The sequence below is a fragment of the Schistocerca serialis genome, chromosome 1, assembly GCF_023864345.2.
Source record: "Schistocerca serialis cubense isolate TAMUIC-IGC-003099 chromosome 1, iqSchSeri2.2, whole genome shotgun sequence".
Lineage (NCBI taxonomy): Eukaryota > Metazoa > Arthropoda > Insecta > Orthoptera > Acrididae > Schistocerca > Schistocerca serialis.
Window position 1 is genome coordinate 1,279,464,610 of NC_064638.1, and position 72,089 is coordinate 1,279,536,698.

At 43.8% G+C, this 72,089-nt stretch overlaps 1 protein-coding gene across 1 annotated transcript; it reads left to right on the top strand.

Moving 5' to 3' along the window:
* The first annotated feature begins 37,052 nt into the window (after nt 1-37,052).
* Nucleotides 37,053-60,062, top strand: LOC126459933 (uncharacterized). The gene is made up of 4 exons (XM_050095891.1): nt 37,053-37,151; nt 41,459-41,611; nt 46,217-46,375; nt 59,827-60,062. Exons 1-4 carry the CDS (start codon nt 37,053-37,055, stop codon nt 59,983-59,985), a joined length of 570 nt encoding a protein of 189 aa, XP_049951848.1. The 3' UTR covers nt 59,986-60,062.
* The last annotated feature ends 12,027 nt before the right edge of the window (nt 60,063-72,089 follow it).

The following is a 72,089-nucleotide window of genomic DNA, read 5'->3' on the forward strand; positions in this document are numbered from 1 at the left end:
TAAGGGTATCTCGTCTGGTCCGGATGCTTTTCCGCTACTAAGTGATAGCAGTTGTTTTTCAATTCCGATATCGTTTATTTCAATATTTTCCATTTTGGCGTCCGTGCGACGGCTGAAGTCAGGGACCGTGTTACGATTTTCCGCAGTGAAACAGTTTCGGAACACTGAATTCAGTATTTCTGCCTTTCTTCGGTCGTCCTCTGTTTCGGTTCCATCGTGGTCAACGAGTGACTGAATAGGGGATTTAGATCCGCTTACCGATTTTACATATGACCAAAACTTTTTAGGGTTCTTGTTTAGATTGTTTGCCAATGTTTTATGTTCGAATTCGTTGAATGCTTCTCTCATTGCTCTCTTTACGCTCTTTTTCGCTTCGTTCAGCTTTTCCTTATCAGCTATGATTCGACTACTCTTAAACCTATGATGAAGCTTTCTTTGTTTCCGTAGTACCTTTCGTACATGATTGTTATACCACGGTGGATCTTTCCCCTCGCTTTGGACCTTAGTCGGTACGAACTTATCTAAGGCGTACTGGACGATGTTTCTGAATTTTTTCCATTTTTGTTCCACATCCTCTTCCTCAGAAATGAACGTTTGATGGTGGTCACTCAGATATTCTGCGATTTGTGCCCTATCACTCTTGTTAAGCAAATATATTTTCCTTCCTTTCTTGGCATTTCTTATTACACTTGTAGTCATTGATGCAACCACTGACTTATGATCACTGATACCCTCTTCTACATTCACGGAGTCGAAAAGTTCCGGTCTATTTGTTGCTATGAGGTCTAAAACGTTAGCTTCACGAGTTGGTTCTCTAACTATCTGCTCGAAGTAATTCTCGGACAAGGCAGTCAGGATAATGTCACAAGAGTCTCTGTCCCTGGCTCCAGTTCTGATTGTGTGACTATCCCATTCTATACCTGGTAGATTGAAGTCTCCCCCTATTACAATAGTATGATCACGAAACTTCTTCACGACGTTCTGCAGGTTCTCTCTGAGGCGCTCAACTACTACGGTTGCTGATGCAGGTGGTCTATAGAAGCATCCGACTATCATATCTGACCCACCTTTGATACTTAACTTAACCCACATTATTTCACATTCGCATTCGCTAATAACTTCACTGGATATTATTGAATTCTTTACTGCTATAAATACTCCTCCACCATTGGCGTTTATCCTATCCTTGCGGTATATATTCCATTCTGTGTCTAGGATTTCGTTACTGTTCACTTCCGGTTTTAACCAACTTTCCGTTCCTAATACTATGTGCGCACTATTTCCTTCAATAAGAGATACTAATTCAGGAACCTTGCCCTGGATACTCCTGCAGTTTACCAATATTACGTTAACTTTTCCTGTTTTTGGTCTCTGAGGACGGACATTCTTTATCAACGATGATAATGTCCTCTCTGGTAAGCCGTCAGGTATTTTATCGTTTCGCCCAAGGGGGGGTCCCTCTAACCTAAAAAACCCCCGTGTGCACGCCACACGTACTCTGCTACCCTAGTAGCTGCTTCCGGTGTGTAGTGCACGCCTGACCTGTCTAGGGGGGCCCTACAGTTCTCCACCCAATAACGGAGGTCGATGAATTTGCAACCATTATAGTCGCAGAGTCGTCTGAGCCTCTGGTTTAGACCCTCCACACGGCTCCAAACCAGAGGACCGCGATCGACTCTGGGCACTATGCTGCAGATATTAAGCTCAGCTTGCACTCCGCGTGCGATGCTGGTTGTCTTCACCAAATCAGCCAGCCGCCGGAAGGAACCAAGGATGGCCTCAGAACCCAAGCGGCAGGCGTCATTCGTTCCGACATGTGCTACTATCTGCAGCCGGTCACACCCAGTGCGTTCAATAGCTGCCGGAAGGGCCTCCTCCACATTACGGACGAGACCCCCCGGCAAGCACACCGAGTGCACACTGGCATTCTTCCCCGACCTACCCGCTATTTTCCTGAGGGGCTCCATAACCCGCCTAACGTTGGAGCTCCCTATAACTAATAGGCCCGCCCTCTGTGACTGTCGGGACCTTGCCGGAGAATCGGCCACTGGCCCAACAGGCGAGGCACCCTGTGGTGGCTCGGAAACGATGTCATCACCACTAGGAAGCACCCCGTACCTGTTGGAAAGGGGTAAGGCAGCTGCCACGCGGCCAGATCCCACCTTCGCCTTTCGGCCAGGCACGCGCGAGCCCACCACTGTCCGCCATTCACCCTGGAGTGATGGCTGACCGGTAAGATGCTCACTGCCGGAAGACGCAGCGACATCAGGGGTTCCATGTGATTCCAAGGCCACCGAAGTAGGCATAGGTCTCACCACAGTTGTCCCAACGCCACTACGAGCCGACGCCTGCGCCTCGAGCTCGATGAGCCTAACAGACAAAGCCTCCACCTGCCCCCGAAGAGTGGCCAATTCTCCTTGCGTCCGCTCACAACAACCACAGTCCCTACACATGACTATGTTTACCCTACTCTATACGGTGACAAATTCCCAAGATAATCTTCTGATGAGCTACTCTGATAATCAAGAAACACTCACTGAAATACGAGACGCGAAAACTACGCTAGGTTTTCCCAGAAAAACTATTTAAAAGCTAAGCGCAGCAAATAAGTGGACAGTGGAACAGTATAAGGTGTGAAAACAAGTGGAACGGTTGAAGATGTGATTGGCGGTTGTTTTGATCTTTTCCGAGAGCTGTGACTGTGTGTGTGTGTGTGTGTGTGTGTGTGTGTGTGTGAAAAGAAAGAGGGAGAGGGGAGAGGGAGAGAGAGAGAGAGAGAGAGAGAGAGAGAAAGAAAGAATTGGGGAGGGGGGGAGGGAGAGTGTAGGTTTGAGGATTCATCATTATGATTATAATTATATTTACTTATTTTTAGTTTATATGTGTGTGTGTGTGTGTGGTGTGGGGAGGGGAGTTCTATAGGTTGGTATTACCTAATTATCTAATGATTCTTTGAGGACCGAGAACAGAGTTCCATTGCAGAGGGCTGTTTAACAGTCATAATAATATAAAACCCACTGATGATGCTGCAACTGCCGTGAAACATGTCTGGGACAAAAAACAAAATTTTGTTTTGCTAAAGGCGGACCCCACTCAGGAACATAGATCTGTTACATTTTCCGTGTGTTTCGCCAGTAAAATGCAGTCTTCGGTTCACCTTCCTCACAGCATGTTCTGTATGATCGTTCCAGTTTAAGTTTTTTGTAAGTTCAATCTACAACCTGCAAGTTTTTGTTGCGTTTCGTGTAACCCAAATTTAACGGATTTCTTTTAGTACTCATGTGGATGACCTCACATGTTTTATTGTTAAAGGCAACTGCGATTTTTCTCACCATGCATGATATCTTATGTGAAACATTTCGCAATTTTGATCTTCTGATGGCATTACTAGACGTTATGCGACAGAATCATCTGCAGACTGTCTTAGAGGGCTGCTCACGTTGCCTGCTATAACGTTAATACACATTAAGAACAGCAGAGCGCCTGCAACTCTCACGACTGTGACGGTACTCCGCAGGCAGGCACTTTGATAATGAACTGCCTGTAAAAATCTGTGTCTAAAACCATACGAGACTATTGCAGATACCCTATCGTCTGTCGAATGTACCCATTATTTCGTGTGAAAAAATGGCCAGTTGTGTTTCACAAGAAAGATATTTTCTGAGTCCATGCTGATTACGTGCCAATAGATCATTGCCTTCGAGACATTTCAGAATATTGGGAATACAGTATACGTTCCAGTATCCTACAACAATTAGATGTCAGTGATGTGGATCTATAATTCAGCGGAAGGAAAGTGGCGGACCTGCGATGGAGCACGTTAGGTGCAGCATCAGGAATAGTAAACAACGACACATGTACACAGCTGCGTAACCGCGCATACACCGTTTGCATGAAGATGGTCTAAAGTTTTTGAAAAGTCACTGTGCCAACAGACAGATAGTCCGCGTGGCTACCACGCAACATAAGGTTTTCTGCGGTTTCGAGTTCTGAAGATGTAAGTAAACAATTTCAATACAGAGAGCATTTCATCCCTCTTTCAGCAGTTAGCACCCAGCTGAGAAAAGCACTAGCCATTGGTCTAACCAATTTCAACAAACTTGACATCTTTGCGAAGGACAAAGCACGGGGCAAATCACGACGATCTCGGCTACTGTTTACATATGGGGAAAAGGAATCGATTACGAAAAATACTGCTAACCAAAAGAAAGCAAACAAAATTACAGCTAGATCGATATCGCACTGATACTTATCGTGTAAGACAACGACCGGAAGGAAATTTCGTATGGAATTAAATATTGCAATGCAGTTAACTATAATTTTGCATAAGTAGCTGACATTGAATGTACTTTTGATTGCAGAATAGTAAATTACAGTCGCCAGTTCATATGTGAGTAAAGTTGATAAATTTTAACTGCTGAACTGAAATTGAAATTTCGTAACAATCACAGATGTTTCCAGAACGAGATTTTCACTCTGCAGCGGAGTGTGCGCTGATATGAAACTTCCTGGCAGATTAAAACTGTGTGCCCGACCGAGACTCGAACTCGGGACCTTTGCCTTTCGCGGGCAAGTGCTCTACCAACTGAGCTACCGAAGCACGACTCACGTCCGGTACTCACAGCTTTACTTCTGCCAGTACCTCGTCTCCTACCTTCCAAACTTTACAGAAGCTCTCCTGCGACCTTGCAGAGTTCGAGTCTCGGTCGGGCACACAGTTTTAATCTGCCAGGAAGTTTCAATCACAGATGTGTAAGGTAAGAAGAAGCGAAACGAAGTGCACATACACGAGCTTTAATGGAAAAGCGTGCATTGGAATTCTTTGTAATTAATGGAGCTCATTAATGATTGCTTAATACTTCCACATAACTAGAGGTTTGCTGAATGTCACCATTCACTGTAATACTCTCCTTCGTCAGGTTCTGTTAAGCAAACACCCACGACTAAACACTATTTAGTAATAGGTCTAGGTATTAATCATTAACTAACAACAAAAACTTCCGCGAAACCAACTTACAAAAGTCAGAAACATATATATATTTGCATACACATAACAAAATAATAATAATCACTTTTGTCACAACTGAATATTCACTTCAGTTTATCAGCAGTCTGAGGTTACTTTTACTTTGCCTTGTTTTTACGTAGGTACTAACGTGCTTCAGTAGAAGCACTACGATGTACTATGAACTTAAGTTAATTATTACCGCACCTAGTTTCATGAATTGACCGAATTTAAGTTAAATGGCTAGTGCCATAAAATTTCTCTCAATTGAAATAATACGTGTCTTTCACTTATGATACACTCGGAGATACTGTTAAGAGGATAGGAAACTACTGACAGTTAGTGGCATAGGAAAAATCTGTAAGACTCACTCCATAACAGTTCAACTGAAAACACCATCGTGTTCAAACTATTACGTTTACAACGCTGGCAAGCCGTTTGCAAAACGATGCAACTACGAGGGTGAGTCAAATGAAAACCTTAAATATTTTTGAAATGTTATTTATTGTGCAGAAGTGGTGCAAAGCTGTGTCATTCAGTGTCACTTGGCGGTTATCCTGAACTATAGCTTCAACTGCTGCAATGTTCTGTGGAGTCATAACTCGTTGTGACCTGGAGGACGAGCATCTTCCACTGAAGTCACACCATTTGCGAACTATCTACTCCATTCACAGACTTGCTGCTGTGACAGACATGCATCACCGCATTGAACCTTCATTCGTCGATGAATTTCAATACGTTTCACACCTTCATTAAGCAAAAACGGAATAACAGAACGCTGTTCTTCCCTGGTGCAAGTAGCGAGTGGGGCGGCCATCTTTATATTGATACTGCGACGGTATGTGTGCATCTGCGCTATGCTGCCACCTACAGACCATTCTGCACGCTGTTTGCAGCACGCTTACCAACTTAAAGGATAACGGCGCGAAATTTCGATTTGTTATTACATAATTAAGGTTTTCATTTGACTCACCCTCGTAAATGGCTACTCGATCGTACTTCGCGGCGTGGTACAGATGGTGCGACTTAATGCATTATGCGATAATAGTTCATGTCAAGAGACTCTTCAACAGCGAGCAATACTTAATAACTCTGTCCACACAGCACTCTTCTGCCAATATTACCAATTCTTCTTGCATATTTTGTACGGTGACCAGATACGGGCGCGCTCATACATTTACATTGTTGTTGTTGTGGTCTTCAGTCCTGAGACTGGTTTGATGCAGCTCTCCATGCTACTCTATCCTGTGTAAGCTTCTTCATCTCCCAGTACCTACTGCAACCTACACCCTTCTAAATCTGCTTGGTGTATTCATCTCTTGGTCTCCCTCTACGATTTTTACCCTCTACGCTGCCCTCCAATACTACATTGGTGATCCCTTGATGCCTCAGAACATGTCCTACCAACCGATCCCTTCTTCTAGTCAAGTTGTGCCACAAAATTCTCTTCTCCCCAATCCTATTCAACACCTCCTCAGTAGTTATGTGATCTACCCATCTAATCTTCAGCATTCTTCTGTAGCATCACATTTCGAAAGCTTCTATTCTCTTCTTATCTAAACTATTTATCGTCCGTGTTTCACTTCCATACATGGCTACACTCCATACAAATACTTTCAGAAACGACTTCCTGACATTTAAATCTATACTCGATTTTAATAAATTTCTCTTCTTCAGAAACGATTTCCTTGCCATTGCCAGTCTACGTTTTATATCCTCTCTACTTCGACCATCGTGAGTTATTTTGCTTCCCAAATAGCAAAACTCATTTACTACTTTAAACGTCTCATTTCCTAATCTAATTCCCTCAGCATCAACCGACTTAATTTGACTACATTCCATTATCCTCGTTTTGCTTTTGTTGATGTTCATCTTATATCCTCCTTTCAAGACACTATCCATTCCGTTCAACTGCTCTTCCAAGTCCTTTGCTGTCTCTGACAAAATTATAATGTCATCGGCGAACCTGAAAGTTTTTATTTCTTCTCCATGGATTTTAATACCTACTCCAAATTTTTCTTTTGTTTCCTTCACTGCTTGCTCAATATACAGATTGAATAACATCGGGAAGAGGCTTACCATAATTAAAAGAGCTTCTCAATAGTATACATTTCAGTACGCGATTTAGCGTCTCCACAATGCGTCCATATTACACGTCAGATAACATTGCAACTCTTCTACTGTCTCTCTCTAAGCAAGCTCGCACCCGATGATATTATCAGTATCTTCGAAACATATATATATTTTTTATTTATTTTATTCAATATGAATTTCCCTGAACTTCGTCAGCGTTTCTACCACGGAGCTTTACAATATTCCTTTCCAATAATTCTTCATAATTACAATACAATCTTTAAGTAGTGCATACTGACAATATTAACAAAGTACGTATGTATCTCAGGAATTATATCAATATTACAGAATTGTGAAATAACTGGTAATTGTGAGAAACTGTGTTGTAGTGTTATAAGGTGTGTTTGTAAACTTTAAATTTCCTATTTCAGTCTGTAATATAAATTATTCATATCCAATTTATACTCCATACCATAACAGTTAATTCATTTCCGTCCATATTTTTGAATGAGCCTGTAGCTGTGCAACAGCGAGTCGCAGGTTTATCTGCACCCAGTTACGTCAGCAGGTGAACCCCAGCAACGCACAGTTTACCAAGTGGTCCAAACAGTGCGAGCGGAATGACGCACCCGATCGCCATGGCGGCCGTTGCCCCACGCGTGCTCCGCTTTATCCGAGCAATTGCCCGGAAATCGCCCCCTCTAATTGGAAGGCCGCGGTGCGCCGCCTGTATTCTCTTTGTCGCTGCAATCGTTAATCGCAGTTGCAGCGCTTCACCGAAAATTTGCACAAAATGGCGCAGCAGGTTATACCACACACAAAAATGCCAATTTTAGATCGCTTCTAATTAATTTTCCTGTGAAATTACTCTTCAGTTGAGTTTACGGTCGCTTTAGATGTCGGATAACACATGTCAGCGCCGTCGTAGTACGTGCCGCACACCAGGAAACGTTGGTGTTTTATCAGCTGCATTGCGTTTGCTGACGTCAAATCGCTGTGAAAAATTGACGCTGGCCTTTGTAAGGTTACTGCTTTCACGGCTCGTCCGAATGTCGATATGTGTGTACAAGCCTAGCGATTTATAACGTCGAGGTGTTGTGAGAATAAGTAGAAAACTGCAACTCTGTCTACAATAGTGGCCGTGCGGTTTGAAGCGCCATGTCACGGATTGGGCGACCCCGCTAGCCGGAGGTTCAGGTCCTCCCTCGGCCATGGGTGCCTGTGATGTTCTTACCATAAGTTAGTTAAGTAGGGTCCCTTACGAATTCACGCACATTTGAACATTTTGTTAGACGTGTATATTTCTATTGTCTATTGTCAAACCACAATTTATGAAAGATGTTTATATTGTTGAGTGGTACTTAAGTAAATAAATTAGTGAAATCAAAGTGAACTAGAAATTAGAATATAAATGAAAAACTTGGTTTAGTTTAGAGAGTTACATACTGGAACACAGCGGGCACAACAGCAGAGCAGAAGAGACAATGACCGTGAAGTCAGCAAGTTCCACATAAGCGGGCGCTGTCGATTCAGCCATCAGGGCATCGCCCGACCGGCTCACGTGTTTCTCAGTTGTCATATGTGAGCAAAGGCCCTCGCCTACATCCCAAGAGCCAATGACCGAGGTCAAGAAGATTCTTCGAGAAGCTTTTCAACGTGACAGAAGAGGCAATGACCGGCTCACGTGTTTCTCAGTTCTCACATGTGAGCAAAGGCTCTCGCCTACATTCCAAGAGCCAACGACCGACGTTAAGAAGATTCTTCGAGAAACTTTTCAACGTGACAGATGAGGCAATGACCGTGAAGTCGTTCACCTCCAGTAAACTGAAGTGAATAAATGCGCGAGACGCAGTGGACCCGACAGACGAAGACAGAGACGAAGACGAAGACGGAGACGGAGACGGAGACGGAGAGGAGAGACGAAGAAGACGAAGAAGTTTTCAGTCAGTTTCGGTGCTGAAGACCGTCATGCAAGAAGAGACTGCATCATGCACAGACGCACCAAGTCCGCCGCTGTAATGGAATAACAAGCAGCAGCTGCGGCGCCAGAAGACAGAAGTTAAAAGGTATTTGAAGTCTGATTTTGACGTACCCGGGTGACTCGTGAGGACGGGAAGGAGACGGCCTCACATCAGCAGTCACCTGTGAGCTGGGATGAAGACCTGACAGCCGAAGACTGGCAAGCTGGAGTCCGTGGTTCGAGTCCGGGACACTGGCCTTCCCCCGCCGCACCGCTCCGCTGGCCGACGCACAACACCCGCGGCCGCTTAGAGAAGAGAAACACTGGGACGACACATCCAAGGTATCACCATCCGATGCACGACTTCGCTCGCAATAATTAAACGGGCCACCTCGCGTTGTGCGTCTCCAGTCAACTGGGTGAGATGGCGACACGAGATACACACCGCTACGCGTAATCAGACGCCGCCGCCGCCGTCGCCGCCGCTGCCGCAGCAGAAGACTTCACAAACGACACAGCTGCCGCTCTCCGAACCAGAAGATACAGTTGTACAAATCTTCAATAAAAGTTATCTTACGTAAAAATGATGTTTCATTCGACCTCATACCCGAGCCAAGGAAGAACCCACCCTGCCCACATGTTGTTAAGAGAGAAAAGTCAATTTGTTTAATATTTTCACCCTGACAGAATGCTATAGAATGCTCATCCTGACAATTGACAGCATCAAAAGAGAAAACTGAGTTACATTTAGTGACAGAAGTGTCACATTTAATATCACAACTGTTACAATATTTTATTAATAGGATTAAGTAGGAATAATTCATATTTGTCATGTTGGAAATAATTGTGGTACAGGGAATATCTGCACCAAAGTATTGTTGATATAATTTTCAAAAGGGCGGGAGAAACCGTGTACGGATACATTTTAAGAAAAGAGTGGGAAAGACGGCGCATTGATACATTTTGTAATGGTAGCAGGGATTGTTTGCACCAGAAGGCATTGTTGGCAGCAGAGACAGCACTTTAGCGTTCGTAGGAAGTCAGTAGTAAGAGAGAAGTGAAGCGAGTCGGTAGCAGGTTGAAGCGAGAGGTTGAGAGGAGCGGTGTGCCTGCCAGCCACTAGCTATGATTTGTAAGAGATTATAAACGGATGTACAGAGACATCGGCTAAATATTATAATAAGAGGAACTAATATTATTGAATTAATTTTTTGAGAAACTCAAGACTACTGAAGGTATGTTTGCGCATTGCTAGTTGTAAGATTATTGCAAAAAGTAAGTCCTATTTGAACGTTTGTAAAATCATTTCATTCAGAATATAATTAACTTTTGCCAGCAATATTGCACTTCTAATTATAATCCATTCCAAAAACCATCAACATAAAACTTTAATAGAGTATAGTAAAACAGAGTAAGTATGTTCATGTCGCAGTTCTATGTAGCAGTCAGATGGCGATCCAGTAACAGTAAAAAAGGTAAGGAACAGTTTTGGGTATTGCAGGTAACGACTGAGGACCACACGACGACGACACATTCTATGTTTCGTCGAAATAATCCGAAAATCACTTTTAAAAAGCAGGAATTAAATTTGTATGCGAAGATTGAGAAAGAGAATAAATTTTAAGGGGAAGATTTCATTTGTTATCATTAAGCAAGAGATAGATAACCTAAGGGAAGGTTACACAGGTTAATGTAAAAGGGAAAGTTATCATTAACAAAAGAGATATAGAGGAGACGAGAAGGTTTCAATTTTGAGCATTCCCGCTTTGTTAGGCGCTGCGAGCAGTACGGGTCAGTCGGCAGGTTCGTTGGTGTGTGAGCGTCGTTCACTAGAATTTGACTTTGTGCTGATTCGTCCGCCAATCATAGAGGGCTAATCAGATCTCAATACTAACAGCAGACGCGTATGCACGTTCCAGACACATTACTCTGACTACCGCCGAAGTTCGACATCAACGTGCAATATCCACTCGCAGACGCTACGTGGCATCACTAGGATGCGCACTATGTGATCGAAAGTATCCGGACACCTGGCTGAACTTGAGTTACAAGTTCGTGGCTCCCTCCGTCGTTAATGCTGGTATTCAGTATGGTGTTGGACCACCCTTAGACTAGATGACAGCTTCCACTCGGGCAAGCAATCCGTTCAATGAGCTGCTGGAAGGTTTCTTGGGGAATGGCAGCCCATTATTCACTGAGTGCCGCACTGAGGAGAGATATCGATGTCGGTCGGTGAGGCCTGGCACGAAAGCGGAGTTCCAAAACATCCCAAAAGCGTTCTATAGGATTCAGGTCAGGACTCTGTGAAGGCCAGTCCATTACAGGAATGTTATTGTCGTGTAACCACTTCACCACAGGCCGTGCATTATGAACAGGTGCTCGATCGTGTTGAAAGATGCGCTCGCCATCCCCTAATTGCTCTTTAACAGTTGGAAAGAAAGAAGGTGCTTAAAACATCAATGTAGGCGTGTGCTGTGGTAGTGCCATGCAAAACAACAAGTAGTGCAAGCCCCCTCCATGAAAAACACGACCAAACCATAACACCACCGCCTCCGAATTTTACTATTGGCAGTACACACGCTGGCAGATGACGTTCACCGGGTATTCTGCATACCCACGCCCTGCCATCGATCGCCACATTGTGTACCGTGATTAGTCACTCCACACAACGTAATTCCTTTGTTCAATCGTCCAATGTTTACGCTCCTTACATCCAGCGAGACGTCGTTTGGTACTGATCGGAGCGATGTGTGACTTATGAGCAGCCGCTCGACCACGACATCCAAGTTCTCTCACATCCCACCTAACTGTAATTGTACTTGCAGTGGATCCTGATACAGTTTGGAATTCCAGTGTGATGGTCTGGATAGATGTCTGCCTATTACACATTACGACCCTCTTCAACTGTTGGCGAACTGTGTCAGTCAACAGACGAGGTCGGCCTGTACGTTTTTGTGCTGCACGTCTCCCTTCACGTTTCCACTTCACGAACACATGAGAAAGAGTGGATCTATGGATGTTTAGGAGTGTGGAAATCTCGGATACAGACGTATGCCACAAGTGACACCCAATCACCTGACCACGTTCGAAGTCCGAAAGTTCTGCGGAGCTGCCCCATTATGCTATCTCACGTTGTCTGATGACTACTGAGGTCGCTGATACGGAGTACCTAGCAGTAAGTGGCAGCAAAATGCACCTAATATGAGAAACGTACGTTTTTGGGGGTGTCCGGATACTTTTAATCACATATCATATGTAAAGGATGTGGGAGGGAAGCGGGAAACAGTGCAGCCGTTGTCGTAAAGCGATTTATGTGGCCTCCAAGAGAGCATGATCATTGGCTTTCGGTGCAAGGACGGAAGTATTTCCGAAACGGCTAAGTTTGTGAACTGTTCGAGTGCCGCTGTGGTTAAAGTATACCGTGCATGGAAAGATGGCGCTATTCAAAACTGGCGCCGACGTAACTGTAGTGTGCCACAGGCAACAGATGTCAGGAATGGACGATGGCTGTGGAGATGTGTACGGGAGAAACAGACGTGCAACTGCTGAGCAACTGACCGCCCAGATGAACAAAGGGGCCAGCAACAGCGCCATCTCAATGACCGTTCAACGAGCGTCGCCGCGTATGGACCTCTGCACGCAAGGTGCATGCAGCCATGCCGACTGTTGTTCATCGGTGACGAAGGCCGGAATCTGCCCACCTGTACCACAACTTGACGTCCAATGAGTGGCGACTGGTGGGCTTTTAAGATGAGTCGCGTTTTATGCTCCGTTCTGAGTGAAACGCCTGAAAGCAAACGAACTGCAAGAATTATCAGAAAGGTCCAGTCCAGGAGGGAGAGTTATTGTCTGCGGAATGCTTTCGTCGAATTCCCTGGGTGCTCTCGTCATTCCTGAATGGATCAACACAAGTACGCATCTATTCTTCGGGACCATGTTCACCTCTACATGCAGCTTTCCTCGCCACGATGGCACCAACCAACAAGACAATGCAACGAGACACTCAGCTTGCAGTACACTTGAAGGGCACAGGGGTGAGTTTACCTACTCCTCTGGCCGAATTTGAACCAATCACGAATCTGTGGGAACACTTCTACCGAACTTTCGCGTCATGGATCCTTAATCGAGAAACCAAGCGTAACTAGTCGTGACACTGCACTCGACACGGCTCGGCTCCGCATCCGCTGCAGCGCCATCCACAATATCAATGACTCTCTTTCCGCACGTCTTGTAGGGGTCCGCACTACAAAACGTCGCTGTTAAGGTTTTCGGCAGGTGGCCACATTACCTTAACTGGAATTCAGTGAAGTTTGTTCCTAGTGGACATACGAGGGGCGTTTGAAAAATCCGTGCAGAGTCTGAGAGATGGCACCACCGGCGCGTATCGAGGTCATGTTTAGTTAGGAGCATCTTTGGTCCGCACGTCTTGTAGGGGTCCGCACTACAAAACGTCGTTATTAAGGTTTTCGGCAGGTGGCCACATTAACTTAACTGGAATTCAGTGAAGTTTGTTCCTAGTGGAAATACGAGGGGCGTTTGAAAAGTCCGTGCAGAGTCTGAGAGATGGCACCACCGGCGCGTATCGAGGTCATGTATAGTTAGTAGCATCTTTGGAAAGAACGCACACCAAATTTCAGCCATATTGGTTATTTCTTTGTGTTTGGCATTCTTGTGAATCAAGGAAGTCGAATGATTGTCAAAAAATGGACTAAACAGAATTCCGTGAGGTGATTAAACATTGCTTTATGAAAGGCAAAATGCCTCAGGAGACTAAAGAGAAGCTTGATAAACTTTACCGTGACTCTGCACCTTCGATTACAACAGTTTACAGGTGGTTTCAAAATTTTCGGAGTGACCGCATGGGCACAAGTGATCTTGAATGTTCTGAACGCCCTGTGGACGTTACGACTCCAGAAATCATTCATAAAATCCATGATACGGTGATGGATGACAGAAGAGTTAAGGTGCGTGAGATTGCTAGTGCTGTGGGCATCTCGAATGAACGGGTACATAATATTTTGCATAAACATTTGGACACGAGAAAGCCATCCACAAGATGGGTTCCGCGATTGCTCAAGCTTGACCAGAAACGGAATCGTGTGAAGAGTTGCAAGGATGGTATGCAGCTGTTCAGGAAGAATCTGCAGGACTTCAAGAGTCGTTTCGTCACTGTGGATGAAACATAGATACATTACTATACTCCTGGGACCAAACAACAATCTAAATAATCGGTTAACAAGGGAGAATCTGCACCAAAAAGGCGAAGATCAGTCCTTCGACCGGAAATGTTATGGCGACTGTCTTTTGGGATTCGCAAGGCATAATCCTCATTGGAGAACGCTAACACTATTACAGGTGCATATTATTCATCGGTATTGGACCGTTTGAAAACCGAGCTGCAAGAAAAACTCCGACGATTGGACAGAAAAAAAGTCCTTTTCCATCACGACAATGTACCAGCAGACACCTCAGAATTTGTGGTCGTAAAATTAATGGAAATAGGATTCCAGCTCGTTTCACATCCCCCCTACTCTCCAGACCTGTCTCCCTCCGACTTGTTTGTTCTCCAATTTGAAGAAATGGCTAGCGGGACAAAGATGTTATTCAAAAAAGGAGGTGATTGCAGCAAGTAATAGCTATTTTGCAGACTTGTACAATGCCTATTATTCGGAAGGGATCAACAAATTACAACAGCGTTGGACGAAGTGTAGAAGTCTAAATGCCGGCCGCGGTGGCCGTGCGGTTCTGGCGCTGCAGTCCGGAACCGCGGGACTGCTACGGTCGCAGGTTCGAATCCTGCCTCGGGCATGGATGTGTGTGATGTCCTTAGGTTAGTTAGGTTTAAGTAGTTCTAAGTTCTAGGGGACTTATGACCTAAGATGTTGAGTCCCATAGTGCTCAGAGCCATTTTTGTAGAAGTCTAAAAGGAGACCAAGTCGAAAAATAAAAAAGGTTTACGCCAAACACGTAAGTAGTTTTTATTTTGCACAGACTTTTCAAACGCTCCTCGTAACTTACAGTAACAATGAACTGTTATTATTAATTGGAAACCTCTTGTAAAATGGTGAAATAGTGAAATCAATTTCCCGATTCGTACAGCGTCCCTCTTTAGGACAAGAGAGAATGAAGAGACCTACAAGACGGCAAGCAACGAGCATATAGACTTATTCCGGTATAACCTCCACACTGCGTTGTGAGATGTGAATCGATAATCGACGGTGGAGACCGTTTGTGCATGACATTAGTACTTGTTCCACAGGTCACGAATACGACGTTTCATAATGTGAAACACGTGAGTTTAACGTAAGGTTTCTTTAAACGTTACAATTTTTTTTTTACTATTTCATATATAAAAATTCATCTATTGAGTAGAAAGAGTTGTCATTTAGAAAGTCTTTTAATTCGCTATTAAATGCTGGTTGGCTATCTGACAGACTTTAAATGCTACTTGGAAAAAGACAAAAGATTTTTGTGGCAGCGTAATTCGCCCATTTCTGTGTCAAAGTCAGATACAACTCAGAATGGTGAATATCGTTGTATCGTCTAGTGTTGTAGCTGTGCACTTTGCATTCATTTTTGAACTGGGGTGGGTTATCAACAACAAATTGTCGTAAGTGAATCATATTTATTGCGTAGGTACTGTGAATATCTCGAGTTCCTTCAATAAATGTCTGCAAGGTGTAATTGGCTGGGCTCCAGTTATGCTTCTGATTACACACTTTTGTGCGACGAATACTTTTTCTATTGATGATGAATCACCCCAAAATATATGAAAACAGTGAGTGAAAATAAACATAGTAGGCTAATTAATTGATATGTTTATCAACAAAATTAGCAATAACCCTAACAACTTAAGAAGCAGAATCTAAACGTTTCAGCAGATCATCAATGTGTTTCTTCCAATTCAACTTCTCATCAATTCACACAGCCAGGAATTTTGAGTATTCTGCCTTAGCAACAGACTTCTGTTCAAAGTCTATATTTATCAATCATGTTTATTGTGCAAAGCGGTATCTGCTGCGTTTTCTCAAAATTTTGTGAGAGTCCATTTGCAGAGAACCGTTTATTTATTTTCTGCAAGACAATTTCTGCAGGTAATTATTGTCTGTTGGGTGTTATTACTATATTTGAAACATCAGCGGAAACAACTAGCTTTGCATCTTCTTGAATTTAGACTGGTAGTTCATTAATATATATTAATCACAATTTGGGAGCTACAAACTCGATAGTTGTCCCCAAGAAATAATACTCGGAAAATTCAAAAGTACTGTATCCTTTATTTGCTTACTTATGAGCGCTTTTGGGACAAATGAAAGTTTAAATAAAAATCTGTTTTATCTTTCTTATACTATGGATAACTTTTGAGTTATTAAGTCATTATTACATGATGTGAAGATAATGGGAGAGGTGTATTACAACGACCACTGCAGGCTCTACTACGTCCGGCCGAAGTGGCCGTGCGGTTAAAGGCGCTGCAGTCTGGAACCGCAAGACCGCTACGGTCGCAGGTTCGAATCCTGCCTCGGGCATGGATGTTTGTGATGTCCTTAGGTTAGTTAGGTTTAACTAGTTCTAAGTTCTAGGGGACTAATGACCTCAGCAGTTGAGTCCCAAAGTGCTGAGAGCCATTAGAACCATTTTTTTTTTTTTTTTTTTTTTTTGCTGGGTCTACTCCTTTTAATATTGTATAAAATATGCACATAATTAAATGTTCTAAAGTCATTATCATAATTCAAACAGTAAATGTTATTAGTGTAGTTCGAATAATAAATGTCATCTCTGTTAATTTTAAGGTATCAGACTATGACTGGGGTAGGTGTTTCACTGCTACAGAGTGATTTAACGAATTTGTTTTTTAAATTACTTAATAGTCACTTGTGTAAACAGTTGAGTGTGGACCTTTGACATTACACCGACTCACATAAACAAAACCTGTTAATTCGCAGTGGAGAAGAGCCTCAGGTAGAACGAGGAGCAGGAAATGTGTAGAACACTTCAACTGAGGCCAAGAAGCCTAGGAATGTACAAAGTGTTTGGAAGAAGAAAGTGCTGCTGTTAGGTAGTAGCCATGGGTGAGATGTAGGCTCTTAGTTACAGGAAAGTTTAGGGGCAGCGTTCCAGGCCACCAGTATCTTCAAGCCAAATGCAGGGCTAATTCATGTGATAGAGGACCTAGGGTCTTTATGTAAGGACTTTACAAAAGAGGACCATGTTGTGATAGTGGGTGGGGTGGGAAACAGTTTGGACAGGGATGGGGCATATGATATACGTGGTGACCTGGACACGATAGCTTCCCTGCCTCTTGGCACCAACGTACACTTTGTTGAGCTGTTCCGGCGTCACGATCGACCACACCTTGATGGAGCTGTGAGGCGAATCAATGTGGGGTTAGGAATTACTCTGAGGACAGCCAACTTTGGTCAAGTTTCTCTGGTGCCCGTCGGGACTATCAACAGATGGGGTTTCACTAGGCTTAGGCTACACCTAAACAGGACTGGGAAGGGAAGATTGGTACAGCTGATTCATGAAAGTGTAGGGGGGTGGATCTCGGGTCACACATGGTCAAATACCTGTTGTCATAGGTAGGAAAGTAGGTCTTTTTAGGATAAATCCAGAAAACATAGTTCCCTGCCTAAAGAGTATCACCAGCACTTAAAAAAATACTGAAACAATCACTCACAAGACAGATTTTAACACCTCGAAAATCACATATACAGATGTCACAAAGAAAAACAAACTGTTTGAAAGAGTAACATGGGGCATTTCACAGACTTAACAATCCTCCATCAAAACATGCAATCAATAAAAATTAAAATACAACTATTGGAAGTTGAGCTCCAATCTTTCAACTGCATAGTAGTTTGTATTACTGAGCACTGGTGTAGAGACACAGAAATCCAACATGTAGTATTATCATTGTATGAAAAGGCAAACTCTTACTGCAGAACTACTTCAAGGGGTGGAGGATCATGCGTTTATATCAGAAAAGGAAGACAGATCAAATCAAGACATGACCTCAGTACCGCAAGTCAAGAGAAACACTTTGAAATATCAGCTATTGAATTAACAGGGCTTAATATCACCAAGAAATTAATCATTTTGTGTGTGTATAGATCTCTCAGTGGTAGTGTGCACACTTTTTTCAATAAGTTAACAGAAGTTCTCGATAAAGTCTCATACAAAGGCCAACATAATTCTTTGTGGGGACATTAACATCAATACTAACATTATAAATGAATCCAGCAGCACCTTCATAAACATCCTTCAAAGTTTTGGCATGTCCCTATTGGTCAATAGTGCAACAAGGGTTACCACAACGACTTCATCAGTACTTGACCATGTGGCCACAAATATGGACAGGGCAAAATGTGATGTAGCTGTAAAGGATCTCGGACTATCAGACCATCTCTGTCAAATAACAACAGTGAAGTCAGGCAGCGAATCATTCCCTAAACTACGAGCCTACGAACGACACCTATCAGAAATCAAAATAAAAGATTTTTGAAAAGAACTAGAGAAACAAAGCTGGGATGGAATGTATAAGGAGACCAATGTGAATATGAAATTCTCTAAATTCTCCACACTGTTTAAATTGAACTTTGAAAGGGCATTTCCAAAAATATGCATGTTTGTATGAACATCTCACAAAAACAGATGGATAACAGCAGGTTTTAAGAAGTCCTCCCAAACACTTAAACACCTCAGTTCCATGAAAAAGATCGCAATGATCCAGAATTCTTAAATTTCTATCATAGATACATAAAGATCTATAGGAAGGTGCTGATTGCTACAAAAAAGTCATTTAATAAGAAAATAATATATAATGCAGAGAATACAAGCAAAGCAGTCTGGGATGTTATAAAAAAGGAAACGGGGAGAGGCAAACAAACACAGAGTAACATACTGCTAAGGGAGGGGGATGAAGTAATAAATGATCCACAGCACTTAGCAAACTATGTAAACGAGCGTTTTTCAAGTATTGCAAAAATTCCCCCAAATAAATAGAACACCTGTAAATAATGTTGCACTAAATACAATGATGCGAATCACAGTTTGGTTTCCGAAGTGATAAAAATGCGGAGTCAGCCATAGTAGAATTCACAAAAGTTGTACTTGATGCTCTTGATAAAGATGAGTGCGTCACAGGCATATTTTTGGATCTTCCTAACGCGTTTGGTACAGTCGACCACAAGATTCTATTACATAAATTAGAAGCATTAGGAATAAGAGGGGTAGCTAACAACTAGTTTTGATCATACCTAACAGATAGGGAACAAAGAGTAGAGATAACACATACTTCAAATAGATCTAACATTTAGTAAAACACTTGTCAGACCCAAAGTACAGTAATATAGGGGTTAAACAAGGTAGCGTATTAGGACCAATACTGTTCTTGATATACATCAATGACTTTCCCAGTAGTGATACTCATGGTGAAAAAATCCTCTTTGCTGGTGACAGCAATATCGTAGGCACTGAGAAGACAAGAGAACCCCTTGCGGAGAAAGCAACTGAAACTCTAAAGGAAGTGTTTGATTGGTCAATAAGTAGTAAAGTGACATTGAACATAAAGAAAACTAATGCCATGAATTTCGGTTTGAAGAGGAAAAATGACAATTTTAAATTAGATGTAGATGGCACTTCTGTAGACTGTGTAGCAAATGCAAAATTTCTAGGAATGAATATTGATTCTTAGTTGAAGTGGTGTGAACACACAAAGGTACTTGCAAACAGAATGTCATCCGCATGTTATGCCCTTAGAATCCTATCATCAGTGTGTAACATGCAGTGTCTTTTAGTTACATATTAGTCATATGTACACTCAATTCTTAGCCATGGAATTCTTTTTTGGGGAACAAATGCACAAAATATGAACACAGTTTTCAAACTCCAGAAAAGAGCCATAAGAATAATAACCAAATACACCAATCAGGCTCATTGTAAAGATCTGTTCAGAACACTGTGGATTTTAAATGCTCCATGTGAATACATTTACCAGTCAGTTGTAAGCATCAAAAACAACATTGGTAATTACTGCACAAACAGCTCTGTCCATGACCATGCAACAAGAGGTAGACTCAACTTACATTTACCAAGAAAAAATAAACATAAAACTCAAATCAGCATTTTCTACCAAGGAATAAAACTGAACAATAAATTATCAAAAGAGATTAAAGAAATTCCCAAAATACACTTGTTTAAAAAGGCAGCTAAAAAGTACCTGTTATGCAATACATTTTATACATTGAAGGATTACTTAGCTAAAACAGAGTAGGGGTTTGATAAAAAATGTTATACAAATAAATAATAATAATAATGATTATAAAATATCCAACATTCCACATAACACCTACACTTTTTATTTTTTTCTTCTTTTTTCCTGTCTAGAAATACTTACCCCCAAGCTATGCATAGTACAAACTAACACCTCTTCCTCTATCTGAGCTCAACATCTCACTCATTTTGGAGGGATGCTGACTCAGTTCGTGTGTGTGTGTGTGTGTCTGTGTAGTGCGTGAGGTGATATGAAACAATTTGTGCAGTGACTGGAAGTGAGATATGAGTGAACAATGTGGCATTACATTATTTAATAAGTTATTTGTAAAAAAAGTGTTGTATACCAGGAGTAAATATAATGATTGTCTGTAACTAGAATATATGTGTATACAAATTAGCTTATTTTAAATTCACCTAAATTTGTAAATACTTTGACATGTCCTATATCCTTGTAAAAAGAGATCTATGGATGAATAAAGCTACTACTACTACTATTACTACTACATATTAGTACGTCTTCATCCCAATACATCATCTTGCTACAGTCAGCAAAAATTTACTTCCTCTTCATGCCAAAAGACTCTTTTTCACTGTTTGCAATCTCTTAATATTTTTTCACAACCATAATAGCAAATATGTGATTTTGGAAATTTGTGGTAAGGTGTTATGCCACCAGATTGCTGAGGTTATCGGTCCCTAAGCTGACCCACTACTTAAACTAACTTACCTTACACTATGGACGACACACACACACCCATGCCCAAGGGAGGACTCAGACCTCCGGCGGAGGAAGCCGCGCCGACCGTGACAAGGCGGCCCAGAATGCGTGGCACAACAATGTGGTTTCTGAAAATCGTTAGACTTTGAGGAAGATACACCTTCCAAAGTCTTTAATATTCGTTGAGCTGCCACCTCTTTACAGACAGTGACTTCTTATCATGTAAAACAAATTAAATGATTTCAGCGTAAGCTTTCTCATCAATAACAGTCTTAACAAATGTACTAAAAGATTACAAGTTTAAAAAATTGGTTATAGAAAAGTTAATAAAGTTAATATTAATTATCTTTGTCCTTGCGTAAGTTCGCCACAGAACTGTTTCATTACTTTCTTTTTCCACAACCCTCAGGTTATACATTTCTTTATTTCCGAAAGTTTCCAACTAGTTCTTCGAAGTACTCATGCCTGACAGCAGATCCCTCCCTTACCTCCGAGATTTTTTAAAACTCCTCTTTAACTTCACTAACCGTTTTCTCCAAAACTTTATATCCTTCTTTAAATTCCTTAATTCCATTTCCAAATTTATCTGCCCTGTTTCTACTTCATTTGAGAACTCACTCTGTCCTAATTCCATTTTGGTCTGCCCTGTTCTAAATTCAGAAAACAGGAAACTAAACATGTGATTCACCTAAGGCATTATGAAAATGTTGCCTCCCGTTATTTGTAGAGAAACTTGAAATGTTACGTTTTCTACAGTCGCTTTTATTTCTGCTTTCGCACCCATCTAATGTATTGCTATGTCCATCAATTTCACGTTTTATAAATATTTCACCCTCCATTTCAGTTATTTTTCTTTCATTCTTGTAGTTCATTCGGTCCTTTTTTTATTTGACACTGAGAGTTTGGTACTTGGAAGAAACACTCATAAGATAAATTTGCCCTCGAATAGCAAGTTCACTCTATTAGGAAGGTTCACTAAATTGTGACTTGTCCCGTACCAGTCGCCTCCTGCAACTACACACTTTGTTATCTTATCAGTGTTAAATTAAACTTGGAAATATTGAAATGTCAATATTATTAGTAGAGTTAAGATAATAAATGTGACCTGTGTTAATACCGAGGCATCAAACCATGTCTGGGGTAGGTGTTATTTTGCTAAATACTGATTTAATTAAATCTTTATGTTAATTTTTTAATTGTTACTTGTCAAAACAGTGGAGCGTGCAGGCTCAACATTACACCGTTCACAGAACCAAAACCTGTTTATATGCCAGTACCCTTGAACAAAAGAAATTTTTAGAACACATTCCCGATTTAACGTATTATCTCAAAATTATGCACATAAACTTTAACCCTTATTTTTATTGTGGGATATGGATCGATAATCGAGAGTACAGACAACTTGTGTAGAACCAGGAACTTGATGTTTGTCCACAGTAAAGCTCGGAAAATGCGTAAGAATTTTTTAAAGTTTATTCTTCATTTGCTTACTTAAGAGACCTTTTAAGCTAAATGAAAGTTAAAATTAAAATCTTTTTTATCTTCCCTCCACTATGGATGATCTTTGATTTATTCAGTCTTTATTAGATGGCTTGGACAGGAAAAAACGGGAAAATGAACAAGAATATGTGGTAGGTGTTATTTCGCTGCAGACAGATTTAATGAAATCATTATGTTAATTTGTTCATAGCCATTTGTCTAAACAGTGGAGTGCGCAGGCTTAACACTACAACCACTCACAGAACCAAAATCTGTTAATGTGCCAGTATTTTTCCACGTAAACGTTAAGCCTTATTTCAGAAAGCCTATCCCAAAGTACACTTAATATAAGAATCTCTCGAAACACACTAACATAGAATTTAAGTCTCATGCATCAGTTACCTGAATTACAAAATGACAGCCACGCGTTATATATAAGTGCCAGTGCTAAATATAATGCATAAACTACAACCACCAGTCTCACAATCTGTAAATTAAAGGCATTTAGTGTCTCACGTGTAAATCAGCTCTATTATAGCAATTAAACCAATATTATTTGAGAAGCTCACTTCTCAAAATGAAAAGATCATTGAATTCAACTTCTGTATCGATCATGAGTGTTAAATTTACCAACAATACCTGTTTACATCAGCAACATACCAGAGAGCGAGGTGGCGCAGTGGCTAACACATTGGACTCACATTCGGGAGTACGTCGGTTGACGGTTCAAACACGCGTCCTGACATCCTGACTTAGGTTTTCCGTGATTTCAATAAATGGCTTCAGACAAATGCCGGAATAGTTTCTTTCAAAAGGCACGGACTACTTTCCTCCCATCCCTTCCGCAATCCGATGGAACCGATGACGTCGCTGTTTGGTCCCTTCCCGCGAACCAACCAGTGAAACAACCGTCAGCAACATTCCAATAACAGTACATCGAAAGACTCCCAGCCTCTTTCTGTTGCAGCACTCTTCCGTGCTCTTGTAACTAGTAGACTGTAGACTGTTACTTAGTAGTCTGTCCTTTTACGTTACTGCTACTCACAGTAGTAGCTTCCCACATAGATAAACAATTTTATCAGCAAAGACATAGTTTCTTTAAAGTTCCTTTAGTGCACAGAAAATGTTTTACGTTAGTGACAATGCAATAACATAAACAGATCTTTCTTCTACACACAATAAGATTCATTATAAAAAGATCATGAAATCTGAGAGTGAAGAAATTACAAAGTAGCAAAAGTCAACTACTTTACTGCACTGCTACTCCAGTAGTGCAGTTTAACCTAATACCAGATTAACGTGTTTCCGGTACCTCTGGCATAGTCAGGCATTAATTAGTAAACATGACAGTAAAATAGTTGAGAACATGATGTTGCGCGGCTGTGACTGTTGAAATTCAAACTATCATCTTAACGTAATTTAACTAGAAACTGTACTTTTCAGCGTAATCTGTTTGGTCTTATGGTTAGGCTTACCTGCAAAAAGTTTGAGATTACAGCTAATGTTGTCCACTAAGATACTAATGTGATGCTCTCCTGGAGCATACCATTATATTCAGTATTTGCAGATGCCTCTTCATCGGGATGAGACGGAGCCTGTCATCAAATTGTTCATTCAGTCTCAAGTCTGGTTAGATGCCGCACAAGAACGTTTTTACTCTTGATGTGATTCCGATTCAATATCTTTTCGGATCTCTAGGAACACCGAAGGAATATGACATTGTGACCCCTGAGCTGGAACCCCTGTCACAGAGACTAGCCTTGAGCCACGGGAGGTATCCAGGGCTGCATATGCGACAGGCGAGACTAGAACGACACTGTTCTCTCTGCAGAGGTCCCCAACGGCGAGGAACTACGTTGCACGTCGCTCGTCACTTGCAGACGAAACGATGGAGGTGTAGCATTACTCTGAGCCGGCATATAAGTCGCGTAATCCAAAGGTGATATGTAGCCATGGAAGTGTTCAAGTGTTTCCACGGTAGTAGATGCTTCAGCTCTGGCTTCTGTGAGGCGGAGCGAGGAAGAACTCAACTCTTCGACAGTGTCTAGGAGAATGGTGACTGTATAGCATAGTTGCACTTCGTCGTAGACGGTACTTGCATTGTATATCCGTCTGAAGTTGAACATTAGTCCATCTTAAATACGAGGGCGTTGAATAAGTAATTCAACGCAATTTTTTTCTGAAAACGGGTTGGTTTTATTCAGAGTACCAGTACATTATATTATTTCCCAATCTTTTGCCTACGAATCCCTAATTTTCAACGTAATCTCCATTCAATGCGACGGCCTTGCGCCACATTATTTGGGAGGCGCCATATGTCTGCATGATACCAGTCCACTGGTAGACGTGGACTCAGTATCTTGCTCCGCCAATGGCGCTCCCTTCATCCACGTGCTGCTTCCGTGGAGTGCATCTTTCATAGCGCGAGACACGTGGAAGTCGGAACGTTGCGAGATCTGGGCTGTAGGGAGGATAAGGAAGAGCAGTCCAGAGAGGTGTTTGACCACCTCTCGCTTGCGCAGAATTATGTGAGGCCTGGCGTTGTAATGGAGAAGGAGAAATTCGTTTGCGTTTCTGTGGCGACGAATATGCTGAACTCTTTTCTTCGACTTTACACTACTGGCCATTAAAATTGCTACACCAAGAAGAAATGCAGATGATAAACAGGTATTCATTGGACAAATATACTAGAACTGACATCTGATAACATTTTCACGCAATTTGGGTGCATAGATCCTGAGAAATCAGTACCGAGAACAACCACCTCTGGCCGTAATAACGGCCTTGATACGCCTGGGAATTGAGTCAAACAGAGCTTGGATGGCGTGTACAGGTACAGCTGCCCATGCAGCTTCAACACGATACCACAGTTCATCAAGAGTAGTGACTGGCGTATTGTGACGAGCCAGTTGCTCGGCCACCATTGACCGGACGTTTTTCAATTGGTGAGAGATCTGGAGAATGTGCTGGCCAGGGCAGCATTCGAACATTTTCTGTATCCAGAAAGGCCCACACAGGACCTGCAACATGCAGTCGTGCATTATCGTGCTGAAATGTAGGGTTTCACAGCGATCGAATGAAGGGTAGAGCCACGGGTCGTAACACATCTGAAATGTAACGTCCACTGTTCAAAGTGCCGTCAATGCGAACAAGAGGTGACCGAGACGTGTAACCAATTGCACCCCATACTATCACGTCGGGTGATACGCCAGTATGGCGATGACGAATACACGCTTCCAATGTGCGTTCACCGCTATGTCTCCAAACACGGATGCGACCATCACGATGCTGTAAACAGAACCTGTATTCATCCGAAAAAATGAGGTTTTGCCATTCGTGCACCCAGGTTCGTCGTTGAGTACACTATCGCAGGCGCTCCTCTCTGTGATGCAGCGTCAAGGGTAACCGCAGCCATGGTCTCCGTGCTGATAGTCTATGTTGCTGCAAACGTCGTCGAACTGTTCGTGTTGGTGATTGTTGTCTTGCAAACTTCCCCATCTGTTGACTGAGGGATCGAGACGTGGATGCTCGATCCGTTACAGCCATGCGGATAAGATGGCTGTCATCTCCAGTGCTGGTGGTACGAGGCCGTTGGGATCCAGCACGGCGTTCAGTATTACCCTCCTGAACCCACCTATTCCATATTCTGCCATTAGTCATTTGATCTCGACCAACGCGAGCAGCAATGTCGCGATAAGATAAACCGTAATCGCGATAGGCTACAATCCGACCTTTATCAAAGTCGGAAACGTGATGGTACGCATTTCTCCTCCTTACACGAGGTATCACAACAACGTTTCACCAGGCAACGCCGGTCAACTGCTGTTTGTGTATGAGAAATCGGTTGGAAACTTTCCTCCTGAAAAGCTAATCATTTGCATATCACAGCATCTTCTTTCTGTTGGTTAAATTTCGCGTCTGTAGCACGTCATCTCCGTGGTGCAGCAATTTCAATGGCCAGTAGTGTATTAGTGTACCACAATACACCGAAAATTTGATCGTTGCTCCATGAGGATGGACATCAAACAGGATAAGCCCTTCAGCGTCCTAAAGACTATCACCATGATTTTAACAGATGAGGGTCCGGCTTCGAACTTTTTCTTCTGAGCGAGAGGTGGTGTCGCACCATATAACTGGATCCGCGAATCAAATCGCACTGCAACAGCTCTTGGTGACCAGGCGACACAGTCTATGGCTCCTTCCGTGTATAGCGATTTTACGACTATGACGAGTGGGGCCTGAAGATGGCATCAATGTAATGCCGAAACTGGTAGCACATAAGAAGTTCATAAAACAAAATAAATTTCTGCAATACATACGGCTGTTGGTAAATTATTGCATCAAGAAGTTCATGCCAGCCGTCGTCCCACGATCCATGATGGATCAACGAAGATCGACTGCGAGTGTCCGCACGTTCCAGTACTGCAGAAACCACGACTGTCTGAGGCCAGCCGGCACGCGAGATATCGGACACACCTGTACTACCTTACTTCGATGATGACAGACGCTTCGCCCAAAGAATCACTGCGCTTTTTTTTTAAATGCCAGGTCTCCGTCGGCATTCTGCAACTGCTTATGAATATCTGCGATGCTCCAGTTTCCAGCCAAAAGAAACTCAATGGCGTCTCTCTGCTAGAAACGTACCTCCGCTACAGAAGCCATTTTGAAAGCCACGTATAGCGCCTCCACCTATCGGAACATCATGAAGGAATAGGGACTGAAGCGAGAATACCCTGTATTTTTTGAATCGAAAAAAAAAAATTCTTTGATTGCTTATTCAACAACCCTCGTAGCATTCTGCTACATATAGAAGATGAGTCATACAGGATTCTGTGAATAATTACTTTCGTTTCTCTTGTAGAAGGATTCTACATGCGTTCTTCTCCGCGATGACGTGTCTCAACAGCAGGTAATACAATATTTAATAATTTTTTCATAACGCGGGGCCACAGTCATAATATATTTCTTTAAAGTCAGTACCGCCATTAGACTCTTGTTTATTTACAGTGTTACATTTACACTTCAAAATACTAACACGAATTCTTTACAGACGAATGGAAAAACTGGTAGAAGGCAATCTTGGGGGAGATCAGTTTGGATTCCGTAGAAATGTTGGAACATGTGAGGCAATACTGACCCTACGACTTAGCTTAGAAAATACAGGTTGATTCAAAAAGAATACCACAACTTTAAAAATGTGTATTCAATGAAAGAAACATAATATAACCTTCTGTTATACATCATTACAAAGAGTATTTAAAAAGGTTTTTTTTCACCCACAAACAAGTTCAGAGATGTTCAATATGACCCCCTCCAGACACACGAGCAATATCAACCCGATACTCCAACTCGTTCAACACTCTCTGTAGCATATCAGGCGTAACAGTTTGGATAGCTCCTGTTATTTCTCGTTTCAAATCATCAATGGTGGCTGGGAGAGGTGGCCGAAACACCATATCCTTAACATACCCCCACAAGAAAAAGTCGCAGGGGGTAAGATCGGGGCTTCTTGGAGGCCAGTGATGAAGTGCTCTGTCACGGGCTGCCTGGCGGCCGATCCATCGCCTCGGGTAGTTGACGTTCAGGTAGTTACGGACAGGTAAGTGCCAATGTGGTGGCGCTCCATCCTGCTGAAATATGAATTGTTGTGCTTCTTGTTCGAGCTGAGGGAACAGCCAATTCTCTAACATCTCCAGATACTGTAGTCCAGTTACAGTAGCACCTTCGAAGAAAAAGGGACCAAAAACTTTATTGGCTGAAATGGCACAGAAAACGTTCACCTTAGGCGAGTCACGTTCATACTGAGTTGTTTCCCGCGGATTCTCAGTGCCCCATATACAGACATTGTGACGGTTGACTTTCCCGTCAGTGTGGAAAGTTGCTTCATCACTAAACACAATCTTTGAAACGAAAGATTCATCTGTTTCCATTTGAGCAAGGATAAAATCACAGAAATCGATTCTTTTAATCTTATCGGCTGCAGACAGTGCTTGAACCAATTTCAGACGATAAGGTTTCATAACTAACCTTTTTCGTAGGACTCTCCATACAGTTGATTGTGGAATTTGCAGCTCTCTGCTAGCTCTGCGAGTCGATTTTCCTGGGCTGCGAACAAATGCTTGTTGGATGCGTGCTACATTTTCATCACTCGTTCTCGGCCGTCCAGAACTTTTCCCTTTGCACAAACACCCATTCTCTGTAAACTGTTTATACCAACGTTTAATACACCACCTATCAGGCGGTTTAACACCATTCTTCGTTCGAAATGCACGCTGAACAACTCTCGTCGATTCACTTCTGCCGTACTCAATAACACAAAAAGCTTTCTGTTGAGCGGTCGCCATCTTAGCATCAACTGACGCTGACGCCTAGTCAACAGCGCCTCAAGCGAACAAATGTACAATTAAATGAAACTTTATAGCTCCCTTAATTCGCCGACTGATAGTGCTTAGCTCTGCCTTTTGTCGTTGCAGAGTTTTAAATTCCTAAAGTTGTGGTATTCTTTTTGAATCACCCTGTAGATTAAGGAAAGGCAAACCTACGTTTCCAGCATTTGTAGACTTAGAGAAAGCTTTTGACGATGTTGACTGGAATACTCTCTTTCAAATTCTGAAGGTGGCAGGGGTAAAATACAGGGAGCGAAAAGCTTTTTACAATTTGTACAGAGACCAGATGGCAGTTATAAGAGTCGAGGGGCATGAAAGGGAAGCAGTGGTTGGGAAGGGAGTGCGATAGGGTTGTAGCCTGTCCCCGATTTTATTCAATCTGTATATTGAGCAAGCAGTAAAGGAAACAAACGAAAAATTCGGAGTAGGAATTAAAATCCATGCAGAAGAAATTAAAACTTAGCCAACTGTCATTCAGTCTAGATGGTGTACTCAGTAATGAAACGAAGCAGTAGGCTCTGCCAGAAATATCGACTCTCAGACAATGTGTCTAATAGTGTATTTTAATACGACAGTATGCCATCTTAGGCAATTTATAACACTTAAAACACTTGATAATGGCACTTTGAAGCCGAAATCATGATTGTGTAAGTGTAAATGTAACAATCTAATGGCGGTACTGACTTCAAAGTAATACAATACTGTTGGAGTTGGTGCAAAAGTCTCCTGGTAAGCTGATCGCAACTCAGAGCTATAAATATAGGGTGACAGTTGAAACTGGTCCTTGTGCTGGCATTAGTTCGCCATTTGAGAGCTTTTGGCCCCACATAGTTTGGAGGAGTGGTGGCAGCAGAGGGGGGCTGGGGAGGAACCGCTGTCTCTCTGTCGCGATGAAAGCGCGCGCCCTGCCGCGGAAGAGCAATGCTCGCCGGCGGGATAAAAATGGCGGAAACTTTTCTTATTACGCCGAGGGCGGAGGAGGCCCCGCCACGCCACGCCACGCCGTATTTTGTTCAAACAGGTGCGCCGCCCGGAGTCTGCAGCACCACCTCCGGAGCGACGACACGGCCGCGTGGTTACGCGAGCGGGATCGGCGCCCGAGGAAGGGGCGGGGGTGGAGGGGGTGGGGTGTAAGAGAGAAGAACAGTGTGGGCGGCGGAGGGCGGCTGCGGAGGCGGAAGGGTGGGGGTGGGCCACGACCTGCCTTTGCGAAAGAGACGGTTTCTCACTGTCAGAATACACAGGGTTCCTTTTTTCATTTAGTAGTGCCATTTAAACTTCACAAGGCTGTAATGATCAGAAAAATGTCGCCATTAGTGGCACAACTAAGTCTGACACTTTGTTTCACAAATCAGAAAAAATCGGATCACTCTGCTCAGTTCAAGCCCAAACTCAAAAACTTGTTTTGACACGCTCAACATTAACTCACTCATGTTGTTGTTGTTGTTGTGGTCTTCAGTCCTGAGACTGGTTTGATGCAGCTCTCCATGCTACTCTATCCTGTGCAAGCTTTTTCATCTCCCAGTACTTACTGCAACCTACATCCTTCTCAATCTGCTTAGTGTATTCATCTCTTGGTCTCCCTCTACCATTTTTACCATCCACGCTACCCTCCAATGCCAAATTTGTGATCCCCTGATACCTCAAAACATGCCCTACCAACCGGTCCCTTCTTTTTCTCAAGTTGTGCCACAAACTCCTCTTCTACCCTATTCTATTCAATGCCTCCTCATTAGTTACGTGATCTACCCATCTAATCTTCAGCATTCTGCTGTAGCACCACATTTCGAAAGCTTCTGTTCTCTTCTTGTCCAAACATTTTATCGTCCATGTTTCTCTTCCATACACGGCTACACTCCATACAAATACTTTCAGAAACGACTTTCTGACACTTAAATCTATACTCGATGTTAACAAATTCCTCATAAGGCAGAGAAAACTCTACAAATTAGGAGAAACATTTACAGAAGAAAACATTAAAATTTTAGACATGGATGAAACAAGATTGCAAGATGAGAACGCGATGGATTTTGACAAATTATAGACTTTTCAAAAGTATAACATACGAAACAATCTTTAAAAATACATCTCATGTAGCGGTTGCTTCGCAGTTTCGCAAGATATTCTGAGACCCGTAATCGAAGTATAGCCAGTGCACAACAGATTTATGACAATTTCCTTGAAATGCGTAAATGAAATGTACCAAGTAACTTATGCACGCATGCCCGTCAACCAGAGGAAAAAAAATACCAAGAGAAGTAAATAATTCACGGTCTAAGGCACTGCAGTCATGGGCTGTGCGGCTGATCCCGGCGGAGGTTCGAGTCCTCCCTCGGGCATGGCTGTACATATTTGTCCTTAGGATAATTTAGGTTAAGTAGTGTGTACGCTTAGGGACTGATGACCTTGGCAGTTAAGTCCCAGAACATTTCACACACCTTTTTTTTAAAAAAATATTTCGTGGAAGACGCTAGAATGTGCAATCGTGAAAATCTAAATGCATGATTTCAATCTACATTTGCGGAAAGACATGAAATTCAGGAATACGATTGATCACTTCCCTGTGCAAAAACAGACCAATTAGAATGGAAAGAGATTTGTAGAACTCTGTAAAAAATTCGGCCTCAAAATTATGTGAATCTATTTGAAGGAAAACCCTAAAAAAATAAACAAAAATAAATAAATAAATAATATGGCGACCACACAACAAGAACATACGGTAGGTGTATTCCAAAGTGATCATTTCTGCATTTGGTATCCTCATCATAAGGAGGTTTTAAATATTCAAGTCCGGGAAGTAGTAATTATTGACACAGACCACTACCAAATCCGAGTGAAACTAAATCTAAGCCCACTAAAATTTATCAATAGGATATCAGTAAATACAAAATTTGATACTAGTAAAATCCAGCCACTACTATCAGCAAACAAAGTAGCGTTCACGACATAGATTCACATAATACTGTTCTGTGGCATCAGTTTTAGGGGTAATTTACTGCCGTCAAAAATTATTTATTTTCTAGAGGCTAGCAGCAACAACGCTATGTACAATGGAGGACAATAGATTTTACAGGAGGTCCTTCAGTAATCATGGAATACTATACTGAATGAGTGGTTGGTAACAAGAGTGAATAAGAGATGAATCTGAGATTCACAACGACAGTACTAAAAATAAACATAATCTCGAAGTAGACTTAGTATCTCTGTCTGAGATTTAGAATGGAAAGACTGGCAAAGAACTGGAAAACCACAGCTCTTTAAAAATAAAGAAAACGAATGCATCATTGCCCATTGATTGTAAAATTTCATATAACTCAACTCACAAATAAAAGTTATAGTCGACTAATGTTTGTATTAAACAGGATTAAAATTTTACATTAAACACACATAAAAAAAAGTTTTCTATCACCTTGATTCCGAGAGTTCCGGAACCTCTAAAGAAAATTTGAATAGAGATTCACATAAACATGATTCCCGCCTTTTCTATTGCTCACGAAAACCAGAAATTGCGTGTTGTACCACCACACAGCGAGACCTTCACAGGTGGTGGTCCAGACTGCTGTACACACCGGTACCTCTAATAAGCAGTAGCACGTCCTCTTGCTTTGATGCATGCCTGTGTTCGTCGTGGCATACTATCCACAAGTTCACTGTTGGTCCAGATTACTACTCAACGGCGATTCGGCGTAGATCCCTCACAGGGTTTGGTCGTCCATAAACAGCCCTTTTCAGTCCATCTCAGGCGTGATAGTTAGGGTTCATGTCTGGAGAACATGCTGGCCACTCTAGTCGAGCGATGTCGTTATGCTGAAGGAAGTCATTCACAAGAAGTGCAAGATGGAGGCGCCAATTGTCGTCCATGAAGACGAATGCCTCGCCAGTATGCTGCCGATATGGTTGCACTATCGGTCGGAGGATGGCATTCACGTATCGTACAGCCGTTACGGCGCCTTCCATGACCACCAGCGGCGTACGTCGGCCCCACAAAATGCCACCCCAAAAGAGCAGGGGACCTCAACCTTTCTACACTCGCTGGACAGTGTGCCTAAGGCGTTCAGCCTGACCGGGTTGCCTCCAAACACGTCTCCGATTGTCTAGTTGAAGGAACATGCGACACTCATCGGTGAAGAGAACGTGATACTGATCCTGAGCTCTCCATTCGACATGCTGTCGCGCTCATCTGTATCGCGCTGCATGGTGTCGTGGTTGCGAAGTGGACCTCGCCATGGACGTCGGGAGTGAAGCTGCGCATCATGCAGCCTATTGAGCACAGTTTGGGTCGTAACAAGACGTCCTGTGGCAGTGCGCGGAAAGCATTATTCAACATGGTGCCGTTGCTGTCAAGGTTTCTCCGAGCCATATTCCGTAGGTAGCGCTCATCTACTGCACTAGTAGCCCTTGGGAGGCCTGAGCGAGGCATGCCACCGGTAGTTCATGTCTCTCTGTATCTCCTCCATATCCGAACAACATCGCTTTGGTTCACTCCGAGACGCGTGGACACTTCCCTTGTTGAGAGCCCTTTCTGACAGAAAGTAACAATACGGACGCCATCGAACCGCGGCATTGACCGTCTAGGCATGGTTGAACTACAGACAACACGAGCCGTATATCTCCTTCCTGATGGAATGAGTGGAACTGATCGGCTGACGGAGCCCCTCCGTGTAATAGGCGCTGCTCATGCATGGTTGTTTACATGGTTGGGCGGGTTTAGCGACATCTCTGAACAATCAAAGGAATTGTGTCTGTGATACAAAATCACTGTAACGTCTTTCTCCAGGAGTTCTGAGAACCGGGGTGATGCAAACAGTTTTTTGATGTGTATACAAACAACTGTGTGAAATCAGTAGAGTAGTTTATATATACAGTGTGGGGTGGAAGATGAAAACACAGCTGAAGGAGAGCATGACTTTTTCTTCAAAATTTTTGATTTTGTACTAACTTATGTATTCCGGCAGTTAATAACAGGTTCGGCCATTGTGGCCGAGCGGTTCTAGGAGCTTGATTTTGTACTAACTAATGTATTCAGGCAGTTAATAACAGGTTCGGCCATTGTGGCCGAGCGGTTCTAGGCACTTCAGTCTGGAACCGAGCGACCGCTACGGTCGCAGGTTCGAATCCTGCCTCGGGCATTGACGTGTGTGATGTCCTTAGGTTAGTTAGGTTTAAGTAGTTCTAAGTTCTAGGTGACTGATGACGTCAGATGTTAAGTCCCATAGTTCTCAGAGCCAGTTGAACCAGTTAATAACGGGAGTAGCTTGCTAGATTTAAACAACTGTCGGTATACACTGATCAGCCAGAACATATGAGCACCTACCTAATAGTTGGTTTGTCCCCCTCTGGCACGGATAACAGCGGCGACGCGTCGTTGCATGCAAACGGTGATGCCCTGGTAGGTCGCTGGACGGAGCTGGCACCATATCTGCACACACAAGTCATCTAATTCCCGAAAATACAGGGGAGAGGAGCTATGGGCCCTGACGCCACGTTAAATCGGAGCCCGCATGTGCTCTGTCCGGTTCAGATCTTGCGAATTGGGGGGGGGGGGGGGGGGTCAACACGTCAATTGGTACTCGCCACTGTGTTCCTCGAACCACTCCATCACACTGCAGGCCTTATGACATGATGCATAGTCTTGTTGAAGAATGCCACTGCCGTCGGCAAACATAATCGTCATGAAGAGGCGTACACGGTCTGCAACCATTGTGCGATATTCCTCGGCCGTCATGGTGTCTTGCACGAGCTCCACTGGACCCATGTACGGCCACGTGGACGTTCCCCAGAGCATAATGGAGCCGCCGCCAGCTTGTCTCCGTGCCGCAGTACAGGTGTCAAGGAGCTGCTCCCGTGAAAGACGACGCATTCGCACCCTCCCGTCGGCGTCATGAAGAAGGTATCGGGATTTATTAGACGATGCAACACTCTGCCACTGCGCCTATGTCCAGAGCTCATTTCAATAGTAGTTGCCGATGTCGCGGAGTCAAAATTGGCACATGCATGAGGCGTCGGCTGTGGAGGCCCATCGTTGGAAGTGCTCGGACCACAGGTTTTTCAGACCCACATATACTGTGCCCAGCATTAAAGTCTGATGTTAGTTCCTCCATACTTCAAATGGTTCAAATGGCTCTGAGCACTATGGGACTTAACATCGGAGGTCATCAGTCCCCTAGAACTTAGAACTACTTAAACCTAACTAACCTAAGGACATCATACACATCCATGCCCGAGGCAGGGTCCGAACCTGCGACCGTAGTGGTCGCGCCGTTCCAGACTGTAGCGCCTAGAGCCGGCCGCGATGGTCTCGCGGTTAAGGCGCTCAATCCGGAACCGCGCGACTGCTCCGGTCGCAGGTTCGAATCCTGCCTTGGGCATGGATGTGTGTGATGTCCTTAGGTTAGTTAGGTTTAAGTAGTTCTAAGTTCTAGGGGACTGATGACCACATATGTTAAGTCCCATAGTGCTCAGAGCCATTTGAACCATTTTTTTGTAGCGCCTAGAACCGCTCGGCCACCCCGACCGGCCCTCCATAGTTCGCCGCCTGTCCTGTTTTACCAGTCTGCCCAGTCAACGACGTCCGACATCCGCAATGAGGGGGCGGCATAAAGTCCCAAGGCATCTGGACGAGATTTCAACTCGGTTTCGCCAAATACTGAACACATCCACAACAGCACTCCTCGAACAGCCGACAAGTCGTGCAGCTTCCGAAGTGATCCTGCCGAGCCTCTGGGCCATCACAATCTGCCCCACGGTCAATCCCAAACAGATCGCGCTCCTTCCATTCTACACACACACACACACACACACACACACACACACACACACACACACACATAGCACACACACTGGTACTATACGCACCGTTCGCGTGTCTGACTAGCAGTCTCACTTCGCCAGGTGACGCTGCTTTTGCGTGGACCGCTTTACATCGATAGTACGTCGTTGATCATAATGTTCTGGCTGATCAGTGTACTTACGAGATGTAGCCTCTGTCTTTCATGATGGGGTTCAGGGAACGCGGTGTGCAAGCGACTGAATAAAGAAGAAGAAGGAAAAAAGTCGTCGTTTCATTCGAGAGTTATCCGTAACAATACAAACACAGCAACGCTCTCTGTAGCCACCCACACCAAAGAGGTAATCTCTTTGCACCTTACAGGCACGAGTAAGAGAAATTCAAATCATCTCCTATACCCCCCCCCCCCCCCAAAGTACACTACAACAATACTGAGTTCTTCCAGTGTCTCAGACGGTATTATATCACAATATTACTGAGTTTCGAATTTTGATGACAGTGCTCTGAATGATACTGAAAATAATCCAGGACCACGTTCGCTTGTAAGGATCTGTCACGCCAGCGTCGGCCGACATTTGCAACTACACGGTGGGTTGACAGCGTGAGCTTGACTCTTTTAACGCTGCACCTGAGAGCTGGTTTTGCCAGGACCGCTTTAAATCGATAGCAGGTAGTTGATCATAATGTTCTGGCTGATCAGAGTACTTACGAGATGTAGCCTTTGTCTTTCATGATGGGGTTCAGGGAAGGCGGTGTGCAAGCGACTGAATAAAGAACAGAAGGAAAAAAACAACGTCGTTTTATTCGACAGTCACCTGTAACAACACAAACACAGGAGTGCTCTCCATAGCATCCCACACGAAACAGGTAATCTCCTTGCACCTTACACGCAAGATAAGAGAAATTCAAATCATCTCCTATAACCCCCCCCCCCCCCCTCCCATATACACTTCAGCAATACTGAGTTCTTCCAGTGTCGCAGACGGTATTATCTCAGCATATGACTGAGTTTTGATAACAGTGCTCTGCATAATACTGAAAATAATCTACGCCCACCTTCGCTTGTAAGGATCTGTCACGCCAGCGTCGGCCGACGTTTGGAACTACGCGGTGAGTTGACAGCGTGAGCTTGACTCGCTTAACGCTGCACGTGAGAGCTGGACCGGAACTGATGTTTGACCGTCCAGTATAATGAAGTGTTACAAACCGGCGATGACAGCGGAGATAACCGTCAGTTTTGATTCTAAAAGCTGCTAATGTGCCAACACATCAGGACGCAGATGTCGACAGCGATATGATGTGGGCATCGGCTCCTGGGCGCCTATAAGAGCGGCCCTCGCGCGCTCTGTGGCCGCACCATGACCGCGATGTTGCTGCCGCTGCTCGACATCAGCCGCTGCTGCTTCTTCTGCCTCGTCCTGGCTGCTGCGTGGGTGGCCGGCGCGCCCAGCAACCTCCAGATGGCGGTAAGTTGGCAGCAGTGCACAGGCAAAGGGTTGCGTCTACGCGGTCCGTAGCTACATTTGGAAAATAAAAGGAAAATCGTGTAATTCTTTAATAGCGCGCCGGCCGGAGTGGCCGTGCGGTTCTAGGCGCTACAGTCTGGAGCCGAGCGACCGCTAAGGTCGCAAGTTCGAATCCTGCCTCGGGCATGGTTGTGTGTGATGTCCTTAGGTTAGTTAGGTTTAATTAGTTCTAAGTTCTAGGGGACTGATGACCTCCGATGTTAAGTCCCTTAGTGCTCAGAGCCATTTGAACCATTTTTTTCAATAGTGCGGTACATTTCTCTAGCCAAAACAGCGCTACTCGTGGGTACATGAGCAGGTCTGATAGGTAGGTGATCCGTCCAGGCAACGCATGTAGCCTTGAGTGCGTTTTCCATGGTTTGCACCCGTCCACTGAGGGCAGTCGTGTAGGCCGCACACTGATGTCGTCTCCTTTCCTCAAGCGATTCAACACCAACCACCATTTTCTAATGATTTTGATGTTTGATCAGTCAGACCGTATAGCTTTAGATGTGTCCCAGATCTTCTTCCAGACTGTCTCGAGTCAAAATTATCTTGTACGACTCATGTTTGTCAAAGCGAGTACATATATTTTAGATGGTTAGCGGAAGACAGGTCCTACTGTTACTTATATTCTCGCACTCCTTCGCTGCCCAGTAAGGCATTTATAACTTCAGGAGAATTCATGTACTCCAAGATAGGAAGCCGTGCGCGCTGTGTAGGCGTATATGGTCCCAGGAATCTTGTCATTGTCTTCATCAACTGAACATCCATTTCCTGTAAATTGGCTCTGTTATAGCAACCAAAACAAAACTAGACTCCCTTCCAACAGGCCTAGGAAGGGCCAACGGTACCGACAGGTCGCCGTGCCTTGCTCAGCCGATAGGAGTCAATGGATTTGGATTTGGAGGGGCATGAGGACAGCACACCGCCCTCCCGGCCGCTGTCAGTTTTCGTGAGCGGAATTGTAAACAGGCGGCCAGTATTTTGCTGCGCTATGCACCACGACCATAGCCGTGGCCCTCAAGGTGTCTGCTTCATAGCACTGTAATGTAGCTGCAACTTTAGTCAAAACTGGATCACGGATGTGGACGGTAGTGAAGACTCCCAGGATGCCCTAGTCAACACTACTTAATCCAACATCATCTGCGGACAGTTCAGTGGCATACACCCATTACTGATCAGCGTGCGCAATTATACCAAACAAGTAAGATTTGTAACACGAAGAACTGAAGATATGCGCGGAAAAACGTACTAAACCTCAAGTGTAAAAAGTTAGATATAAGTGCTGCCATCTGTTACTGGGTACGGGAAATACCAAAATTCACATAGGTCTCACCACTAACTATCACTTGGGGGTGAGACCAGCATCAATTTTCATAGTTCCCGTACCCGGCAGCAAATGGCAACGTTTGTCCCTAAGCTTTTACAGTTGATCGTTGGCCCGTTTTCCCGTGCGTGTCTTCAATTGCAGAAATATGTTCGATAACTCCCCTGTCACTAAACATGTGGGGGGCAGTGTCTACATAGCTTCTGCCCCTCTACCCGGCAAACGTTGAGGAGGATGCAATTAGCTAAGACTCATATGATTTGGAGAAGTTTCCCCTCATCTGAAGGCAGTACTTTTGTGTTTACAGTGTCTGCAGTCTCGCTCTGCACTGCCTGTAGAGAAACAACCGTGCTGGTGCCTAAATAGCAGTGTGCGACGCAGAAAGCAGAAACACATGCGAGCACTTGCCTCGAGCAGTGGTGCCCCCCTGGAGATACGCTGACTGTTGCTTTTGTGTCTCAGGTTTGCGTTTTGCCATAGGATTGAGTGAAAATATTTATTAAGTGAGATTCAGCCTGTTGCCCGATGTGAGAGGCACACGTTATTTGCTTAGTTGGGGATCCTGGATATAGTCGCGGAAGGAGAGAAGGCTATGGAAATTACCAATTCGAACGCTTATTCGCACCTAGATGCTTATTGGAAATGTGATATCTCCTGTCCTAAAACGATATGCTTTCACTATAAAGGCCGAATCTTATAACAGAGACAATAACAGCAGATCATTTTTTTGTTCATTCGGAGTAATAAGCTACGTCTGTCTACTCCACTCGGCATAAGATTACATGTTCCACGACATCGAACCTCTTCATTCTTTCACTTCTTTTGTTTCTCTTCTCCTCGGAAATCTAATGCCTGGACCTTCTTTTTATGGTATCTCTTCAAATGAGTTTAAGCTGTTGACTTTGCTTCTGAATTCTTGTACATCTCTTTTGACCTCTTCTATCCACGAAGAGATGGACTTAATGATTTGGTGTAACTGAATATCACTTTTCTCAGTCGACTTACGTTCATTATCACTACTTGTCCATAAAATTTCACGCGTTCTTTCCGGGTTGTTTCCAAGTCCCATTAGTAGACTTCTGCGCTCGCAGAATTTTCCGAGAATGTTCCTTTCCTTCTTTTCAAGTTCTTCTAACGGTTCCTTATTTAAAATAAGACTCTTCAAAGCATAAAGTCCTTCTGGTTTTATAACTGAATTGTAATGCCTGATTTTGGCTTTGCATGATATTGTCCGTTTGTTATACCTGTTCTGAGTCAGTTTGTGGAGAGGTCCTTTGACTGTATCTTTATCCAGTCCACCTTGTTGGACCAATTCTTCTATGTGTTTGAATTTATTTATCCTATTAATTTTCCAGTATTTCTCCCCCTCTTTTCTGTGTTCCGTATATCCTGTCTTTTCATATGAGAGTTTGAGACCCATTTTTCCAGCGATTTCATTCGTGGTCTCTAGAGCTTTAGATATATAACAACTTAAATTCCGAGGTGGTGACTGTCAGAGTTTGTTTTGCGATTTCCCTTGTTTTTCTGTCAACTCCATTACTAATGTGTTCTGGCTTCTTATTTCTCTAGCTCTCAGAATGCCCGTAAGGTTGAACATAAGCTCCTCGCAGGATTTTCCTTTTCGGAAGCCAGCTTAATATTCTCCAGCCATGTGATCGGATTGTTCAGCTATTCTCTGCAGAACTATGGAGAGTACCTTACCAGCAATTGAAGGTAAGGTGATCCCTCTTGTTGTTCAGGTCCGTTCAGTTGCCTTTGCTGTGGAGTTTGTGTATGAGCGCACATTTCCAGTCTTACGGTATCTTTCAGTTTCTCATGTTTCTTCCATAAGGCCGTCTGTTCCATTTTCAGCAGCTTGCCCTCCTACCTTGCACATTCCTGCCACAATGCCGTCTTCACCTGGTGCTTCATTATCCTTGAGCTCTGTGATAACCTACTACACTTCACTGAAGCTGGGTGGTTTGGAATACAAACTACTCTGGATTTGTTTCTGAGCATCCACTCTTATCCCAGGCTCTTCGGACTTTCCTTTCATATACTGTTACTTATTGATTGCTTCACTGCTATCTGACGTCAAGTTTCTCAAACAAGTAGCTTCTGCATGAACACATACACGTCGTAAGGTACATTAGGTGGGATAGGGTATTTCGCACCGATATTACCAATTTTGTCTCACATTTCATTCGTGCGCTTAAGTGAAGGAAAACTTTAAACTCGGAAAGTTAGAATATATCCAACGTAATCTTGTTCATGATGCACACCAAAGCCTACATAGTATCTTCACAGACTATAGTAATAAAGAAACATTAGACAACGGTAAAAATAAATTCATTTATGACTCTGTTTGTTATGAATGGTCTCTGGAATATCTAAAAGTGATAATGAAGGAACGCTTACGCTGTAACGAAGGCGCACGTCACACCCTGCGTTGTCACCAGTCCTCAAGAAACACTTTACCTGACAGTAGGAAAGTACGAAGCTCAATGAGATGTGCGTCCATGCTCTGACGAAGCTCAGATCCAAGTAATGGAGGGATCAGGGTACCTTTTTTTTGCAGATAAAACTGTGGAGGTGAGCAATGGGCACTCGCCTATTCTCTCACCATTTTCTGCGCAGTGCATTACTTCCTTATTTTCACGGAAACACTTTTGTGTTAAACTGCTATTGCTAAATATAACACCCATTTCTAGAAGTGGACCAGTTTGATGCATTAGTCGTGCGTGATCGCAATTAGGCTGGTTCAGCGTCTCGGCCAATTCCGCAAGAGCCCGAGCCTTCTGTATGATTCTGAATGCTACCAGGTGGCAGTGACAGAAGCGCTTCCCGAAAGTCTCATGAGGCAAGCCTAACAAAAATAGGTGGAGTATACGTCGAGATTTACGCTATCGTTGTGTGCGTGCTGGCAGCAGCAGCAGAAGTGGCTTTTTTGCTGTTGCAGGGCTCGTACCAGGTGCGTCTGGACCACTTTGAGCGCTGCGAGGACGAGGGCACGGGGGAGGTGGTCTTCTCCACCGAGCTGGACGCCGGCGAGGGCGGCAAAACGTACTCCACCAACTGGACCTGGCCCCACGACGTCGACGACCAGATGCCGGTGAGTGGGGCGCTCCCTCGTACGTGCAACGGGAGGGTTGTGGACAGTTCAGTGCACGAGAAGACATCGTCCTCAAACTTCCAGAGTTAAGCACTTGTAAATGTGAGATGGGATCATGAAATGGCTGTAATTTGTTCTTGACCCTTATCTCGGACAAGGTGACCTCACAGGCTGTCTTGTCTTCTCCGATTTCCTCCATACTTATAGGAATTGAAGGCCAGTGTCCGAACATCAGTTTTCTAAAGCAGTACGACGCATTCCTGACCTGCAATTGGCAAAAAATCGGTTTTGAAGATTAGTTTCACGAACACTGTTAGGCAAGAATATTTGTTGCCAGCTGAATGCGTTGTGTAAAGGCTTGTAAAGTCACTGGTTCGACTATCGGTTGGAACAATATTTTTTTGGGCCGGCCGGGATGACCGAGCGGTTCTAGGCGCTACAGTCTGGAACCGCGCGACCGCTACGGTCGCAGGTTCGAATCCCGCCTCGGGCATGGATGTGAGTGCTGTCCTTAGGTTAGTTAGGCTTAAGTAGTTCTAAGTTCTAGGGAACTGATGACCTCAGAAGTTAAGTCCCATAGTGCTCAGAGCCATTTGAACCAATATTCTTTTGTTTACTTTTATCTAAATACTTTGCTTACTATCTGCTGATTAAAAATATTGAATCATAGTCTACATTGAAACACAAAGCGTAAAGTTCTTAGCAAAAAGTTTCAAAAGTTCTTGACCGGTTTACTTCAAATTATTACCATAACCTCTAACAAACAGATTTCAATCAGTAACGTACAGCTTTTGTGTTAAAACCTACTGTGAGAAATAAGACGGGGTGTTTTCTGTTAAAACCTACTGTGAGAAATAAGACGGGGTGCAGTGCAAATGTCGATTTCGTTTTCATGTCGCAGACGGTTTCAACGACAAAAACAAGCCATGTAAATCAACACACAAATTCTAGAACGAGATTTTGACTTTGCAGTGTAGTGTGCGCTGATATGAAGCTTCCTGACAGAATAATATACAAATTATTTCGCCCTTACATTTTGTTTCTTTATGTATACTTTGCCCCAGGTATCACTTTTTCGAAACCCTGTAATTGCTGTCATTAGGACGTACAAGTTTTGGCTCAAAGGCACCTAAAACCATTCTCTGTATTGATCCAAAAGCGTGGCGGTTCCTGATAGCAGAGCAGCAGAGTAGCCTAACTGCAGGCGGCTGGGATTCCATCACGAGATATCTCGGTGCAGGTACATTTTCAATATGCTCATCAAAGATGGGCGGATGATGTTGCCAAACTGGGTGGTCTTAAAGGGAACCTTTGCCACTGTGTTGCTGCATCTGCTACAGGATGACGCGAGAAAGGAAGAATGATAAATCGTATAAGCGGTTTTCTGCTCCGGATCATTTTAAAATTTCGTCGAATCGTTTGGAACGGTCCCTAGTCGTACAGCCCGTACGCCACAGCAAGAATTGCTGTCACGGTACACTCCAAATGTGTGAAATCCCATTCAATGGGGTAGCAGCCTCACGAAGTCCCTAGAAAAGGAATAAATCCACCGGGGGATGGCAGCAGTGACAAAATTTGTGAAGAACTCGTACTGCTGCATATCACACTGCAAACTGCCGTTTCCGATCGCGAAATGTGTAGACGTTAACGGCGCAAGTGAAGGGGTAGTTCCACTGACGCCCTTCACCTTTCGCGTCGATTCCGAGGGGAGGTTTTCCTGAAATGTTGTCCTCGGCAACCGATAAAGAAAATTCACATTATTTCAGTCCTGGGCGCCACGGTTTTGACCTCCGTTGTACAGGCGTCAAAAAAAGGGGTGAAGTTTTGGTAAGAGGGGGTGTGACGACCTTTCCATCGTATTACACTTTCATGACGGCTTTGGACTGAATTGTGGTGAAATGTGGCGTCATTGTGACATCATGAACGTCTGAGCTATGGCGTGTCGATCGCATGTGTTGACCTCCTGCTGTTTGAAACGTCGCTAATACCGAGGGCGTGAAGTTGTTCTTGCACCATTACTTAGGATTGTTGTAGGCAATTTTGAGGTAAATTTCCAACTTATACGTCGCAGGGGGAGGCAATTATGGAGTTTCGAAAAAGTGATCATTCAATATGTTCTTGCAGTTTTACTCGTACCGTCGAGTGATGCTGCATCGCTGTTTTCATTGATTTTGCTACGATGGCGTAGCGCGTTTCTTGATTTTGTGCGGACGTCCAGTAAAGTAATTATTGACACGCTTGTGTGACAAATTAATTAGAAGAAACGGCTTGCTGAAAAGTAAAAATAAAGTCGGGTGCAGTATTTGAAGGAGTATCCAGGCAGGATTAAATTATCTATTTAGTTACAGTCTCCGATTTTTATTCATATTTGATCGCAATACCCGATGTGTAACTGTTAAGAGGCACATTCATCCATGATCTATAGCACACATTGTAAGACGTCGTGGTCTCCTGACCTTCATTGCTTACATATTCCGCACATCAAGACGTTTCATTCAAACCCCAACTCGATAAGATAAAGTCAATGTTGTTTGAATTCATGTAAACGATATGCAAATAACAAGTGCACACTGGGGTTAAAATACTCGAGGCTGGCGCACACACACACATTCCAGACACGACAGTCACAGGAGCTTTTAGTTCGAGAGAGGCAGACCACACAACGGGAGGCCGTTCCCTTCAGAGGACGAGTCAACCCCGGCCACCTGTGGAGCAGAACACGTGTGCCCGAGTGAAAGGGGGAACGACCCCGTGTTCGGCTTAAAAGCAAATTCGGCTGCATTGTGTGGGAGCGTCCAACCTACGCATTCTTTACACATAGCATGCAGTATCAGAGCTTTTCACAGGGAGACAGCAAACGCCAAACGCCGATACTACAGATTTCCGTATTGGTCGCCTTAAACGAAACGTCATTTTCCCGTTTTAGAAGAGCAATGCTGATTGGCAGACGATATTTCTGACGCCTTGAGCTGAAGGAGTAATGGAAGAGACCAAAAGATATACCCCTTCATGTCTGGCGTGGAGAGCCGCCATTCCATTGTCGCTCTTGGAGCGAGGAACAAGTCTCTCCTCAGAACTTCACTGGGAGAGCAGCTCTGTCGAGAACGAATCGAAGCGCGACTCTATATTGAGTCCTTGCGATTAAGTGTTGTTCACTGTGTTGGTCGACACACTTATTGTGCGGTGTGAATGGACAGAGTTATAGTTAAACGCCTGCGAACGAATTTTTGAGTGGCATCGTGGTGGACTGGTTATCTGCCTGATGTACCACGCCAATAGTTAGACTAGGGGCGAATAGGAATCTTTGACTTTATCAAGGCGTAGGTAGAGTTTGATTGGTGAAGGTCAATCCAGATAGAACGAGAGTTATCTTATTCGTCAACAGCGAGCGGCGCAGATACCAGTCATCACAGCTAACGGCATTGCGCACTACAGCTATTGCGAGCCCCATATTTCCTCCACAACAGTACACTTCACTGCATTTCACATGCGACAGCCTCGCCCATACCTAGCAACATTCTAAAGGATAATTATTCAAGTTGAGTAGGCGCGCCTCTCAGCCATTAGTAGGCGCGCCTCTCAGCCATTCTGCCAAGTCAATAACAATCTTAAACTTTGTATAGAAATTTCATTAGCGAATCCTATCCTTGACAGGTAACTTCACATTCCAAAAAGAACCAGCATATAACTTGTTCAATTCATAACTAAAAGTGTCATTGTGATTTCTCAGAATTTTTGCAAAATAAATAATAATTTTCGTTAGTTTCATGTTTTTCTTACGCTAACTAGCACTACTCCAGTACCCAAGTATCCCACTAGTTACGTAAGAAATTTTGTGAATTTTTGTGTCATTTCCTTACAGCGGACGAATCCAGAAAATATTTATTGCTGAAAGTTTTTCAGGCATTTCTCTTTAGAACGTTAGGACCGTCTGTGTGACTTCTGTAGTAGTGTGGGGGTGGAAATTGCATCTCGCAGGAACCACAGGGTAAAGGGTACATCTCAGATTAATCCATTGTGCAGAATAACAGAATAACAGATCAACCCCACGCTCACGACATGTCAGTTCCTCTATTCTCATAAATCGCGGGCAGAAATCACTAACTTAATCTTTTGGTATCACACATTCGTACCTCACTTCTATACATATTTTTCACTAAGGGTTAGTACTTGAGTCGTTCAGAGCAAAAACATTAACACTGTTACTCTCTCTCCCTCTAATCACTTCTCCTTCCACCTTCCTCCAACTGTCCTTTGCTATGATTTTACACAGATATTAATATTTGCATGGACAGTAGTCATGAAATGGAAAATATACGTGTTGCTCACTTACATACATACAAATTCAAAACTTGTAGGTAATGTAGGTATTGACCGAAGAAAAGGTACGAAAAATACGGAAATAAACATGCCAGGAAAATTCCATCGCAGCTTGGTTTCCTTTCCTGCTTGCTCAGTGTACGGTGACTAAGATGAGGGATAGGCTACAGCTCTGCCGCCCCCTCTGATTCCCTTCACGGTCGCCATATCCGGTGTATTCTCAGCTCCTGTGTGCCAGACAACCCGACGACGAGTCCTACAGGCAGCCTACACGGTGTGTTGCAGGCGCAGCTGGCGATCGCCAAGTGGGGCTCCGGGGGCTGGGGCGAGCACGCCTACGACATGGACGCCGAGGACTACTGCACGGCCCTCCGGGACAAGGCCAGGATCGTCTTCGAAACCTTCTTCGGCCACATGTCCGGCGGCAAGTGTCCCATCCCCAAGGTCAGCAGCTCGCAACGCGCCACGCCACTGTTTACGGATCCACAATAAAATTTGTGAAAACGCGACGCTCAAACTGAACATCCTTGCAGTGGGATCCATAGGGTAGTGCTGTTTGGATTGCCGTGCCTGTAGTGTTATTATACACGATGTACAACTTTGCTTCCGCCGTATGCCGATAGGTGGTGACAACGGTAAGTGGCGGTAGAGAGGCTGTATAGGGAGACAGTGGCCAACCGGACGATACGGCGGTCATTTTTCTGCCAAACTGTGGGCGGGACTGTTGAATGGCCAGTAGTGGAGTAGTGGAGTACACACTCACCGAATCAAAAGCACAAGACAATACGGCGAAATCATTCGTTAAATGCCTTAGTGGCCTACTACGTACAGCACAGGAAAATTTGATACAGTGACTGTAAAAATTATTCGTTACTTGTATTTATCTCCTTTAAAGTTCGTTTACTAGACATATTGTAATGCAAGTAACGTAAATAAATAATATATAGTGTATAGCATTTGTTTTGTATCGGAAGTGCATAACGCTAAAGATTTAACGTACCTGTATTACGTCAGACGAATGAAAGTCGTAAGCAGTTGTTTACTTGTGACATGCAAAAAGTGTGAGACGTATTAGTACTTCTTGTCACGTCTTCAAACTTTTTGCATGTCACAAGTAAACAACTACTCGCGATATTCTTTGAATACCTATCGTAGATAACAAACGAAAAGATTACAAAAATAAGCTAATTTTAAATGTAGTCTACTGTAATAACGACCAAATATAACAAGAAAACTATCGTATCCCTTCTACCCCACAGTAAGTAGGCCTATTAAAAACTGTCCTCAAGAGTACCTACAATTATTTACTACGAATAATGTTTCAGCAACCACGACAACTGCGGAAAACGTGCCTACAACTTGCCTGCGTCAACAGTCAGGCAATAATACTGAAACCAAAATAATGCCTAGTGTTCTGATTCGGAACGAAATAAAGTTTGACGCTATAAAGGCGAATGAGCATGCGACAACAATTACAGGAACTTTCCGTTTCCAGCAAGGACTGTCAGATATTGGCTTCAGAAAAGCTTGTGATGCTACCAGTATGCACGCAAACGCTAATTACGTACTAAAAACGATATACAACTAAACCGAACATGCATGCACAACGCATAATAAGTCTCTCAATAATTCAAATACCTTTTAATCGTTTCTGAAAGTCCTCTGAACTTCAATTCAACTCAAAAGCACGACGAACATAGGAAGCGCGAGAGACGTTTGGCAGAAAAATGGCGCCAAAGCTAATCAACCAACCACGGGCAACTTCACCTATGGCCACTCTCTCTGTATACAGGCTCTTTAGGTAGCGGTTGGAAGAAAGAGATCGCAGACGTCAGGCAGTTAGCTTTGATCTCGCTCAACATAACCTCATTCAAACATTAGTCGATTTGTGTCTGCATCATAAAGTTGTTCTTGATTGAAAATGTCAGTTCACGAGCCTAATTCTCTTCATTTGCGGGAGTTGTTACTGTTTTGTTTCAATATGAAGAAAACAGTGGCTGAGTCTCATCGAATGCTCTGAAGTACGTATGGTAAGGACGCTATTAGTGAAAGAACATGACGTAAGGGTTTCAATGCTTCAGGAACGGTGATTTTAATGTCGTAGACCGGCATAGTGGTGGAAGAGAGAAGGTTTTCGAAGATGTAGAATTGGACACATTGCTGAGTGAAGACTCAGAAGAATTGGCACGATTAGTGGGAGTGACACTTAAAAACATCTCAAGGCTATGGGCATGATTCAGAAAGAAGGAACTTGGGTCCCATGTGAGCTGAAACTAAGAGACGTTGAACGGCGTTTGTGTGCTTGTGAACAGTTGCTTCAGAGGCGAAAACGGAAGGGATTTCTGCATCGCATTGTGACCGGGACGAAAAATGGGTTCATTACGATAACCCTAAACGCAAAAAATCATGGGGATATCCCGGCCATGCTTCCACGTCGACGGCCAAACCGAATATTCACGGCTCCAAGATCATGCTCTGCATTTGGTGGGACCAGCTCGGCGTCGTGTACTATGAGGTGTTGAAACCAAGTGAAACAACACAGGTGCTCGATATCGAACGCAGTCAATGCGTTTGGGGAGAGCATTGGAACACAAACGGCCGCAATACAGCGAGAGGCACGGTAAAGTGACTTCGCAGCACGACAACACTCGACCCCACGTTGCAAAAGACGACAAAACATACTTGGAAACGCTAAAATAGGAAGTTCTACCACACCCGCCGTATTCTCCAGAGATTGCTCCCTCTGACTATCACCTGTTTAGATCAATGGCACATGGCCTGGCTGACCAACACTTCCGATCTCATGAAGAAGTCACAAAATGGATCGATTCGTGGATCGCTTCAAAAGATGAACAATTTTTTCGACGCGGGATTCGTACACTGCCCGAAAGATGGGGGAAAGTAGTGGCCGGCGATAGAAAATACTTTGAATGATACATATGTAACCAATTTGTTTCATTAAAACCTCAAATGTTGGGGAAAAAACGGTGGAAGCAAAGTTATACACCTTGTAGCTTTATAAAAACTTTGTACATCTGGATTAACATCAACATGACTGTTGACCATTAAAATTACGACACCATGAATAGGCAAAAGCGTCGATTTGGCATCAAGTGCTGGACATTTATTGATTGTTTTTAGTCCATAGACTATTCAAGAAAAAATGGCTCTGAGCACTATGGGACTTAACATCTGAGGTCATCAGTCCACTAGAACTTAGAACTACTTAAACCTAACTAACCTAAGGACATCACACACGTCCATGCCCGACGCAGAATGCGAACCTGCGGCCGTAGCGATCGCGCGGTTCCAGACTGAAGCGCCTAGAACCCCTCGGCCATTCGCCGGCCGAAGTGGCCGTGCGGTTAAAGGCGCTGCAGTCTGGAACCGCAAGACCGCTACGGTCGCAGGTTCGAATCCTGCCTCGGGCATGGATGTTTGTGATGTCCTTAGGTTAGTTAGGTTTAACTAGTTCTAAGTTCTAGGGGACTAATGACCTCAGCAGTTGAGTCCCATAGTGCTCAGAGCCATTTGAACCCTCGGCCATTCCGGCCTGCACTATTCAAGAGGTCGTAGCTGCTCGTGTATGCCATCTTCAATCAGAAATACGCAAGTGCAAAGTGTTATGACTCGATAAAGCTACAATCGTCCAATCATAGCTGTCAGTTCTTAGACTGCTCTCGGAGATAGCTGATTGGAACTATAACATATGAAACAATAATTTACTTTATTAGAAGAAATTGACTTTATCAGTAGAATTGACTTTACACAATCCATTGTTACAGGAATGTGCCGAAAATTTACGAATGTCTTTCAACAGTAAAGCACCACTTGATACAGCCAATTACGAACTCTTCTCTTAAAGTAAAAGTTCAACATTTACAAAAGTAAAGTGCCATCTGGGACGTGTATAGAGCTGGTAGATAAAGTTGACGGCTTCATCGGAGGTCACAAACTGGGGGAGAGCGAGTCTATGCTCGGCTGTACCCATGGCGACAAAAATCATGTGACACCTCCTCATATCGTGTCGGGCCTCCTTTTGTCTGGCTTAGTGCATCAGCTCGGCGTGGTATGGATTCGACAAGTCGTTGGAAGATGATGCAGAAACATTCAGCCGTTTTGCCTCTATAGCCTACCGTAATGCGGAAGTGTTCCCGGTGCAGGATTTTTGCACGGATTGACCTACGTCCCGTAAATGTTCCATGGGATTCATGTCAGGCGTTCTTGGTGGCCAAATCATTCACACGGATTTGCCGGAACGTTCGTGGAAGCAGTCGCGAAAAACTGTGGCCCAGTGACCATTCCATCGTTGTTTGGGAACAAAAAAGTCCACGAATGGCTACGAACGGCCAACAAGCAGCCGAATATAACCATTTCGAGTCAACGATATGTTCAGTTTGTTACACTGGAGCCAAGGTATCCCGTGAGGGTCGGCAACCCATATTACATCACAGAGGAGGACGTTGTCTATGCTCAAGGCGAACCAAAAGCACCATGGTAAAAACCGGCTATTTACATACAAGATAATGGAAACAGACATTCCGAGTACTACTTCCTGCAGGGGGGAACCAGAGCCATGGCCTGCAGGAAGTACCACTACGCCAAAACCCGATTGTCTGGAGACAGCTATTTAGGGGCTAGAACCAGCCCCGAAGTTCAGTTCACGCCGGATGCCGACCTGGTGTACTGCGGCCGTTTAAGATTACGCCTTCGTCTCTGAATTCTCTACATCTACATCTACATGGGTACTCTGCAAGTCACATTTAAGTGGCTGGCAGAAGGTTCATCGAACCACCTTCACAATTCTCTATTATTCCAATCTCGTATAGTGTGTGGAAAGAATGAACACCTATATCTTTCCGTACGAGCTCTGATTTCCCTTGGATTGTTAATAGGATGTGTGTGTGTTACCACGAACCTTTGTGGAAAATTAGAAGTGAACTTTTGTTAGCTTCAATCAGGAGACTTTTACTGGCATCCTTAATGTTACCTTTCGTTTGTTGTTCCATCATCAAACTTGTGAACTTTCATCAAAAAAAGTTGTGTTTGTCAAAAATTGCGAATTCTGAGTCACAACACAGTTAGACCAGGGGACCCAGTCAATTCCATCTAAACGCACCCTACACCATTATGGAGGCCCCACCGGCCTGCTCTGTGCCTTGTTGACAACTTGAGTCCATGGTTTGGTGGGGTCAGCGCCACACTCGAACCGTACCATCAGCTCTGACCAACTAAAATCAAGGCTCATACGACCACGCCACGGAATTCCAGTCGAGTAGGATCCAACCACTATGGTCACGAGCCCGGGCCAGGCACTGCAGTCGATGTCCTGTAGTTATCAAAGGCACTCGCGTCGGTCGTCTGCTGACATAGCCCGCTGACGCCGAATTTCACTGCATTGTCCAAACGGAAACGTTCGTCGCACGTCCCACATTCATTTCTGCGGTTATATCACGTGGATTTGCTTGTTCGTGAGCACTCTACGCAAACGCCGCTGCTCCCTCGCGTTAAGAGAAGGTCGCTGGCCACTGTGTAGTCCTTGGTGAGAAGTAAAGCCTGAAACTTGGTATTCTCGGCACACTCTGACACTTGATTCTTGTAATAATGAATTCCCTAACGATTTCCGAAATGGAATGTCCCATGCGTCTAGCTCCAACTACCATTCTGCTTTCAAAGTCTCTTAATCCCCGAGACTGATTGACCTACATCTACATATGTACTCCGATAGCCACCAAGCGGTATATGGCGGAGGGCACAATTCGCGCCAAAGTCATTTTTCGCCCCGTCTGTTCCACTCGCGGATCGCACGAGAGAAAAACGACTGTCTGAACGCCTCAGTACGAGCTCTAATTTTCCTATCTTTGAATGGTAATCATAGCGCGATTTGGCTCTGAACACTATGGGACTTAACATCTATGGTCATTAGTCCCCTAGAACTTAGAATTACTTAAACCTAACTAACCTAAGGACATCACACAACACCCAGTCATCACGAGGCAGAGAAAATCCCTGACCCCGCCGGGAATCGAACCCGGGAACCCGTGCATGGGAAGCGAGAACGCTACCGCACGACCACGAGCTGCGGACATAGCGCGATTTGAAACTTGGTGGTAATAATATATGCTCTACATCCACGGTGAAGATCTGATTTCGTAATTTAGTGAGCTGCCCCTTCCATTTAACGCGTCGTCTATCTGCAAGTGTGTTCCTCTCCTGCCATAGAAATTAGTAATGTTGTGCCCCATTTACTGCTCTTGCTGACTCGTAGTGGATATGATACTGCGTTGTACACAATGGTTCCGTATTCGAATCGAGAGCTTGCCTATATGGCGTCTACTTACGGAAAGGCAAATGGCAAAGGGTGGCGGGTAGCGAGGTTGTATCAGGAGACCTTACTCCGACGACAACAACCACGGCATTCAATGTTTGCAACAGTGTTTCGTCGTTTGTCTGAGACAGACTCGTTTCAGGAAGCATGAAATCATGAAGGACGTACCTCAAATATTCGGACACTAGACTTGGAGGAAAACGTGATTAACACTGTGGGAGGCGACCGCCGTGTCAATACTAGGCAGTTGGCCCGCCAGTACAGGATAAGCCAGACGACCGTGTGGAACGTTTTGCATGACAATCGTTACTACCCTTATTACATGCAGTGTGTGCAGGGCTTTTCATGAGCAATAAAAAGTGCGCAAATGATGTTTATGTTGATCTCTATACCAATTTTTTGTACAGGTTCCGGAACTCTCGGAACAGACGTGATGCAAAACTTTCTTTGATGTGCATATAACTGGACGGACGCAATGCTTTGTTCAACAGAATATACGTGTACAGCAATTAAATGAGTTACGCCTTCACAAAAATGTGATTCAATGATCAGTCATTCGTCATTGTAATCTACACTACTATATAAAGACAAGTTATCGCTTAATGTTATTACCAGAAATCTCGTAAAGTACCTGACCGAATTACTTCAGATGAGTGCATGATTCTCCAACAAACCTTCCGACGCACATGGGATACGTATTTGTTAAATATGTCTACCATACAAATGATGAGATGATTAGGTCCCGTACTCCGAGGAGCGTAGAGAACTATGCGGGGGACACGCACCGCTGAATAAGCCAAGTCGTAGCGGAGGTGGTTTGCCATTGCCTTCCTCCGACCATGATGGCGATGCATAATGATGAAGACCACACAGCAACACCCAGTCATTTCGAGGCGGGGAAACTCCCTGACCCCGCTGGGAATCGAACCCTAGACTCCGTGCGCGGGAAGCGAGAACGCTACCGCAAGACCACGAGCTGAGGACTTGTATCGACCACACAAATATGTATTTGAAATCTGTACTTCTGTAACAGGACGAGCCGCTGTTTCCAAAAATATCGTGGAGTTGCTGACCATTTACTTCACACGATTCTGTAATGAATGTTCGGACAGACACAGAATCCTTATTTTCTAATGTGTATAGAATATAAATTCGTACATAATGTGTAAAGAGGAAACATTGTTAGCAGCGGCCACAAAGATCTTCACTGACTTTCTTCAAATTTTTACATGATACACTAATCAACATTCGGATAGATACAGGCTACATAATTTTGATGTATATCCTTTACAATTATATATGTAATCTGCAGGGTGTTACAAAAAGGTACGGCCAAACTTTCAGGAAACATTCCTCACACACAAAGAAAGAAAATATGTTATATGGACATGTGTCCGGAAATGTCCGGAAACGCTTACTTTCCATGTTAGAGCTCATTTTATTACTTCTCTTCAAATCACATTAATCATGGATTGGAAACACAAAGCAACAGAACGTACCAGCGTGACTTCAAACACTTTGTTACAGGAAATGTTCAAAATGTCCTCCATTAGCGAGGATACATGCATCCACCCTCCGTCGCATGGAATCCCTGATGCGCTGATGCAGTCCTGGAGAATGGCGTATTGTATCACAGCCGTACACAATACGAGCACGAAGAGTCTACATTTGGTACCGGGGTTGCGTAGACAAGAGCTTTCAAACGCCCCCATAAATGAAAGTCAAGAGGGTTGAGGTCAGGAGAGCGTGGAGGCCGTGGAATTGGTCCGCCTCTACCAATCCATCGGTCACCGAATCTGTTGTGGAGAAGCGTACGAACACTTCGACTGAAATGTGCAGGAGCTCCATCGTGCATGAACCACATGTTGTGTCGTACTTGTAAAGGCACATGTTCTAGCAGCACAGGTAGAGTATCCCGTATGAAATCATGATAACGTGCTCCATTGAACGTAAGTGGAAGAAACTAAAATGAGCTCTAACGTGGAAATTAAGCGTTTCCTGACACATGTCCACATAACATCTTTTCTTTATTTGTGTGTGGGGAATGTTTTCTGAAAGTTTTGCCGTACCTTTTTGTAACACCCTGTATACTATGGTATGTAGGCAAGTTGTTAAATGTTGTTACTAAAAATATCGAAAAGTATTTGGCCGATCTACTTCAAATTTTTACAGTATGTTCTAATGATCATTCGGATGTACATATGTTACATGTTTAATATATAAATATATATGTAGTATGTAAAGGGGAAAAGTTGCTATCAAACATTCGGAAGAGTACTTGACCAATCTACTTCAAATTTTTACACGATGCTTTGAATGAACAATCAGGCGGACATATATATTTTTTGATGTACACAACACATACATAAGTACAAGTCCTTACTCAAAATTTTTAGACGATACTCTAGTGAACAATCGGACAGACACAGGCTACCCATCTTCTATAATGTGTATATACGTAATATATAGAGGGTAAACATTGTTACCAAACGTCTCGAAAAGTTCCTGACCAATTTCCTTCGAATTTTTACATGATATTCTAATGGACAATCAGACGGGCGTATATAAAGGGTGGTCCATTGATAGTGACAGGGCCAAATATATCACTAAATAAGTGTCAAACGAAAAAAACTACTAAGAACGAAACTTGTCTAGCTTCAAGGGGGAAACCAGATGGCGCTATGGTTGGCCCGCTAGATGGCGCTGCCATGGGTCAAACGGATATCAACTGCGTTTTTTTCAAAATAGAAACCCCCATTTTATATTACATATTCGTGTAGTAAGTAAAGAAATATCAATGTTTTAGTTGGATCACTTTTTTCGCTTTGTGATAGATGGCGCTGTAATAGTCACAAACGTATAAGTACGTGCTATCACGTAACATTCCGCCAGTGCGGACGGTATTTGTTTCGTGATACATTGTTGTTGTTGTTGTTGTGGTCTTCAGTCCTGAGACTGGTTTGATGCAGCTCTCCATGCTACTCTATCCTGTGCAAGCTTCTTCATCTCCCAGTACTTACTGCAGCCTACATCCTTCTGAATCTGCTTACTGTATTCATCTCTTGGTCTCCATCTATGATTTTTACCCTCCACGCTGCCGTCCAGTACTAAATTGGTTATCCCTTCATGCCTCAGAACATGTCCTACCAACCGATCCCTTCTTCTAGTCAAGTTGTGCCACAAACTCCTCTTCTCCCCAATTCTATCCAATACCTCCTCATTAGTTATGTGATCTACCCATCTAATCTTCAACATTCTTCTGTAGCACCACATTTCGAAAGCTTCTATTCTCTTCTTGTCTAAACTATTTATCGTCCATGTTTCACTTCATACAAATACTTTCAGAAAAGACTTCCTGACACTTAAATCTATACTCGATGTTAACAAATCTCTCTTCTTCAGAAACGCCTTCCTTGCCATTGCCATTCTACATTTTATATCCTCTCTACTTCGACCATCATCAGTTATTTTGCTCCCCAAATAGCAAAACTCCTTTACTACTTTAAGTGTCTCATTTCCTAATCTAATTCCCTCAGCATCACCCGACTTAATTCGACTACATTCCATTATCCTCGTTTTGCTTTTGTTGATGTTCATCTTATATCCTCCTTTCAAGACACTGTCCATTCCGTTCAACGGCTGTTCCAAGTCCTTTGCTGTCTCTGACAGAATTACAATGTCATCGGCGAACCTCAAATTTTTTATTTCTTGTCCATGGATTTTAATACCGAACTTTTCTTTTGTTTGCTTTACTGCTTGCTCAATATACAGATTGAATAGCATCGGGGAGAGGCTACGACCCTGTCTCACTCCCTTCCCAACCGCTACTTCCCTTTCATGTCCCTCGACTCTTATACCTGCCTCTGGTTTCTGTACAAATTGTAAATAGCCTTTCGCTCCCTGTATTTTACCCCTGCCACATTCAGAATTTGAAAGAGAGTATTCCAGTCAACACTGTCAAAAGCTTCCTCTAAGTCTACAAATGCTAGAAACGTAGGTTTGCCTTTCCTTAATCTTTCTTCTAAGATAAGTCGTAAGGTCAGTATTGCCTCACGTGTTCCAACATTTCTACGGAATCCAAACTGATCTTCCCCGAGATCGGCTTCCACCAGTTTTTCCATTCGTCTGTAAGGAATTCGCGTTAGTATTTTGCAGCTGTGACTTATTAAACTGATGGTTTGGTAATTTTCACATCCGTCAATACCTGCTTTCTTTGGGATTGGAATTATTATATTCTTCTTGAAGTCTGATTTTATTTCGCCTGTCTCATACATCTTGCTCACCAGATGGTAGAGTTTTGTCAGGACTGGCTATCTCAAAGCTGTCAGTAGTTCTTTATGGAATGTTGTCTACTCCCGGGGCCTTGTTTCGACTTAGGTCTTTCAGTGCTCTGTCAAACTCCTCACGTAGTATCATCTCCCATTTCATCTTCATCTACATCCTCTTCCATTTCCATAATATTGTCCTCAAGGACATCGCCCCTGTATCTCTATATACTCCTTCCACCTTTCTGGTTTTTCTTCTTTGCTTAGAACTGGGTTTCCATCTAAGCTCTTGATATTCATGCAAGTGACTCTCTTTTCTCCAAAGGTCTCTTTAATTTTCCTGTAAGCAGTATCTATCTTACTCCTCATGATATAAGCCTCTACATCCCTACATTTGTCCTCTAGCCATCCCTGCTTAGCCATTTTGCACTTCCTGTCGGTCTCATTTTTGAGACGTTTGTATTCCTTTTTGCCTGCTTCAGTTACTGCATTTTTGTATTTTCTCCTTTCATCAATTAAATTCAGTATCTCTTCTGTTACCCAAGGATTTCTACTAGCCCTCGTCTTTTTACCTACGTGATACATTACCCGTGTGAAAATGGACCGTTAACCAATTCCGAAAAAGGTCGATATCGTGTTGATGTATGGCTATCGTGATCAAAATGCCCAACGGGCGTGCGCTATGTATGCTCCTCGGTATCCTGGACGACATCATCCAAGTGTCCGGACCGTTCGCCGGATAGTTAGGTTATTTAAGGAAACAGGAAGTGTTGAGCCACATGTGAAACGTCAACCACGACCTGCAACAAATGATGATCCCCAAGTAGGGGGTTTAGCTGCTGCGGCGGCTGATCCGCACATCAGTAGCAGACAAATTGCGCGAGAATCGGGAATCTCAAAAACGTCGGTGTTGAGAATATTACATCAACATCGATTGCACCCGTACCATATTTCAATGCAACAGGAATTTCATGGCGACGACTTTGAACGTCGTGTACAGTTCTGCCACTGGGCACAAGAGAAATTACGGGACGATTACAGATTTTTTGCACGCGTTCTATTTAGCGACTAAGCGTCATTCACCAACAGCTGTAACGTAAACCGGCATAATATGCGCTATTGGGCAGCGGAAAATCCACGATGGCTGCAACAAGTGGAACATCAGCGACCTTGGCGGGTTTATGTATGTTGCGGCATTATGGGAGGAAGGATAATTGGCCCCATTTTATCGATGGCAGACGAAATGATGCAATGTATGCTGATTTACTACGTAACGTTCTACCGATGTTACTACAAGATGTTTCACTGCATGACGATGTACTTGGCATGATGGATGCCCGGCATCGCGTGTGATTGAAGCGGTATTGAAAAGCATATTTCATGACAGGTGGGTTGGTCGTCGAGGCACCATACATGGCCCGCACGTTCGCCGGATCTGACGTCCCCGGATTTCTTTCTGTGGGGAAATTTGAAGGATATTTGCTATCGTGATCCACCGAGAACACCTGACAACATATGTCAGCGCATTGTCAATGCATGTGCGAACATTACGGAAGGCGAACTACTCGCTATTGAGAGAAATGTCGTTACACGTATTGTCATACGCATTGAGGTTAACGGACATAATTTTGAGCATTTATTGCATTAATGTGGTGTTTATAGGTAATCACACTGTAACAGCATGCGTTCTCAGAAGTGATTAAGTTCGCAAAGGTACATGTATCCCATTGGAACAACGGAAATGAAATGTTCAAACGTACCTACGTTCTATATTTTAATTTGAAAAGCCTACCTGCTACCATCTGTTCGTCTAACATTGTGACCCATTTGTTTGTGACTATTACAGCACCATCTACCACGAACCGAAAAAAGCGGTCCAACTGAAACATTCATATTTCTATACAATGTAAATATCCATTTGCCTTAATGTGGAGCCAGCTAAAAAAGCCTACCTGCTACCATCTGTTCGTCTAACATTGTGACCCATTTGTTTGTGATCCATTTGCCTTAATGTGGAGCCAGCTAAAAAAGCCTACCTGCTACCATCTGTTCGTCTAACATCGTGACCCATTTGTTTGTGACTATTACAGCGCCATCTACCACAAACCGAAAGAAGCGGTCCAACTGAAACATTCATATTTCTTACATTCATATTTCTTTACAATGTAAATATCCATTTGCCCTAATGTAGAGCCAGCTAACATCGTGACCCATTTGTTTGTGACTATTACAACACCATCTACCACAAACCGAAAGAAGCGGTCCAACTGAAACATTCATATTGTATCCATTTGCCCTAATGTAGAGCCAGCTATTTAGCAACCCAACCATAGCGCGACGATGAATGGACCACCCTATATATAGAGGTTCCTTGCTAAATCCAACTGTGAGAAAGAAAATGCTATACTGTGCTGTGCTACGAAAATGTGCGGTTTTGTTTTGTTTCTCGCAGTCAGACAAATTGTTTCTCCCACACATATATTCTTTTCATTAATAACGTGTTTTGTTGTTATTTTGCACTCATGTTTATTGTCCGTAGGGATTTGGATATGAACAAATGTTACAGTAGTAAAAACTAGTCCAAGGTGAAACAGAGAAAAGGCAAGGGGAAACGTACGTAGAGAAAGGGAAACAGCCGTTGTTTTGAATTTACACAGATATTAATTCGCTGAACTTATTGCTTATATGCCGGACACCGTAAATGGATTTCATTTTCATTCATAAAAATTTTCGGTAATTAACGCCATTAATTGAAGAAAAAGATGTAAATCATGTATAAATAAACACATCAGGAAAATTCCGTCACCATGTGACAAAATCGGAGTACGGGTCTGCTTCCCAAGTCGGTTGCGCTAACTTGCATGCTCGTACGGCTAGCGCTCTGGTATGGTACTCGACAAGACCGTGAAACCCCAAACCTTGGCTTCTTTTTAAACACTTGATAAGTGCACTAGAGCAGCTTTGGCTATATCTATGCTTGTATAGCAGACGAGGGAAAGATTAGGTAAACCGGCGGCCACTCGCTTATAAGCTTGCTTTGTTAGTACTGCTGCAAGTTAGGGGACGACTAGGAGAGCGTGTGTTGGTACCCTTATAATCGTACGCGACTGGATTCCAAAGAGCGACGTTTAAGTCCGGGAAGGATAACGCCTCAAAAAGGGAACACGGAGAGGTACACAGTGTAATGTTGGTGCTGAACTTACTTTTCTTTTAATAAAGAGAATACAGGAGCTAGGAAAAATCTACCACTATAGCGAGCAGAGATAACAGAGAGCTGACACGTAATGGTGTGTGTTTGGCAGGGCACGTACGAGATCCGGGGAGCGCCGCTGACGTTTCAACTGGATAAGTTCCCGGCGCTGCCGTACGGCAAGTACCGGCTGGACACCGTCTGGCAGTACGGAGGGCAGGTCGTGGGCTGCTGGCGCTGGGTCGTCCAGGTCGAGGAGGACCTCCTGTGACGCACAGTGGCGGGCGGCCAATGTTGTGCTCTCTCTCTGAAATAAATACGTTTTGTGTCCATCACTAAACAAATAAGTGAACAAAGTATACAAATTTATTTACTTGACCCGATTCTGTTTTTCCTTGTATCTTCGCCCCCCTGCCTATGACTCCCTAGAGTTCACTCTCCCAGATAATATCTACGTGGTACTATGCTGAACAGATTCTTGACTGTAACTGTGGTTCATGTGAATATGTAGATCTGCCATCAGCCCGAAGCTTAGTTTGAACACCACAGTATTTTAGTGGACATTCTTCTATTGCGGATACCTTCCCCCGATATTTCAACTGACTTATCAGCCTATTGGATTCTGGACAGCTATGCAACTCGTGGTTTCTGACATTAACGAACGTTGCCAGAGGTGAAAGTAATGATAAAGGACAGAGGAAAACCCTAGGATAGGCAGGGAGCATCCCTTGATCTTTGGATCCGTGTTTGGCGTTTTACCACTGAGTTACTGAGTCACTGAGACTCATTAGACAGCTACACAGTGCACATGAGCAGTTACTTGGGATGATTACTGTAGAAGGTGTTAACAGCACTAAACGTAAGATGCGACGACGGCTTGCATATTTGCCGGATGGTTTGTAAGTTGTGAAACGTTCCAAAGCACAATTATTTCCATTTGGTAAGGGGCATATGGACAGAATTGCAATAATGGGTTTTACAACTAAACCGTTTTACAGTCAAAAGACGACCAATACGTCATTTACAAAATTGAATATGAATGTTTTCTCAATGCATCGGGTGATCAAAAAGTCAGTATAAATTTGAAAACAGAATAAATCACGGAATAATGTAGATAGAGAGGTGCAAATTGACACACGTGCTTGGAATGACATGGGGTATTATTAGAACAAAAAAAAAAAAACGAAAGTTCAAAAAATGTCCGACACATGGCGCTTCATCTGATCAGAATAGCAATAATCAGCATAACAAAGGAAGACAAAGCAAATATGATGTTCTTTACAGGAAATGTTCAGTATGTCCACCATCATTCCTCAACAATAGCTGCAGTCGAGGAATAATGTTGTGAACAGCACTGTAAAGCATGTCTGGAGTTATGGTGAGGCATTGGCGTCGGATGTTGTCTTTCAGCATCCCTAGAGATGTCGGTCGATCACGATACACTTGCGACTTCAGGTAACCCCAATAATCGCACGGACTGCGGTCTGGGAACCTGCGAGGCCAAGCATGGCGAAAGTGGCGGCAGAGCACACGATCATCACCAAACGACGCGCGCAAGAGATCTTTCACGCGTCTAGCAATACTACTTTTTTTTTTTTTTTTTTTTTTTTTTTTTTTTGTTCTAATAAAACCCCACGTCATGAGTGTGAATTTTTCCCTCTCTATCTACATTATTCCGTGGTTTATTAAGTTTTCAAATTTATACTGAGTTTTGATCGCCCGGTATATCTTTTGGTGTGGGGGGGGGGGGGGGGGGAGGAGGGGAGCAAACTGATGCAGGTGCAGTCTGCATTGTTACCAAATTTATTACAAATGATGTCGGTATATGTGACAATAATGGTGTCATCAGATAACATCACTTGTTTTTCTCCCCTGCCCCTCTCCGCCCCCTCTCCTTCCGCTCTCAGACACCCTGCCCTCCAATCCCCCTCCCCTCTGCCACTTGGGAGTGGGCACTAAAAGCTCATTACGTGCCGAGCTGTTAGTATGGAAGGATCTCTTTATTTCATTATTTTCTTGGGATGTACAGGTGTTATCCTGTTGGAAGAATTTTCCAGTACCGCCAGAAATTGCCGGGAAAAGCTCATCCTCGGTGGAAGCAACTGAGTTTGTATGCAATGTGTTCGATTGATGAGATATTAGAGTTGAGCAGAGAGCACTTTCATAATTATATTACCTGTAAGCATGCAACTGAGGACTGTGTTCATAGCTTCCTACATCAGTACTGGAAAGAAATGATAATGGACGAGAGTACGAAGAATACCTTTTGGCAAATAATGATGATGCAGTGGGATGGCTTAAAGATACATTTCACGGCTTGTACAGTTAGGTGCTGGTGCTGGAACTGTCTCCCCTTTTTGAAACGACTGGTCAATATGTCTCAGAGGCGAATATGCTCCAGACCGACAGGCCTAGTTCACAAAACCAGACAAGAGGATGCTGGAAATTGTTATGTCATGTGTTTTCCTCCTGGAAATCGGTGGAAAGCAATGACAAAATTGCACCCAGTCACGTGACATCAGGTACGTAAGGTCGTGCGACAGCTCGCTGGTCTGAGTCAGTGGGTGGATCATGACGCGTCAACAGCAGCAGCTGCCAAGAGTGTCCCGCATCTACCAGCAGAATGGGAAGAAACGAAAGAGTAAGTATCCCTGGCTTAAAATATTACATGTCTGTCTCTACTTGCTGTTATTACTGTTGCATCTTCTTATTCTTCTTTGTTCGGTAGTGGCAGCGACCTCCAGCTTGTCACGACCTGCAGTTGCGGTGCTCCCTGGTCTGTCAACACCTGTAGCAGCACAGAAAACCAGCGGGGCCTTCTGCGGCGCCGACCTCCAACACATGGAATCCTGTAGCAGAACTGGTCGGCATATTGAAACAGGACATGGATCTGCTATTTCCTGTACCACTCATCGATTTGTATGATGAAGATACCCATCCATAAATTACAAACATGGTTCAAGTGACTCTGAGCACTATGGGACTTAACATCTGAGGTCATGAGTCCCCTAGACTTAGAATTACTGAAACCTAATTAATCTAAGGACATCACACTCATCCATGATCCATGCCCAAAGCAGGATTCTAACGTACGACCATAGCGGTCGCGCGGCTCCACATTGAAGCGCCGCTCGGCCACACCGGCCGGCTCATAAATTACAGAAGGGCGCTGGTGCTCTCAGACAGCTTGGTGCTGGTCAGCACTGGACTCCGACATACAAACCATCCATTGAAGCATGGAACATTCCAGTGCTACAGAAATGGCAGAGTGTTGGTGTAGTGGGTGAGAAGATATCATTGCGCCCAGTACACTACTACTATTCACTTATAATTTAACTGCTAGTCGATAATAGCGCCTGAATATGGGTATAGATGCAGTGGGTGACTGGTGTAAGGTGACGGAGATGAGAATGTGAAGAAAGGTGTTAAGGTGCAGTGTACTCAGTCAGCATGGGGTGACGTATGTAGTGGAATCCCGTACATCAGTGCTCAAGTGACTATACGATATAACCCATCTCTTTCTATTCTAGGACCGGCCGGAGTGGCCGAGCGGTTAAAGGCGCTACGGTCTGGAACCGCACGACCGCTACCGTCGCAGGTTCGAATCCTGCCTCGGGCATGGATGTGTGTGATGTCCTTAGGTTAGTTAGGTTTAAGGAGTTCTAAGTTCTAGGGGACTCATGACCACAGCAGTTGAGTCCCATAGTGCTCAGAACCATTTTTCTATTCTAGACATTTACTGAGCTAATATGACGTTACATATCATGTCAGTGTATGATGACTCACGATGAAATCTGGGGTCTGTCCATTTATTTAGAGCACTCTACTGTTACGAACTTATATGGACTAAGGACGCTGTTATGTCTTGTGTCAGAGAAGCTGCACCACTGGATACTGTTTGTTCAAGTTGTATACAAACAGACTGTGAAATATCTTCGTGAGTATAGTATACAAGTGAATGACTTAGAGCAGTGCTTCAGTTCATGAATAAATGCAGTGCCAAAGTCAACAACTATTGCTCCAATCGGCATGTAGTCCATCCACACTAAATTTATGGGCTGAATAGGCTAGTTTTGCGACTCACCTTTCACTTTGAGGGAACTCACTTTAGTGCATACAAGAATCAGTTACCTGGGAAATACAGTGCTGCTGTGAAAAATGAACCAGCAGATTTTGCTGATATACTACAACCTACGCACCGTTGCTGATGTGTAAATAAAGAAGTAAAGTATTATCGTAAATCTTTTGTTTTTCTACAACATAACCCTCTCATTATAAGTACACCGCCGGTCGGGGTGACCGAGCGGTTCTAGGCGCTACAGTCTGGAACCGCGCGACCGCTACGGTCACAGGTTCGAATCCTACCTCGGACATGGATGTGTGTGAAGTCAGGTTAGTTAGGTTCCAGTAGTTCTAAGTTCTAGGGGACTGATGACCTCAGAAGTTAAGTCCCATAGTGCTCAGAGCCGAAAGCACACCGTGTGTGTGTACCAACTACAGAGGCACATTTATATGCAGAGCACGTTCACTGACGAAAATGTCACTTGCAGCTAAACCTTTCAGATGAAAAATGTGTAAACGTGTCTGCATCATGAAAAACTATCGCTTGTAAATATTTATACCCTGTACCTCACGTGTGTGTTAAGTACACTTGTGAATATAATAGTTTTTAAGTTTCACCTGCTGCTAGCCACCGAAGTCTGATTAGTTTTTAGCGAAGGTACAGTTCCCTGAGCCAACAGCCTTGCCGCAGTGGTAACACCGGTTCCCGTCAGGTCACCGAAGTTAAGCGCTGTCGGTCTGTTGGCAAGCGGGGTGCACTCAGCCCTTGTGAGACAAACTGAGGAGCTACTTGATTGAGAAGTAGCGGCTGCGGTGTCGGATACTGACATACGGCCGGGAGAGCGGTGTGCTGACCACGTGCCCCTCCATATCCGCATCCAATGACGCCTATGGACTGAGGATGACACGGCGGCCGGTCGGTATCGTTGAGCCTTCATGGCCTGTTCGGGAACATGGCTGACTGCTCCCTCAAGCGCGACTCTAGGACACCACGTAGAGCTCTGAAGGGAAGCAGCCGACCGCCGTCGTTGTAGTGAGCCTTGGCAGCTTAGGCCGTCCTTCCAGTGGCCGCAGACAGCTCTGCACTCGGGAGAGCGCGACTTCGTGGCCCGGCCCCGCCCCCGTGGACGGCAGCTTGCAGTCTGCGGGACGATGCCGACCAGAGAGCAGAGGCTAGCAGCCAGGTGCGAACCTGTCCGCCACAGCAATTACCAATCTGTGAGTGGAGGTTGGCGGTAGCTTCAGCGGGCCGATTGGCCACCGATATCCATCACCAAAATGTCGTCGTTGTTGGCGTGCATCTTAAACAATCGTCATTCTCTCCAGTTCTAGACGCGGACAATATAGCGACACGGCTGCCCCGTTGAGCCTCTGGGCTTGCTTATTTACGTGTCTTTTCCCTACGCCTCTGACGCTGTTCTTCTAGAGAGGACAGGTGGAGTGCTCTTTAATAACTACAGTTTCAGCTTTCCTCACCACTGCGGCGTTGTCGTAAACCTGCCTCGCAGAATCATTTGCAAAATATCAGCATCGCCCGAGTCTGCTCCGATGTGCCAAACGGTTCCTTAACTACTGCCGACCAGCCATAGCCCTGTTGACGCTGGATACTCTATCCTAGCGTTGTTGTGATGGTTAATGAATTCGCAATGGCATCGTGGTCATTGCATAATTTTGCTGATAGTTGTCTGAAAGATTCAGTAACTGGCTCAAACGTTACTCTTTGTGTTTGCTCCCACTCCAAATGTCCTAATTTTTTTTTTTTTTTTTTTTTTTTGAGTCCTCAGTCTTCTGACTGGTTTGATGCGACGAAGCACGAATTCGTCTCCTGCGAAAAGCTCTTCATCTCGGAGTAGCACTTGCAACCTACCTCCTCAATTATTTGCTGGATGTATTCCAATCTGTGCCTTCCTCTACAGTTTTCGCTCTCCACAGGTCGCTCTAGAACCATGGAGGTCATTCTCTGATGTCTTAACACATGTCCTATCATCCTCTCCCTTCTCCATGTCAGCGTTTTCCACATATTCCATTCCTCACCCATTGTACGCAGAATCGTCTCATTCCTTATCTTATAAGCCACCTAATTTTCAACATTCGTCTGTAGCACAACATCTCAAATTCTTCAATTCTTTTTTGTTCTGGCTTTCCCACAGTCCATGTTTCACTACCATACAATTCTGTGCTCCAAACCTACATTTTCAAAACTTTCTTCCTAAAATTAAGGCGTATGTTTGATACTAACAGACTTCTCTTGGCCAGGAATGCCCTTTTGGTAGTGCTAGTCTGCTTTTGAAATCTTCCTTGCTCCGTATGTCATTCGGTATTTTGGTCCCAGGTACTAGATTTCCTTAACGTCGTATACTTCGTGGCCATCAATCCTGATGTTAGGTTTCTCGCTGTTCTAATTTCTGCTACTTCTATTTACTTTCGTTTTTTTCGATTTACTTTCAATCCGTATTCTGTACTCATTAGACTGTTCATTCCATTCAGCGTATCATGCAATTCTTCTTCACGTTCATTCAGGATAACAATGTCATCAGCGAATCGTGTCATTGCCATCTTTAACACTGACTTCTAATTCTACTCCTGAACCTTTCTTTTATTTCCATCACTCCTTCTTCGATGCACAGATTAGAGTGGCGAAAGACTAAATACTGTATTACGTCCATTTCGATCCTACTACTTCGTTCTTGGTCCTCCACTCTTATTAGTCCCTCTTGGCTCTTCTACATATTGTACATTACCTGTGTCTTCCTGTAACTTACCCTATTTTCCTCAGAATTTCGAACGTCTTACGCCATTTTACATTGCCCATGTCGACGAATCCTATGACCGAGTCTTGATTTTTCTTTAGCCTTGCTTCCATTACCAACTACAACGTGAGAATTGCCTCTCTCGTGCCTTAACCTCTCCTAAAGCCAAACTGATCGTCATCTAACATATCCTCAATTTTTTTCCATTCTTCTGTGTATTATTCTTGTCTTGCATGCTTGAGCTGTGATGCTGATAATGCGGTAATTCTCGCTCTTCTCAGGTCTTGCAGTCTTCGGAATTGTGTAGATGATATTATCCGTAAGTCACATGGTATGCCGCCAGACTCATACATCCTACACACCCACCGGAATAGTTGTTGTGTTGGCACTTCCCTCAATGATTTTAGAAATTCTAATGGAATGTTATCTACCCCTTCTGCCTTCTTTGATCTTATGTATGCCAAAGTTCACTTGAATTCAGATTCTAATACTGGATCCCCTATTTCTTTTAAATCGACTCCTGTTTCTTCTATGACTTCAGAGATCTCTTCCCCCTCCACCTACCCGCTCTCTCATCTGCATTTAACAGTGGAATTCCCGTTGCACTCCTGATGTTACCACCCTTGCTTTTGATTTCACCGAAAGTTGTTTTGACTCCCCTGTCAGCTGTGTCAGTCCTTCCGATAATCATTTCTTTTTCGATTACTTCATATTTTTCATGCAGCCATATCGTCTAGCTTCCCTAATGAGCCGTAGCGCCATCGAATTAGTAGACTGTTCTGTCTGGCGCCGTTGGCTTAGGTGTAGTATCGACTATCCCTTTTTCCGTCCCATTGGTATCTGTGAGTTATGTCCTTAGGAGGTCTTTGCTTGCCGATACATAGACGGGGTTCGCTGGCCCGAGAGAAGGAGGCACGAAGTCTGGGGATTGGCGGTAGCGTCGCGAGAAGAGGTGGTCACGAGGTCCGAGCGGCCGAAGCCACGAGCTGTGCAAGGAGGGCCTGAACATCTGTCCGCTCCTCCGCCTTGTCGTTGGCGCAATGAAGGTGACTTCTTATAGTGGAAGTCTTCGGCCGCCAGCGCTGATTGTTACTGGTCAAAATTTCAGCAGTGGCGTGCATCGAACCTGGGACGGAGGACGATTTGATGACTAATGAAAGGCGCTACCGCTAGATCGTGAGTTGACACTAAAGAAAGCACCTGTAATTTCTCTCAAACAGCCTTCCATGCCTCGACGACTTTAGTCGATATCTTGTTATATACTGACCAGAGTTCTGTGCAGGGTGCACCTTATATATATTCTTGCCCACCTTTTTTCAGTTATATCAGTCATTACAACTGTCATTGACTTTCTTTTGAATTACATTAATCCTGCCATTTAATGTGTTGATCGATCTCGGAAGAGCCCTATAAAACATGTCTAGTTCCCCAAGTACATCTCGGGCTATACATTCGGGAGTCTCAATTTCTGCATTCATGTAGAAGCGAATGTTCTGCCTATAAACACCCATCCCACCATGCCAAGCGCCCAGGATGCATGCGTATTTGTCCCTGGTGTGATTTATACTGATATATGGTTCAAATGGCTCTGAGCACTATGGGAGTTAACATCTAAGACCATCAGTCCCCTAGAACTTAGAATTAAACCTTACTAATCTAAGGATATCACACACAACCATGCCGGAGGCAGGATTCGAACCTGCGACCGTAGCGGCCACGCGGTTCCAGACTGAAGCGCCTAGAACCGCTCGGCCACACTGGCCGGCTATACTGACATACTCACCTCCTTTCATACCTGTATATCTAGAAATTCTTGGAAGTTTAGTCTATACCTACCACCATTTAGTTTCCTTGTTTCACCAATAACGCGAAACTCCTACTCTGTGTGATTTCAGCAATCTCCTACATCTTTACAAATTCATCGAATGTCATATCAGTTCCTACATGTGCTTGGTAAATGTGGTATAAATTCGAATTGTCTTGTTTGAAGGGCATAATGTGGATTGCATGATTCCTCGCCAAATGTTTAGGAATTTTGGAATATATCTGACTCAAATAAAATATGTCAACATCCCTATGGCAAAAAAATGGCTCTGAGCACTATGCGACTTAACTTCTGAGGTCATCAGTCGCCTAGAACTTAGAACTAATTAAACCTAACTAACCTAGGGACATCACACACATCCATGCCCGAGGCAGGATTCGAACCTACGACCGTAGCGGTCACGCGGTTCCAGACTGAAGCGCCTTTAACCGCACGGCCACACCGGCCGGCCCCCCTATGGCAACATTGCCAAATATGAACTGGGCGTTTGACTTTATTTTCTCCAGTGGAGGGGTATCACTGCTTTCACTGCATGTTGTGTATGCATACCTTTGGCAACTTGCAAAATCTGCTGTAACAATATGTATTTGTCCTGAAAAAGTGTACTTGAAAATACAGATACATGCTCAAAGTTGTTCTAGCAACAACATGAGAAAATTTGTCTTACTGTAGTTCGACGCAATCACATTTTCGCTTGTATCCCATTCTTCTTCTTGTTCTGGTCTTCTATCTCATCACAGGACAAATCGCTTACAATGAAGTCTTCGTGACGAGGACGCCTCACCCACACAGACATGATACCAACTACATCTGTATGGGCTTTTATAGAAAAAATACTTGTAATAATTACATGTGTAGGCACTATACTACAATCAGTAACTAGGAACTTATCTACTGAGCTACAATGGCTCCACACCGGCACATTATAATGAGGAGTTACGAATTAAGAAAAACAAAAGATTTACAGTAATATATTATTTCTTCACTTACGCATTAGCTGTGGTACATAGATTGCAGTACGTGAGCAAAATCTACTGATTCATTTCTCACAACAGCATCTTATTTCCCGAATGACTGTTTGTTTTATGTACTAAGTTCTGACCATATTTCCCTCAAACGGAGAGGAGTATCACAAAACTCTGGTATTCCATCTGTAAATTTAGCGTACATGGACTCCACACCCACTGGAGCAATAGTAGCTGACTTTGGCACTGCATTGATACATTAACTGAAGCACAGTACTAAATCATTCACATGTATGTTGTACAAACGAAGATACACTGAACAGCCAAAGAAACTGGTACACCTGCCTGTTATCGTGTAGGGCCCCCACAAGCATGCAGAAGTGCCTCATCACGATGTGGCACGGACTCGACCAATGTCTGAAGTAGTGCTAGAGGGAATTGACAACATGAATAGTGCAAGGTTGTCCATAAATCCGTAAGAATAGGAGGGGGGGGGGACGTGGAGATCTTTTCAGAATAGCACGTTGCAAGGCATCCCAGATACGCTTATTAATATTCTTGCCTGGGGAGTTTGATGGCCATTGGAACTGTCTGAACTGAGAAGAGTGTTCCTGGAGCCACTCTGTAGCAATTCTGGACCTGTGGCGTGTCACATTGTCCTGCTGGAGTTCACAATGGACATGAATGGATGCAGGTTACCAGACAGGATGCTTACGTACGTGTCACCTGTCAGGGTCGTATCTAGGCGTATCAGGGGTACCATCTCACTCCAACTGCATACGCCCCACACCATTACATAGCCTCCACCAGTCTGAACAGTTCCCTGCTGACATGCAGTGTCCATGGGTTCATGAGGTTGTCTCCATACCTGTACACATCCATACGCTCGATGAAATTTGAATCTGGACTAGTCTGACCAGACAACATGTTTCCAGTCATCCATAGTCCAATGTCAGTGTTCACGGGCCCAAGCGAGGCATCAAGCTTTGTGTCGTGCAGTCACCAAGGGTGCAAGAGTGGGCCTTCGGCTCTGAAAGCCCATATCGGTGAACTTTCGTTAAGGGGTTCGCACGCTGACACTTGCTGATGGCCCAGCATTAAAATCTGTACCAATTTGCGAAAGGGTTGCGCTTCTGTCACGTTGAACAATCGTCTTGAGTCGTTGTTGGTCCCATTCTTGCAGGATCTTTTTCCGGCAGCAGCGATGTTGGAGCTTTGATGTTTTACCGGAATGCTGATATTCACAGTACCCTCGTGAAATGGTCGTATGCGAAAATCCCCACTCCCTCGCTACCTTGGAGATGCTGTGTCCAATGGCTCTTGCGCCGACTTTAACACCACGTTCAAACTCACTTAAATCTTGATAACCTGCCACTGTAGCAGCAGTAACCGATCTAACAACTACACCAGTCGCTTGTCGTCTTATATATGAGTTGCCGACCGCAGAACCGTATTCTGCCTATTTACTTATCTGTGTATTTGGACACGCATGCGTATACCAGTTTCTCTGGCGCTTCAGTGTAGTTCACAGCGTCATTGTATGAAACCTGAACGCATGGTAGGCAGTGATGCAATCTCACAGACACAAGAGATAGTACTATACTTGGTCCAAATAAGTTAATGACAGTAGAGTGGTTTAAATAACTGGATAGACCCCCAGAGTTCAAGACAATTGTTGCATCATTGTGCACTGATGTGATAGAATGTGTCAGACCAGTAACGTAAACGTCTGGGGTAGAAAAAGGTTGGTTATACTCTTTAGTTATTTGGGCACTGATGTATGAAATTGCGTGAGATACCTTATCCAATTGCAACTGAGTAAACTGCGCTTTGAAACTCTTCATTATATTTTCAGTCTACATCACCACACAAGTCAGCATCTTCTTCTATGTATATATTCAGTCACTTTGACCCACCATCAGTTAACTTATATGTGGAAGTGAATACTGATAGCGCATTATGAATAGCTGGTACCTTCTTATCTATTGCATCAACACTGTGTTCTTTCAGTATCTCTGGAATATGCCACAGTTTCTTTGGATGGTGTGTATGCTGGAGTCCAGTACTGAGCAGCAAGATGCGCCCCTGGTGCACTTCTGCAAATTGTGGACAGGTATATCTCTGCTGTGATGTTGGGTGTCTTCATCACACACATCTATGAGTGGCACAGACAAAAGCAAATCCTTATCCTGCTCCAATACGCTGACGAGTTCTGCTACAGGATCCTATGTGTTACGACCACTGCACGTCCCGACAAACTGGGTTGCTGTGCTGCTGAATGTGTTGTCAAGTTGGGAGGCATCACCATTGCAGATCCCGACAAGCTGGAGGTCGCTGACATTGTTGGACAAAGAATAAAAAGAGCCATTACATGCAACATTGATAACAACAAATACAGACACACAAGTAATATTATTAAGCCAAGGGGTACTTACTCTTCATCCTCTTCCTATTTCGCTGAGAGATGCTGTCCAATCTCAGCTGCTGCTGCTGTTGACGCTTCATGATCCTTCCACTGAGGGATACCGGTGAGCTATCACTCCCACGGTATATCTCTGATGTTACAATAACATGACCAGATGCAGTGTTACCATTGGTTCTTGCCAGTTGCCAGGGGGAAAAACCCATGATGTCACAATTTTGAGTGTCCTTTTGTGTTGGTATTGTGTACTAGGCCAATCAGTCTGGGACCGTGGAAGACACATCCACCTCTGAAACATATTGAGTAATCATTTCAAAAAAGGTAGACGGTTCCAGACCAACCTATTGTCTG

What these genes read in the sequence shown, in the direction of transcription:
- LOC126459933 (XM_050095891.1), top strand. Translation starts at nt 37,053, where the DNA reads ATGTTGCTGCCGCTGCTCGACATCAGCCGCTGCTGCTTCTTCTGCCTC. An exon ending in CCAGCAACCTCCAGATGGCG is followed by an intron (nt 37,152 to 41,458) that starts GTAAGTTGGCAG and finishes TTGCTGTTGCAG; the next exon opens with GGCTCGTACCAGGTGCGTCT. An exon ending in GCAAGTGTCCCATCCCCAAG is followed by an intron (nt 46,376 to 59,826) that starts GTCAGCAGCTCG and finishes TGTGTTTGGCAG; the next exon opens with GGCACGTACGAGATCCGGGG.